This window comes from Oncorhynchus masou, chromosome 24 (assembly GCF_036934945.1).
Source record: "Oncorhynchus masou masou isolate Uvic2021 chromosome 24, UVic_Omas_1.1, whole genome shotgun sequence".
NCBI classification, from domain to species: domain Eukaryota; kingdom Metazoa; phylum Chordata; class Actinopteri; order Salmoniformes; family Salmonidae; genus Oncorhynchus; species Oncorhynchus masou.
This window is the reverse complement of record NC_088235.1, coordinates 101,030,297-101,091,244: the sequence shown is the minus strand read 5'-3', so window position 1 is coordinate 101,091,244 and position 60,948 is coordinate 101,030,297. Positions and strand designations below refer to the sequence as shown.

The 60,948-nt window shown below is 43.5% G+C and overlaps 3 protein-coding genes across 8 annotated transcripts; 1 reads left to right on the top strand and 2 right to left on the bottom strand.

Annotated features, from left to right (window-relative positions):
* Nucleotides 1-1,623: 1,623 nt before the first annotated feature.
* dnai3 (dynein axonemal intermediate chain 3) lies at nucleotides 1,624-30,852 on the bottom strand. 2 transcript variants are annotated; one of them, XM_064935894.1, is made up of 23 exons: nucleotides 30,634-30,852; nucleotides 30,013-30,094; nucleotides 29,806-29,847; nucleotides 27,431-27,615; nucleotides 24,531-24,635; nucleotides 24,136-24,285; nucleotides 23,779-23,978; nucleotides 23,395-23,511; nucleotides 22,138-22,328; nucleotides 21,101-21,225; nucleotides 20,289-20,378; nucleotides 19,464-19,556; nucleotides 17,268-17,390; nucleotides 14,247-14,320; nucleotides 13,906-14,059; nucleotides 13,524-13,620; nucleotides 11,956-12,080; nucleotides 11,617-11,680; nucleotides 8,781-8,911; nucleotides 8,390-8,594; nucleotides 8,069-8,160; nucleotides 7,738-7,860; nucleotides 1,624-2,374 (listed from the first exon to the last, which is right to left on the bottom strand). In XM_064935894.1, the coding sequence occupies exons 2-23, from the start codon at nucleotides 30,059-30,061 to the stop codon at nucleotides 2,237-2,239; spliced, it is 2,673 nt and encodes an 890-aa protein (XP_064791966.1). In that variant the 5' UTR covers nucleotides 30,062-30,094; nucleotides 30,634-30,852; the 3' UTR covers nucleotides 1,624-2,236. The 2 variants fall into 2 exon arrangements, with proteins under 2 accessions (XP_064791966.1, XP_064791968.1); XM_064935896.1 differs by having other exon boundaries at nucleotides 17,268-17,387.
* A 55-nt stretch (nucleotides 30,853-30,907) lies between these two features.
* Nucleotides 30,908-39,971, top strand: mcoln3b (mucolipin TRP cation channel 3b). Of its 4 annotated transcripts, none has more exons than XM_064935900.1 (14): nucleotides 30,908-31,219; nucleotides 31,966-32,186; nucleotides 32,503-32,670; nucleotides 33,623-33,776; nucleotides 34,356-34,437; nucleotides 34,677-34,773; nucleotides 35,056-35,155; nucleotides 35,265-35,377; nucleotides 35,675-35,824; nucleotides 35,907-36,008; nucleotides 36,137-36,259; nucleotides 36,422-36,628; nucleotides 36,883-37,010; nucleotides 39,314-39,970. In XM_064935900.1, the coding sequence occupies exons 2-14, from the start codon at nucleotides 31,968-31,970 to the stop codon at nucleotides 39,366-39,368; spliced, it is 1,698 nt and encodes a 565-aa protein (XP_064791972.1). In that variant the 5' UTR covers nucleotides 30,908-31,219; nucleotides 31,966-31,967; the 3' UTR covers nucleotides 39,369-39,970. The 4 variants fall into 4 exon arrangements, with proteins under 4 accessions (XP_064791972.1, XP_064791971.1, XP_064791973.1 ...); XM_064935899.1 differs by lacking the exon at nucleotides 30,908-31,219 and adding an exon at nucleotides 31,240-31,445 and having other exon boundaries at nucleotides 39,314-39,971; XM_064935901.1 differs by lacking the exon at nucleotides 30,908-31,219 and adding an exon at nucleotides 31,679-31,800.
* Nucleotides 39,837-52,501, bottom strand: LOC135513147 (G-protein-signaling modulator 2-like). Of its 2 annotated transcripts, none has more exons than XM_064935897.1 (14): nucleotides 52,042-52,501; nucleotides 49,490-49,711; nucleotides 46,385-46,520; nucleotides 45,827-45,966; nucleotides 45,482-45,605; nucleotides 44,042-44,157; nucleotides 43,460-43,615; nucleotides 42,682-42,790; nucleotides 42,248-42,398; nucleotides 41,900-41,979; nucleotides 41,498-41,695; nucleotides 41,096-41,258; nucleotides 40,595-40,830; nucleotides 39,837-40,417 (listed from the first exon to the last, which is right to left on the bottom strand). In XM_064935897.1, exons 1-14 carry the CDS (start codon nucleotides 52,188-52,190, stop codon nucleotides 40,244-40,246), a joined length of 2,154 nt encoding a protein of 717 aa, XP_064791969.1. In that variant the 5' UTR covers nucleotides 52,191-52,501; the 3' UTR covers nucleotides 39,837-40,243. The 2 variants fall into 2 exon arrangements, with proteins under 2 accessions (XP_064791969.1, XP_064791970.1); XM_064935898.1 differs by lacking the exon at nucleotides 52,042-52,501 and adding an exon at nucleotides 50,040-50,392.
* Nucleotides 52,502-60,948: the final 8,447 nt, after the last annotated feature.

The window sequence follows — 60,948 nt, the reverse complement described above, 5'->3', positions numbered from 1 at the left end:
CACCTCGTCGGTTCAGGGATTCGAACCAGCATTACTGGCCCAACGCTCTAGGCTACCTGCCGCCCCATATTTTCTGTGTGATTGTAGAGAGGGTTTGCGCTTTAACAATGCATACTTTCTAAAACTACAATCACCAACCCATTTATGCTTTTATATTATATTTATATCAAATACGCCCTCACGGGCTTCAGAACTATCTTGTGATAGTGTTATAACTGTCTTATAATCACAGAGATTACATGTTTGAGCACATTCCATAGCCAGCCTGGGAGTGTGAAGTGAACAAGTGGCTCCAGGGGGCAAGTGGGGTGTTCCAGTCAGATCAGGTCCCAGTGAGCGTTAAGGAGGGGACAGAGAGGAGGGGAGATGGGGGGTCCTTTGTCACCCTGCCCTTGGTTCCTGGGGGCCATATGGACACCTGCCTCTGTCCCCACTCATACCCCCCCTATGCCTCTCACCCCTCCTCTCTCTGACAGGTCCATGTGAGTGAGTCGTGGAGAGAGTGAAGTCACCCGTGTGGCGTTTAATCCGTCCGACACTGTAGCATCTCATTTCCGCTCAGAGGCCCAGTGTGTGCTCTCTTCTCTTTCTCTCCCTCTCTATCGCTCGGTCTCGCTCTCTCGCACCCTTTCACGCTCGCATTCAGACTTCCCCACTGACGCTAACCCACTACCCTCTCTCTCTCTTACTTTTTCTACTTTACCTCTCATTCTTTATCTCTATATATCTCATACTTTCTTCTCCTCTTAACCAGTACCTCTTTCATTCATCCCTCTCTCTCTCCACATTTTCCCTTGGTGTTCTCCATGTTTTCTCTCATACTCTGTGTATTTCTCTTACGTTGGCATCTGACCAACGGCGTGACAACCTGGCAACAGGCAGCTGCCTCTGCATTATGCACTATCCTCCCTCCCCTCATCCCTCCCTCTTATCCTCTCTCCCTGCCCTCCACCCATCTCTTTCATGGTAACCACCACCGGCCATCACTGGTGACTATGGAGCTGTTTACCCACTCTCGACCTCTAATGGACCCTGTCCCTCTCCTTTCAGACTCCCCCAGGGAAGAGCAAGCCTCGGTGCCCCCATAACAACCTAGACCAAACTCACTCTATTCAACCCTTAACTCATCACTGTCAATCTCAAACCCAGCCTCTGCAGAGGGTAAACTCTGGTAGTTCCAAATATTTTAGAAACAATTGCTATCTGGAATGTGCAATATTTGAAATTGAACTGTTGAGGTAAATTGTCCAAATAATTCAAGCTACTCTTGAAATAACCATGCCGTAGGATCACAATTATAGCGGCTATATATCCTTTCATGGCAATGAGTTACAGTACAATGGACATGCTAATTATAAGCTCTACTGTAGTGCTGAGAGTATCTGCTGAGTGCTGCAGTGTGGATCAATACTGTTTAATCAATATCAGGCGGACAAGGAGTAATCAATACTTCATATGAGAGCGAAACCATGAAACCAAAGACCTGTGAAATGATTTCCTGCCGAGTTCAAATCCTTGGGTACTCACAATGTATTTCATTATCAGGGGCTCTGGGGAACCAATGATGAACCAGGGAGGATGGCAGGCATTACACAGTAACCAGAGTTCACGCAGACAAATATGTATGTATGTGTATATATTTTTTATTTTATTTAACCTTTTTTTAATACAGGTTTTTCTCATTGAGATTACATTTATTTTTCACGAGAGACCTGGTCCAACAGCAGCAGGGAGAACAATGTTTCAGACAAAACAACTTACATACACTTAACACAACATTGAACAAAACTATAGACACACATACAGAACAACAACTACATATTACATTAAGAAACACAAATATCATAACAAAAAAACAGCTGACTTGTGTGTGTGAAAAACTCACTCAACACTGAGGAATCTCTCCATTCACTACATGTACCCACAAGCAAAACAAGAGGCATACAGTTTTCTGAACAATTTACTAAAACCAAATGGAGCTTTTAATACTGTACATAGAAAATAAAAAGTATAACAATTACATTTTCAATTGAATAGACACTTTGTAGTACTGTGTTAAATGAGTTGTGTGGTAGGCCTCTGGTTTCAGGGAGCATCAGACATCAGCCTGAACACTGGACACCAGGGTTGGGGTCAATTCCAAGAAGTAAACTGAAATGAAATTGACCCCAACCCTGCTGGTCACACAATGTGTGATATCAGGTGTCAGACTGAACAGTGGATTAGGGTTAGGATGTCAGATGTCAACCTTGTCTGTGTCTGGCAGTAGCCCCATTTCCTTCAGGATGACCGTCTCCAAGGACAAGTAGTCCTCATACTCCTTCATGGCCTCCTCCAAGATCTGCTCCACCTGCTTCTCTGGTACGATGGGTTCCTGGGAGGGGGACAGACCAACATGCTTTTGGTTCATCTTGGAAAAGAGAAATTAATAACAACCACAGTCGTATGTTGTTCAATTTATTTCAACCCTTCAGACCAATTGTGAGACCTCTCACAACAACCTCACAAAGACAGATTCCCAGCAGTAGATAGTTTTCCATCGTAGAGAAAATGTAGAACTCTATCTCTGTGATCAGTAATTACTCTGCCTCGTCAGAGAAATGCTAAGATCAGTTATATAAAGAAGGTCAACCAACCCATTGTATTGTCTTTCATAATATCCTTCTTTGGTTAAACCTAACCTCATTTAAAACATCAGAGTTTGTGGTCTCCCTAGCAACAGGCCAGGACTAGCAAGTACAAAAATTCAGCGTGTGGTGTGAGAAAGTGAGAGGATAACAACGTGAATGTTTTTTTAATATATAATGGCCATTTTGAATTTCTGTCTTATCAGGGCCAGACGGGAGAAAATCTAAACACACACACATTTCTGAAAACAGTAATCACCGTGTTTGGTTTTAAATTCTTGAGGTCTGCGTCTTTGTAGCCTACTCATAAAAGTATTTGGTCTGGATGGAATTTAATTTGTGTGTTTCTCTCCAAATGAGTGCAAAATAATAGGTTGGGAGACATGTCTGAATTGAATGTTGGTTGTTTACTTGAAAAGAAATGTATTTACTAGCCTTAAGATAGTCTTCGATCATCTTGACATAAGTCAGCGGGTTAGGGGATTTATTCTAAACTTTAATTTGTGCCATAACAGTAATTTTGTTCTGTCTGTTTGGGAAGAAAGACAGAATAAATATACATGAGCTCTGGGACAAATGCGCTATCATTGTTGCACAAAGATATAAAACTGTGTTTCAATCATAATAACTGTAATTTTCCCTTATGTAGATGGTGTATAGTTTAGATTGGGAGTAGACATTCCATGGTGGGTGGCAAAGATCATTTAAATCTGATGATTTAGAACGATCTTAAATGGTTACAGACTAAATACTGTTTAATGAGAATGAGAGCATTTAAAGACTGAGTGAATTAAAGGTGAATTAAACAAACTCAAAGTTTGCTGAACAACAACTAGAACCAAACTAGCAAGGTGTTCTTTCAGGGGGACACAAGGGGAAGTATATGCATTTTTTCCAGTAACCTTGGTTGAAATCACAGCCATAAATTGCCCACTCAAGCATCAGATAGTGGGCCTAATGGTTATGTGAAACCAGTTAACTAGTTTGGCAAGGAATGCTTTCCTTGGCCTGAAAGGTTTGATAAACCAGTTAACTAGTTTGGCAAGGAATGCTTTCCTTGGCCTGAAAGGTTTGATAAACCAGTTAACTAGTTTGGCAAGGTATGCTTTCCTTGGCCTGAAAGGTTTGATAAACCAGTTAACTAGTTTGGCAAGGTATGCTTTCCTTGGCCTGAAAGGTTTGATAAACCAGTTAACTAGTTTGGCAAGTTATGCTTTCCTTGGCCTGAAAGGTTTGATAAACCAGTTAACTAGTTTGGCAAGGTATGCTTTCCTTGGCCTGAAAGGTTTGATAAACCAGTTAACTAGTTTGGCAAGGTATGCTTTCCTCGGCCTGAAAGGTTTGATAAACCAGTTAACTAGTTTGGCAAGGTATGCTTTCCTTGGCCTGAAAGGTTTGATAAACCAGTTAACTAGTTTGGCAAGGTATGCTTTCCTTGGCCTGAAAGGTTTGATAAACCAGTTAACTAGTTTGGCAAGGTATGCTTTCCTTGGCCTGAAAGGTTTGATAAACCAGTTAACTAGTTTGGCAAGGTATGCTTTCCTTGGCCTGAAAGGTTTGATAACCGCTGTCCAGACATCTCCCTCTGATAGACCATTATGAATGTGAATATTACAGACTGTACACCTCTCCTGCTCTCTGCTGCTGAGAATCAAATACCAAGTAATGAGAGTGAACAGATTCCCGCTCCTCTCACACACTTGACTTTGCAGAATTGGACGGAGCACATCTACAGTTGAAGTCGGAAGTTTACATACACCTTAGCCAAATACATCTAAACAGTTTTTCACAATTCCTGACATTTAATCCTAGTAAAGATTCCCTATCTTAGGTCAGTTAGGATCCCCACTTTATATTAAGAATGTGAAATGTCAGAAGTAGAGAGAATTATTTATTTTAGATTTTATTTCATTCATCACATTCCCAGTGGGTCAGAAGTTTACATACACTTACTATTTGGTAGCTTTCCTGTAAATTGTTTAACCTGTGTCAAACGTTTCAGGTAGCCTTCCACAAGCTTCCCACAATAAGTTGGGTGCATTTTGGCCCATTCCTCCGGACAGAGCTGGTGTAACTGAGTCAGATTTGTAGGCCTTGCTCGCACACGCTTTTTTAGTTCTGCTCACAAATTTTCTATAGCGTTGAGGTCAGGGCGTTGTGATGGCCAATAAGTTGACTTTGTTGTCCTTAAGCCATTTTGCTACAACTTTGGAAGTTGTGGCAAAATTGATCCATTTGGAAGACCCATTTGCGACCAAGCTTTAACTTCTTGACTGATGTCTTGAGATGTTGCTTGAATATATCCACATAATTTCCATCCTCATGAAGCCATCTATTTTGTGAAGTGCGCCATTCCCTCCTGCAGCAAAGCACCCCCACACCATGATGTTGCAACCCCTGTGCTTAACGGTTGGGATGGTGTTCTTCGGCTTGTGAGCGTCCCCCTTTTTCCTCCAAACATAATGATGGTCATTATGGCCAAGCAGTTAAATTTTTGTTTCATCAGACCAGAGGACATTTCTACAAAAAGTACGATCTTTGTCCTCATGTGCAGTTGCAAACTGTAGTCTGGATTTCTTATGGCGGTTTTGGAGCAGTGGCTTCTTCCTTGCTGAGCAGCCTTTCAGGTTATGTCGATATAGGACTCGTTTTATTGTGGATATAGATACTTTTGTACCTGTTTCCTCCATCATCTTCACAAGGTCCTTTGCTGTTGGTCTGGAATTGATTTGCACTTTTCGCATGAAAGTGCGTTCATCTCTAGGAGACAGAACGCGTCTCCTTCCTGAGAGGTATGACGGCTGCGTGGTCCCATGGTGTTTATACTTGCGTACTATTGTTTGTACAGATGAACGTGGTACCTTCAGGCATTTGGAAATTGCTCCCAAGGATGAACTAGACTTGTGGAGTTCTACAAAAAAAAATCTGAGGTCTTGGCTGATGTCTTTTGATTTTCCCACGATGTCAAGCAAAGAGGCACTAAGTTTGAAGGTAGGCCTTGAACTACATCCACAGATACACCTCCAAATGACTCAAAGGATATCAATTAGCCTATCAGAAGTTTCTAAAGCCATGACATCATGTTCCATAATTTTCCAAGCTGTTTAAAGGCACAGACAACTTAGTGTATGTAAACTTCACTGATACAGTGAAGTATAAGTGAAATAATCTGTCTAAACAATTGTTGGAAAAATTACTTGTGTCGTGCACAAAGTAGATGTCCTAACCGACTTGCCAAAACTATAGTTTGTTAACAAGAAATTTGTGGAGTGGTTGAAAAACAAGTTTTAATGATTCCAACCGACTTCAACTGTAACTTTGGGTCAATTAAATCCGTTTGCAAGACTTACAGTGTGTAGCAGATTGTCACCTTCTGGCTCAAGACGTTGAGAATAACTTCGAAACAGGTACTCAGGAGTACACACACATTATGCATCAAGCAATCTGTTAGCAATCTGTTATGTCATGGCTGTCTTAAATGATTTTGGGAAAAAAATATATAGTGGGGCAAAAAAGTATTTAGTCAGCCACCAATTGTGCAAGTTCTCCCACTTAAAAAGATGAGAGAGGCCTGTAATTTTCCTCATAGTTACACTTCAACTATGACAGACAAAATGAGAAAAAAATGGTGGAAATTATGGTGGAAAGTAAGTATTTGGTCACCTACAAACAAGCAAGATTTCTGGCTCTCACAGACCTGTAACTTCTTCTTTAAGAGGCTCCTCTGTCCTCCACTCGTTGCCTGTATTAATGGCACCTGTTTGAAATTGTTATCCGTATAAAAGACACCTGTCCACAACCTCAAACAGTCACAGTCCAAACTCCACTATGGCCAAGACCAAAGAGCTGTCAAAGGACACCAGAAACAAAACTGTAGACCTGCACCAGGCTTGGAAGACTGAATCTGCAATAGGTAAGCAGCTTCGTATGAAGAAATCAACTGTGGGAGCAATTATTAGGAAATGGAAGACATACAAGACCACTGATAATCTCCCTCGATCTGGGGCTCCACGCAAGATCTCACCCCGTAGGGTCAAAATGATCACAAGAACGGTGAGCAAAAATCCCAGAACCACACGGGGGGACCTAGTGAATGACCTGCAGAGAGCTGGGACCAAAGTAACAAAGCCTACCATCAGTAACACACTACGCCGCCAGGGACTCAAATCCTGCAGTGCCAGACATGTCCCCCTGCTTAAGCCAGTACATGTCCAGGCTCGTCTGAAGTTTGCTAGAGAGCATTTGGATGATCCAGAAGAAGATTGGGAGAATATCATATGGTCAGATGAAACCAAAATATAACTTTTTGGTAAAAACTCAACTCGTCGTGTTTGGAGGACAAATAATGCTGAGTTGCATCCAAAGAACACCATACCTACTGTGAAGCATGGGGGTGGAAACATCATGCTTTGGGGCTGTTTTTCTGCAAAGGGACCAGGACGACTGATCCGTGTAAAGGAAAGAATGAATGGGGCCATGTATCGTAAGATTTTGAGTGAAAACCTCATTCCATCAGCAAGGGCATTGAAGATGAAACGTGGCTGGGTCTTTCAGCATGACAATGATCCCAAACACACCGCCGGGCAACGAAGGAGTGGCTTCGTAAGAAGAATTTCAAGGTCCTGGAGTGGCCTAGCCAGTCTCCAGATCTCAACCCCATAGAAAATCTTTGGAGGGAGTTGAAAGTTCATGTTGCCCAGCAACAGCCCCAAAACATCACTGCTCTAGAGGAGATCTGCATGGAGGAATGGGCCAAAATACCAGCAACAGTGTGTGAAAACCTTGTGAAGACTTACAGAAAACGTTTGACCTCTGTCATTGCCAACAAAGGGTATATAACAAAGTATTGAGATAAACTTGTGTTCTTGCAAATCAATTCATTAAAAATCCTACAATGTGATTTTCTGGATTTTTTTTCTCTCATTTTGTCTGTCATAGTTGAATTGTACCTATGATGAAAATTACAGGCCTCTCTCATCTTTTTAAGTGGGAGAACTTGCACAATTGGTGGCTGACTAAATACTTTTTTGCCCCACTGTATATATATTGTTAAATGCACAGACAGCCCAACTTAAGCAGTTAATAATCATCTCTATATACTGTATCTCACCGTCTTCTTTCTCAGCTCCTCCGCCTCGTAGTCTTTCTTCTCCTTGGCTCTCATCTCCCTCCTCTTCTCAAAGTACACCAGCCTGTCCACCTCCTTCTCAAAGTACTTACTCATGCTCAGCTTCTACACACACACACACACACACACACACACACACACACACACACACACACACACACACACACACACACACACACACACACACACACACACACACAAACACACGCAGACGGAAGATGGTAGAGCTATATCAAACGCATTGGAGAAAATAAAACACAGATGGTAAAATTGAATACATCCTGTTGTCCGAGAGGCCACCTCCAGTACAAACCTCATTGCTGGAGGGGCTGCGAAGTGTCCATGGGATCTCCAGAATATGCAGAGTGCCCAGGTGATCAGACACAGCCAGGAGATGTTGCTTTGCTGTTTGTACAACAAACAAAAAGTGAATCAGATTAATACAGAACTTTCTGAATCGAACAATAAATAAATACAGGGATCCAGCAGCAGCAGCATTAGCAACATAGCCTGGTTCCAGATCTGTTTGTGCTGTCTTGTCAATTCCTACTGCCACAATGACCATAAGAGTTGGCAAGACAGCACAAACAGATCTGGGACCATGTTGGCAGCACCAAGATCAGCGGCAACTCACAGGAGACGATCCAGGGTTTGATGCATGTGATCTGGGTGGCAGTGATGTTCTGGGTCTGGGAGGGCTCATGGGTCTTCTCCAGAAGGTCCCACACATCGATGTTCCCGTCCTCCTTACCGATGAAGAGCACAGCTGGACGTGACTGGGACCAGTATCCCACAGTGCACTTCTTCTGAGAACACGATGACTGGATGATGGGGCCGTTCTGATAGGTCGTAGATCACAACAAGTTCAAATGCTTAAAAACATTTTATAAGCCTTATCATAAAACCTTATAAAGGCTCATATATACTTACAAGTTAGAATGCATTATACCCGCAGGGTTTAAGTTAAGTGATATCAAATGATCTTAATGAGTCTGTGTTTGACCAAATGTTGTTATTGTTGTTACCGTGACGCCCTCCTTCCAGATGGCAAAGGTCCATCCTCCCACGGTCAGAATGATGTCTTTAAAGAAGGGAGACCGACGAACAGTGTTCACCTGCCCATCATGGATTATAAACCGATGAGAGGGCTTGGCACCTGAAAAACATAGAGAAGTAGACAGAAACAGAGAGAGAGAGAGAGTGTGCGGTTAAAGTTGGCATAAAACACACACATTTCTTTCAACGGGGCCGGGCGGTGACATGGGGGAGCAGCTTAAGCCCACCCTCTTCAACATATATATCAACGAATTGGCGAGGGCACTAGAACAATCTGCAGCACCCGGCCTCACCCTACTAGAATCTGAAGTCAAATGTCTACTGTTTGCTGATGATATGGTTCTTCTGTCCCCAACCAATGAGGGCCTACAGCAGCACCTAGATCTTCTGCACAGATTCTGTGAGACCTAGGCCCTTACAGTATATCTCAGTTAGACAAAAATAATGGTGTTCCAAAAAAGGTCCAGTTGCCAGGACCGCGAATACAACTTCCATCTAGACACCGTTGTCCTAGAGCTCACAAAAAACTATACATACCTCAGCCTAAAAATCAGCATCACAGGTAATGTCCACAAAGCTGTGAACGTTCTGAGAGACAAGGCAAGAAGGGCCGTCTATGCAATCAAAAGGAACATAAAATTCAACATACCAATTAGGATCTGTCTAAAAACACTTGAATTGGTTATAGAACCCATTTCCCTTTATGGTTGTGATGTCTGGGGTCCGCTCACCAACCAAGAATTCACAAAATAGGAAAAAAAACTGCATGCAGAATTCTGCAAAAATATCCTCCATGGATAATGTAAAACACCAAATAATGCATACAGAGCAGAATTCGGCCGATACCCGCTAATTATAAAAATCCAGAAAATTGACTAATTCTACAACCAACTAAAAGGAAGCAATTCCCAAACCTTCCATAACAAAGCCATTACCTGCAGAGAAATGAACCTGGAGAAGAGTCCCCTAAGTATGCGGATCCTGGGGCTCTGTGGACTCTGTTTGTGTTTGTGTACAGAGCCCCAGGATCCGCATACTTAGGGACAGCAACACAATTAGACCCAACCAAATCATGAGAAAACAAAAAGATAATTACTTTGAGAAAGAATTTACAAATAAAACGGAGAAAACTAGAATGACATTTGGCCCTAAACAGAGAGTACACAGTGGCAGAATACCTGACCACTGTGACTGACCCAAAATTAAGGAAATATTTGACTATATACAGACTCAGTGAGCATAGCCTTGCCATTGAAAAAGGCCACTGAAGGCAGACCTGGCTCTCAAGAGAAGACCTGTTGGCACAAGAAAAGGGAAACCAGTGAAGAACAAACACCATTGTAAATACAACCTATATTTTTATTTATTTATTTTCCCTTTTGCACATGAACTATTTGCACATCATTCCAACTCTGTATATGGACATAATATGACATTTGAAATGTCTTTATTCTTTTGGAACTTTTGTGAGTGTAATGTTCACTGTTAATCTTTTACTGTTTATTTCACTTTTGTTTATTATCTATTTCACTTGCTTTGGCAATGTAAACATCTGTTTCCCATGCTAATGAACCCCTTAAATTGAATTGAAATTGAATTGAGAGAGAGATTACCCCAGTTCAACCACATAGGAGATGAGCCATATTGTCAGGCGGTGGGTGTAGCTGGTGCATGAATTCAGGCGCAGGAGAGCAGAGATGAGTGAACAACGCACTTTACTCAAGAAAATAGCACAAGTAACAGTACCAATGTGCGAACAATAACGGTTGCTACAAAACACGGGTGAAAACAGCACCCGGACAAAACCAGCCGGAAATGTACCGACATGAACAATAAACAATGACACAGAAAGATATGGGGGAAAAAGAGAGTTAAATACATGACCAGTAATTGGGAGATGAAAACCCGGTCTGTGGGAAAACGAGACAAAACAAATGGAAAATGAAAAATGGATCGGCGATGGCTAGAAGACCAGTGACGTCGACCGTCGAACACCGCCCAAACAAGGAGAGGCATCGACTTCGGCAGAAGTCGTGACACACATGGAAAATGAGTCTGAGGTAGGTATGTGTGTCTGAATGTTTCATCAAGATTTGAATCAACAGTGGTGCCATTTCCAAGGACCAGTATCTTCCTATTGGGATACAGTAATAACGTTAAAGCTAAATAAACAGTCTACTGACCACTGGGAGCACATATTATAGTATAATAATGTCATTTCCCTTGGGAACCATTTCCCCCTTTACCATTAACTAACATGAGGAACGTGCTTTATAGGGAGCAATTTACCATTAATGTACAAGCAAATAACCTTTGTCTACCCTGACGCTGTTGTGACACGAGACACAGTTTATTATTAAGTAATCACATTCCTGTGCCCTGCCAAAACAAGATGAGGGAACCAAGTTTAATCTCCTGTAATTGGTCATAAATTGCTGAATGGCTCAATACTTTAGTAGTGATACTATTGTAGTTTAGCAGCCATGATATTAAATCTATTTCCCAGACAGTAAATGCCTTGTTTTGTTTCTTGACTGCCTCAAATCTCTTGTGCTTAAACAAACTATGATTAGGAGGAGAATAGGAGATCCTGAAGGCATTGTTTGAGTCTCCATGGAATCTGTAGAGCAGTTACATTCATGATACTTAAGATATATGAAACAAGCAACCAATCTCCCTGATTACTCAGAGCTCTAGAGGTTTAGGAGATTATGTATTTTCCTTGGCTGTGAACCAACGGACGTGTTAACTGTAAGAGTATAGTTTAAATGATATTATAGCCCCTCTCATTTATGATGATCTTACTGAATAGTCGTCCAGAGTCGTTGTCCTTCTCCAACTTCCAGTCTGTGTACACAAGCTCTCCATCCTGAGGGCAAAATGTGGTAGAAAGAACAAGTTGTAGCTGAGTTTTACCTTAGTGTAACTAAGCCCCAGGATGGATAGTGTACAGTTGGCATACAGTATGAAGTGACCTGTGACTTGAATTGAGTTCTTCATGAAAAGTATTAACTCCATAACTCATCAATGAAACACATTCCACCTCTAGTAGTACGTACTTTTCAGTTACTTGATAATAGTTCCCCCTTGGAACTTCCTTCCATCCATCCATATAATAGCTATGGAGAAGAAAGGCTACGTTACCTCGGTCCCTGCGTATAACCGGGTGCAGATGTCCTCCAGCGGTTTGAGTTGTTTGGCTGAAGGCACTCTGAGCAGGGCGTACTCTGGAGCAACCTCTGACCTCTCTGCATTCAGGTGGGCCCTGTCTGTCAGGGGTTAATAGGGGGAAGCACAGAGTGAGCAGTGTTGTTATGCAGTTAAACATCATAGTTAGGGCATTTATTCCAGATAGCCTTTTGTAGCTCTTTAATGACTGTTACTCTGTGCGTGAAACAGCCAGGGCAGTTTACCGGAGAGCACGCGGGGCTGTGGCTCTGTAAGGCTTGGTACCAGCTCAGTCATCTGACCACCACCAGCAGGAGAGGGAGAAGGAGAGGAGCGGCCTTTTCAGTGACAAAAGCCCCACTGTCTGCAGTGATAGTGCAGGACTCGACAGCATGTTCCCATGTTCACAGCCCTTTATCGCCATATTATATTAGCTATCTCTAGGGTATGATCACTCCACACTATTAGTTATAGGAGATGTAGGCTACTCATTAGAACTGTGGTTAAGGTCAAATTGGGTTACACTAACAAACGTTCCAGTGATGACTGATGACATTGATCATCATAGCGTCATTGATGACACGAAGATCACCACCTTCTACAATCTAAACCTAGTGTTCCTATTGGGTTGGAGGATCGTAGGGAGGAGTCTTTAAGACAGGACAGGTAACACCTTCCAATCAAGACTCTCTACCTGACCTTCCATTCTCTAACAGACAAAGCCGCTACCACCTTAACTCAAGACAGCTGACCCTATTCATTACATAGATCATATCGAAACAGCCCACGACATGCCCAAAAAAACGCCCCAAAAATTCAGCACCTTTTAGGTTCAGTAACTGAAAATGAATTCATTCCATAACCATTAAGAAAGCTGTGTGTATAAATGCAGATCTTAAAGCAGCAAGACAAAGGCAGGTTTTCTTCTTGATGTACCACCCGAGACACAGGAACATCTTTTGGCCCCAGGGGCTCAGCAGCATATTGCAAACAGCTGACAGTCAACAAGGTTAATGCCCCCTGACTATGAGAGCCTTGTCTAGGTCTGGGACCGATCGTTTAATAAAAGAGTATGAAACCAGAGGCGAGAAGGGTGAGATGGGTGAGGGGGGGTGGTGAAGGGAGAGACGGCCATGCCCCACTGATCATAGTGCTCACTGATCCAAAGGAGAATCTGAGACAGTGGCACACTCAAACACATACACAAGCATGTCGAACGCAATGTACAGACACACTGACAAACACATCACACACTCCACAGACAGTGTGTGCCCTGTGGGTCCATTACAAAGAGTAACTAGTCTCTTATATCTTTATCTCCTAAGAGTCTTGATTTGAAGACAGATGTTGTTTTGGCTTGCTGTTTAGTGCTCCGCTCATCTGTGTTGCTTCAAGGGGTTAGAAAAAAGGGAGAATGAAAATAGGAAAAGAAAGAGTGACAGCAAGAGAAATAAACAGAGGGAAGGGAGATGCTCACCTGCATCACTGCCTGAAGGAGAAGGAGAGAGAAAAACGGTAGAGGAAGAGGGAAGGTAAATACTCACCTGCGTTGCTACCTGTATGGTTGTCACAGGTGTTGTCTCGCAGGCTGATTTTCAAAGGGCTGTATTCCCCGCTGGTATCAATCTTAGGCAGGGAAACCTGACACATGACAAGACGATAGCTTTGACATCTATCTAATGCCTTTAGAGAACTGTCAAACACACAGTACATTCCAAAAATAGGCAACACTAGGAACACCACTCTCCCTTCATATTTTCTCTGTGTATTTCCGACAGATCAGAAGTGTAGGGGAAAATTAAAGTGTAGATAAAGGGGTTGAAGTGGAGACTGAACCTTGGTCTCTGGGGTCATACCAGGAGTGTTACCATTTAACCAAGGGGTCTGTTATAAATCAGTAATGGTACAGTATGATATATGCTGTACCCTGATGAGTGGTTTCCATGTGAGGTCGAGGTGTTTGAAGGTGTTGGGAACACCGTGAGGATTCTCCAGGGGTTTCTCCTCCACCTTCTGTTTCCGCTGGTCGGCCATGGTCTGGAGTACCCTCGGAGCACGAATATCCCAGAACATCACACAGCTGGTAGGGAGAGAGACAGACACAGGGAGAACAAAAGAAACAAACAAAAACACCAACAAAGAGACAGGACCTAACATTTGATACATCTAAATTATAATTGTATTGTTTTTCATTCAATATTCTATTTTTTATTTTTTATAAAACGATTGCATTTAGTCAGTCATTTAATATTAATGTCACTTTGTACCAATCAGGGGCGCAGGTGACGATCTGAACACATATTCCATTCTTGTTCTCCATCGGTACCCCCATTCTAGAGACCTTATCAGAATGAAAGAGAGAAAATGAATGAATATCTACTACACCACAGGTAGGCTTTTCAGTCCTTGTCACGGTGAGTAATGATACCCCATTTAGGGTCGGAACCTTGTCCTAATAAAAGGGAGCACTTGGGAGCATAGACCATTGTGCAGCTGTATTTTAGTCCTAGAATAATGCTATCCCTCCCTCTATGGTTTTACAGGTTTGGCTCCCTGGGGACACTTTGATAATTGCCTGGTTTCACTTAAACCAACGACTGTCCGTGGATTGCAACAGAGCGTTGCACCACCCACACGCTTCTTTAGACATAAGACAAAAGACACACTTTATTAGATGGTATAACCAATGAATGTTCACTCACTTTAAACACAGGGCATACAAGGAGATTGAGGAAGGGATAACTTCATTACTATCGACCTCTTTAATAAAAACCATGCGTATGTAGCCTGGGTGTCAAGTCTGTTTCTGCTCTCTTGCCAACTCCTTCTGGAATTGTCATGCTCAATATTACACTGGTACACAGGCTAGTGTGAAAGGCTTGTAGTGATATTACTACTAAGACAGCACTATATAGGCATCACGACAAGTCACTTGAAGATACGAGTTACCATTACCTGCTCTGACCTGTTAGGGAGGTTTGTGTTGACAGGATCCCTGACATAGAGATGATCTCTATGGTGCTTCCTGACGTAGATGGACCACAGCAATTATGTCTAAAAGCCTGTTGTGACATTCACCCTTGACCACTCCTATAAAGCTATTCCTATAGACCTTCTCTACTGTGACTACTTTCACTGATCATCTATCTCAGATCCTGCTAAAAATGTATTGTGTAACGGTCAAAGTGCTTTTAAGTCAGATTGGATCGTAAATTAAACAGGGTCATCATACCAAAATTAGACTCAGAAATCATTAGTGTGATAAGAGGACCTAGCTAACCCTTTTAACGTAAGTGTTTGAATATCAGTGTGTAAATTAGGTGTGAAGGCTTAAAAATGTCAGTTCTCACTGGAGCCTGGTAGGTTGGTACTTTGTTAAGTGTATTTACTTTAGATCTCATAAGGTGTGGCCTCCCGAGTGCTGCAGTGGTCTAAGGCAATGCATCGCAGTGATAGCTGTGCCACTAGAGATTCTAGGTTAGAGTCCAGGCTCTGTCACATCCGGCCGCGACCGGGAGACCCATGGGGCGGGTCACAATTGGCCCAGAGTCATCCGGGTTAGGGGAGGGTTTGGCCGGCAGGGATGTCCTTGTCCCATTGCGCACTAGCGACTCCTGTGGTGGGCCAGGCACAGTGCACGCTGACACTACAGTGTTTCCGCCGACACATTGGTGCGGCTGGCTTCCGGGTTAAGTGGGCATTGTGTCAAGAAGCAGTGCGGCCTGGTTGAGTTGTGTTTTGGAGGACACACGGCTCTCGACCTTCTCCTCTCCCGAGGCCGTACGGAAGTTGCAGTGATGATACAAGACTGTAACTACCAATTGGATACCACGAAATTGGGGTGAAGAAAGGGGTAAAACATTTGTGGTGAGAGCCGAGTGTGTTAATTTGGACAAAAACAGAAAAATCACAATTAGTATTAGTATTAGTATTTTCCCATGGTAGGAAATCACAATCAAATAATTAGCTAATAAAACATCTTAAAGGGATAGTTCAGGATTTTTGCAACCACTAACTTCCTTCATACTGGATGGAGAGAAATATTCACAAGTTCATCTAACTCATCCCCTCACAGCAACTCCCATCATCCCCCTACAGTTCCTCCCCTCATCCTCTTACAGTTCCTCCCCTCATCCCCCTACAGTAACTCCCCTCATCCCCCTACAGTTCCTCCCCCCATCCCCTCACAGAAACTCCCCTCATCCCCCTACAGTTCCTCCCCTCATCCCCCTAAAGTAACTCCCCTCATCCCCCTACAGTTCCTCCCCTCATCCCCCTACAATTCCTCCCCTCATCCCCCTACAGTAACTCCCCTCATCCCCCTTGTTCCTCCCCTCATCCCCCTAGTTCCTCCCCTCATCCCCCTAGTTCCTCCCCTCATCCCCCTACAGTTCCTCCCCTCATCCCCCTACAGTTCCTCCCCTCATCCCCCTACAGTTCCTCCCCTCATCCTCCTACATTTCCTCCCCTCATCCCCCTACAGTTCCTCCCCTCATCCCCCTACAGTTCCTCCCCTCATCCCCCTACAGTTCCCCCCTCATCCTCCTACAGTAACTCCCCTCATCCCCCTACAGTTCCTCCCCTCATCCCCCTACAGTAACTCCCCTCATCCCCCTACAGTAACTCCCCTCATCCCCCTACAGTTCCTCCCCTCATCCCCCTACAGTTCCTCCCCTCATCCCCCTACAGTAACTCCCCTCATCCCCCTACAGTAACTCCCCTCATCCCCCTACAGTTCCTCCCCTCATCCCCCTACAGTTCCTCCCCTCATCCCCCTACAGTTCCTCCCCTCATCCCCCTACAGTTACTCCCCTCATCCCCCTACAGTAACTCCCCTCATCCCCCTACATTTCCTCCCCTCATCCCCCTACAGTAACTCCCCTCATCCCCCTAGTTCCTCCCCTCATCCCACCAGGTTCCTCCCCTCATCCCCCTACAGTTCCTCCCCTCATCCCCCTACAGTTCCTCCCCTCATCACCCTACAGTTCCTCCCCTCATCCCCCTACATTTCCTCCCCTCATCCCCCGTTCCTCCCCTCATCCTCCTACAGTTCCTCCCCTCATCCCCCTACAGTTCCTCCCCTCATCACCCTACAGTAACTCCCCTCATCCTACAGTTCCTCCCCTCATTCCCCTAAAGTAACTCCCCTCATCCCCCTACAGTTCCTCCCCTCATCACCCTACAGTTCCTCCCCTCATCCCCCTACAGTAACTCCCCTCATCCCCCTACAGTTCCTCCCCTCATCCCCCTACAGTTCCTCCCCTCATCCCCCTACAGTAACTCCGTACCTCAAAGGTTCCCGGCAGCCACTGGATGTCTGTAATGGGTGCTTTGTGGCCATTCTCTATGCCTGAGACAGCACAGTAACGCACCACAGGGGTTTCATTCTCCCGCTTGTCTTCAAAGCCCTGCTGGGGTGACAAACACACAGGGATTACAGCAAACAGCAGGGTGTTAGTCACACAATACAGTAAACAGCAAACAGCAGGGTGGCATAAGCACTGTCAGGTCAATCAACAGATTCCATACCATAATAGCACTATGGAGGATACAGAGTGAAATACTTTAATGTCCCAGAATTGTCCTTTCTATTCTACTAAAGACAGAATTCAAATAATATACAGTTAGTTGCTTTGCTAACAGTGGAAATGAAGAATGTGGTTTATATTATATACAGAAGGACTTTAGTTTTTTGCTCTAAATGGTTTAGGACCTAGAGCAGTGCATGTGATTTCACTTTGCACTTTGGCCACCGCTGTCGTTGGATCTGTTTCTCATTAAGGCTGAGATCACTGGCTGATCGGAAAGAGATGTAGACTTAGCAGTAAAGCTGCATGCTTGGAGAGTGCTGTATATGTTACTGTTTGTGCATGTCTACTGGGTTATGGCACCCTTTTCCCTATATACTGTAGCGCACTACTTTTGACCGGGGAAAATAGGGCTCTGGTCAAAAGTAGGGCACTATGTAGGGGATAGTGTGCCATTTGGGACATAGCCTGTCTCAACAAAAGGTGTGAATATGGCAGGTTAGGACATACACACGTTCCCTTAAAACCGTACGGGGGGTTTACAAGGCATTAACAGGTGCTAGTAAAGGACATCTTTAGCTGATAGAACTGCCATTTTGTTCTGAAAACACATAGCTGTAATCAGGTGTGTGTGTGTGTGTGTGTGTGTGTGTGTGTGTGTGTGTGTGTGTGTGTGTGTGTGTGTGTGTGTGTGTGTGTGTGTGTGTTTTAGGCCATGAAAGACCTATCAAGGGCATAGAGGGGTTAGGCAACAACTGGAGTGTGTGTGTGTGTGTGTGTGTGTGTGTGTGTGTGTGTGTGTGTGTGTGTGTGTGTGTGTGTGTGTGTGTGTGTGTGTGTGTGTGTTTTAGGCCATGAAAGACCTATCAAGGGCATAGAGGGGTTAGGCAACAACTGGAGTGTGGAGTGTGTGTGTGTGTGTGTGTGTGTGTGTGTGTGTGTGTGTGTGTGTGTGTGTGTGTGTGTGTTTTAGGCCATGAAAGACCTATCAAGGGCATAGAGGGGTTAGGCAACAACTGGAGTGTGGTGTGTGTTGGTGTTGTTGACTCTGGATACTGGATGTTGGCTCTGGAGTGAACAGGGACACAGTGTATGGAGGGAAGGAAGACGGATGCAGCAGCTATCATATTCTACTAGGTAATAAAGAAAGAATAAACTGAGATAGAGACTAATGAAGGTTGGATATTAGGGCTGTGACGATAACAGTATCGCAATATTTTTCCACTGCAAACATGAAAACATGAAGTTGACCAAGCTCTTTAGTTCTTTAAAAACTTGCTGTAAAATATTGTGTGCTATAGGTTGGAAAATAAATACATGTGAGTCTGGATGACAACATAATGATATTTGTGTCCATGTTTGTTTCTTAAAGAAGTGAAATCTGCTTCATGTTTTGTTTCCTTGCCACGATACTAATGAATATCGCAATACTGGAATCGTCCCACCCCATTGGAAATGGGATGGATGTGGCAGGCAACAGCTTTGGGGTTCCAGGTTTTCTGCTTACTAGTTAAGGCTGGTTTTGCCACAGTATATGGTTAGGTTAGGTCAGAGATTGTCTATAATGTTGTAGTAATGTTGCCCTTGTAACAGGCTTTGGTTAGGTCTGACCTGGACAGAGTTGAGGTTTGTGGGGCTAAGCTGCCTAAGTATATGGGTTAGGTCTGGCTTGCTGTGATCGCCAGGGTTGGCTTGAAAAGGACCATCAGGACCGCTGCATTCCCCTTTAATTAAAGGCTGAGGATGAAGAGAAACCCGGCAAGCCAATGTGTCATCATTTCACTGCGTCACAGGGCTTTAACTCTAAAACTTAGCTTAGAACTGGGCATCTAGATTGAAGATAATATTATGAACCAGAATTGGGACCCCTCATAGACTTGCAATGACCTCATCTGCAGAAGTATGCCATTGGGATTGAGTCAGTGTGATCAGGACAGAACGTTGATTAGTACTTACTAAAGCGTTGGTGTTTGCTGCTATGTTCTTTCCACCACTGGTGCGTGTGCCTTGTAATTGTTCTACATGGGTGGATATATCCCATAACACAACCTGAGATGACAACAACACAAATAAGTGTATTACTCAGGGTGGATCAACAACTACACCTTCACCTCTCATAAAACCCTCTCCTTTTAACGTATTATTAATGCTTCAGTTTAATAGGAAAATTTCATGAAAGAAAACCATGGAGAAAACAATGGAGGATAATGGCCAAAGAGGATAAAGATAACAAGGAGAGAACGAAAAGAAAGCTGCACCTTCTATAAACAGCTATTTATCTGTTTTATCAGATTCCCTTGAAATGAAGCCAGTGAGGCCAGTGAGGCCTGGGATGGAGGACATGGGAAATGAAATCTACTCGAGATGGTTATATAATACGGCCTCATAAGAAAAACTCCACAGTGCTGACAGTTAGTGGGCACTGAAACAGAGACAGGGAGCTAGGTAGATAGGGAGCGAGGAAGGGAGGGATAGAAGGAGGGAGTGAGGGAAAGGGAGAGAGGATGAGGGAGAGGGAGCAGGAGGGGGGAGAGGGAAAGGGAAGGGAGAGAGAGAGGGAAATACATGTGTGGATATATCCCATATTCCATAACACAACCTGAGATGACAACAGCACAAAGAACCTGAGTGAGAGAGAACATAGTTGAGAGGAGTATTAACATCAAGAGATAAACATTTGGTCAGCAGCACCAAAGAGGGCAATAGAAATATCTTAACTTAGCAGTAAAGAGATGGAGAGAGCGAGAGAGAAAGAGAGAGAGAGAGAGACGGAGTCAGAACCTGGCCGTTCATGCAGCCACCAACAATAATATTTGGGTCGGAAGGGCAGAACTCAAAGGAGAAGACGTCGTCTGGGCACTCCAACAGCAACTGCAAACAGCAGAAAAAGAGAAACCCACAGCGTTACAGTGGGCTGAGGCATTACATTTCAAAGCAGAGAGAGACTTTCAAGTACTATGGTCCCTTGCCATCGAATGTATTTATTTATTCTAGTCATTCAATACACTCAGCATTTGAAATCTATGGCCTTGGCTAATCCCATGTGCAAATGATTCCATTTCACTGAACATAAAACAAACAAAAAAATAACAGAGAAACAGCTTTGTAATGCAAAACAATGAGTTAGGCTACATTATGTTCAAGTGCAGCACTAAATGTGGTCTATTCCTAACAAGTGCAAAGCTGAATTTAGTATATTACTAACAAGTGCAGAGCTGAATCTGGTCTATTCCTATCAAATTTGTTTATTTTATCTGCTGAAAATGTATTGCAGTATTTTTTTTAAATCCCTAAACCACCTCATATACAGTACTCTATAATGGCTCTATTATCCTTGGATAAATTCGACTGCTCAACTCAATTGTAATTAATTAAGAGGCTCTTACTTCAACTTAACCAAACAAAGGCATTGAATGACAGTTCAAAGCAACTTCTAAAGCCATTCTCTTTTTAAAAGAGCTCATCTCAAACAGATCTGACGTGAGTCAAGGGTGAGAAGAGAGATATTGCTTGTAAGCTGTCAGTGAGGATTTATCCAGAGAGCGAGAGGTAGAAGAGGATGAAATGAAAGAGAAGACTTTGCCATACCATACCTGTGGGTTGATGGGATCAGAGAAGCTCCAGAAGAGAATGAGGGAGGGGTTTAGGAGCAGCTTAGTGGAGCCATTGATCCTGTCCTCGAAGGACAGCCTCTCTGTCACAGCCACCGCTATCACACCTAAACACAACCACATATTCTTTCTTACTATGTGTAATACAGATTGTGTCTGTATACCCATCTGTATGTGGATGTTGTCTGTATCTTCCTTCTGTACCTTCCTTCTGTACCTTCTGCCTGTACCTTCTGCCTGTACCTTCTGCCTGTACCTTCTGTCTGTACCTTCTGTCTGTTCCTTCTGTCTGTTTATTCTGTTTAGCACTATTTCGCCAGCTCGAATTCCGCGCACATGTAAATGTACTTAAAGGTGATTGTGATAAACACTGTCATAACGTTAACAGAACCATACATGTATTGAAGGGTCTGCAGTGTGACTGTGGTTATGAATGATTGTTACTGTGGCCCAAAAAAAGATCAGTGCAAATCATTTACATTTAGCAGACAGACAGTGATATACAGGGGTGACTGTCTGTCAAAATGAAGGAACAGTAATGTACCGCTACTGAACAGAACATACAGAATACTTATCATTCAATTCAAAGTTTATTGGTTGTTTAAACAGATTTGCAGATGTTATTAGGTGCAGTGAAATGCTTGTGTTTCTACTCGCTCCAACAGTGCAGTAATACCTAGCAATACAATAACAATACACGCATAATCCAAAAAAATGAACAAATGTATTATATAGGAGGAGCCATGACTACAATACAGTATATACTTATAAAGTGGTTGAAACAGTATGTAAACATTATTAAAGTGACCAGTGTTGTAATGACTCTATGTCACAGTAGGCACCTGTACTGTTCCCCTTGTCTCGACCCCGTGTCCAGGTTCCTCATATAAATATGATTAATACCTCCTGGTTAATGAGGACTCTTCCTGCTGTACTTCCACCAGCCAACTCATTAAAGCCTCATTGACTTGAAGGGGAACTTCTAGTAACTCTATTTCTATGATGTTCCTGTCCCTTACCGTTGATGGTGGGGTGCCAGTTGATGTTGCTGATGGTCTTCTCCTTGCTGAAGTGCAGGTCAGTGAAGGACTGGTACTCCTTCAGGTGTGGGTCAGCCTTCCGTCCGTAGCCACTGTCTTCCTCACTCAGGGCCTTCCAGTCGTCAAAGAACACATCCATGATTTCATTCTGCTGGATGGCTATCTCAAACCTGGGAAGTTCATTTAATAAAGAACACACACATCATTACAGGGCGTATACACTCGAGATGGCATCGCGCGGTGAAACAGCGGCTTCCCCTTCATTTTCAATAGAAGGAAAGTTGTGAGAAGTAGAGTGGGCGGGGGGACCGTTGGGCGATGCGAGCATGGGCGAGGGAGCTGAACAAGGCGGGACTAAAGTTGGGCAAAGCTGAACTTTATGCAAATCTACAGCGATATTACGGCGCAAGTAACCAATCGAAGCTCACCATAGCTTCCAACCCCAACTGGATTGGCTGACAATGGCTGTTGATATGTAGCACTACCTAGCATGCTTGCTAGCTTGTTAGCACCCACATGCAGGCGGCCATAGCGTGGCTAGGCGAGTTACTGTAGAGTATAAAACAACTTTTGTGACATTGTCAGTTAACCCATCTACAGTATATCTCGGCCGTCAGGTGAGGTGCTGACTAACAAAAGATAAACTATATATATATATATATATTTTTTTTTGAAGTAATACTCTCATCTCTCCTTCTCAGATGTTTTATTTTTTATGTTAGCCTGGATCCTGTCTCTGCTCAGCTATTACATTCCACTCCTGGTCACTCCTGTCATTTGCCAAATATTCAGGAATGGCAAGGAGTGGAAAGTTAGCTAAAAAGATTGGTAACCAGACTAGTCTGATGTACAGAACAGGATGTAATGTAGAACACAGTAGGTCATGTAATAGATTGATGGTATACAGATAGGATAGGACTTTATCGAATACTAGTCAATAAAATGTTATTTTAAATTGACTTAAAAAAAAACATTAGAGCTTAGATAATGAGCAGAAAACATACATCAGCATAAACCATGGAGAATTGCCAGAAGAAAAGTTAAGTCTCCATAAGTTGCTTTGTGCATATCTTGATCAGGCCTTGGCTTTCATAATGTATGAGAGTGGATTCCTCAAGGCCTCAAGGCTGTACTATAATGTATAACTCTGGTTGGCTTTCAGTCATTCCATGCATTAAAACGCTCCCATTGAGTCCCAGAGACTCGATCGTATCCATAATTTAAATGATCCCTTACCTGGGGGCCACAGAGTTGACAAAATTCTTCAGCTTCTCAGATTGGAGGCAGTTCTCTTTCTTCTCCTCGCTGAACTCTCTGGGTTCGTACTGCGTGCACATACTCCTTGGATATGTCCTATGGAACAGAACAATAATGGATAAAGTAGGCAAACTTTTGCTTCAATGTTCAATTCAGATAATCTTTCAGTACAGGGTGTAGTCATTCTAAAACGATAAAGCATTTGATGATTCATTGTAATGATTCATAAAAAAAAAAGTGATGAATCATTACAACACTTCCGACATTGTTAGGTACTGCCAATGTGGACTAGTAGCTACAGGACTGTACCATGGTCTATTTTCTTCCCCTGTTCTACCTGGCTCTAGTTACAACAGGTCCTACCACTGTGTTTGGGTGATGGAGCTCTTGAGGTTGGGGATAGTCTGCACCCCAGTGTGTCTCTCCATCTGCTTGAGGCTGAAGTTCTTGTCCTGGTAGGGGGTACATTCAATGAAGCCATCCTTGGTCTCCATGGCATTACGGTCAGAGAAGAAGATCGGTGCCCCAAACTCCCTCCGCACCCTGGAGATCCTATACTTCAACTGAGACGGAGGAGGAGAAAGAAGAATGAATGAGAGACAATTTAGCCATTAGTTCATTATCTAATTCATTCAGAACAATCATTTAGTAACAATTTTATTTTCTGTTTTGATATTTGAATTCTATTTTCGGGCCCTAAATGTTGTTCCGGTGTTTTACCCTGGGTCTGGAGTCAGTGACAGACTCTTCCTCTATCTCCTGTTCGCTGCCCAGAGAGACCCAGGGCTGGGGTTCAGAGGTTTTCTGTGCTGCAAACACCTCCGACGGCTCCCGCTCCAAAGATACCTCAACTCCCAAAGCAACTACAGGCTACATGGGCAAGACATACAGAGAACACTGTCGTGAGTAAAAGGGATTAAATTGAAGACATGAATGATATTCTTCTTTAGATGTTTTGAATTTGAATCATTACTTTCTTTACTTATTTTATAATCACTTTATCATTCATTTCCAGTAGTAAAGGGCGTTTTCCCCCTAGTATATCACATAGTACTGTTTTTAAAATGTTTTTTTCTTCTTCTGAAGAGGAGAATACTGGTGGTAAATGGACTCACCTTAAGGTGCCTCTCCTTGGCATCTGCTGTTAGAACCAGGTAGAAGCTGGATCCGTAGATGAAGTCTCTGTCGTAGACCAGGAGGAGCTCATCTTCAGGGTAGTCCTGTTGTATCACATAGGATAGAGGGTATTGAGAGCACAGTGCACTGCACACACAGAGACTAGCAGGTTGGCATAACATGTAAGTACAATTTGACTAAAACAGTGATATATTTTCAAAACCAGATTTTTTTTACTCTTAATGAGTGCCATTGTGAGGGAAACGTGAATTAGTAGATAATTTATAAGGGCTGGGGGGGTCTTGGTCAGTGAGAACCTGAATTGTTGTCTCAAGGTCTTAGAGAGGACAAACAACCACACACACATCACCATGGAAACAGCACTACCCCACACAGCGGAGTGATATTTGTAGATCAGGGTTGGGGAATAACAGATTACATGTAATCCGTTACATGTAAAGGCATGGTAACTGTAATCCCTTATGTTACCAGCTAAAATATTGTAATCAGATTACAGATTCTTTTGAAAAACTAGATGATTACTTAAACTCAGAAAGGATGTTTGTGAGGAGAAAAATATGCTCTAACTTGCACACTTTTGATAGACTTAAAGGGGCAATCTGTAGCTGCTACATCCATTTTTGGATTGATTTCATGTAATGGTCATACACAAAATAGTCCAAATTGGTGAAGTGAAATGAAAAAAATTACTTGTTTCAAAAAATTCTAAAACAAATACTACAGAATAGTGGTGCATATGTATTCACCTCCTTTGCTATGAAGCTCCTAAATAAGATCTGGTGCAACCAATTACCTTCAGAAGTTAAATAAAGTCCACCTGTATGCAATCTAGGTGTCACATGATCTCAGTATATATACACCTGTTCAGAAAGACCCCAGAGTCTGCAACATCACTAAGCAATGGGCACCACCAAGCAAGCGGCACCATGAAGATCAAGGAGCTCTCCAAACAGGTCAGGGACAAAGTTGTGGAGAAGTACAGATCAGGGGTTGGTTCAGAAACTTTGAACATCTCACAGAGCACCATTAAATCAATTACTAAAAAATGGAAAGACTATGGCACCACAACAAACCTGACAAGAGAGGGCCCACCAAACCTCATGGACCAGGCAAAGAGGGCATTAATCAGAGAGGCAAAAAAGAGACCAAAGATTAAGGAGCTGCAAAGCTCCACAGCGGAGATTGGAGTATCTGTCCATAGAACCACTTTTAGCCAAACACTCCACAGAGCTGGGCTTTACAGAAGAGTGTCCAGAAAAAAAAGCCATTGCTTAAAGAAAATAATAAGCAAGCACGTTTTGTGTTCGCCAAAACGCATGTGGGAGACTCCCCAAACATATGAAACTCTGGTCAGATGAGACTAAAATGTACCTTTTTGGCCATCAAGGAAAATGCTATGTCTGGCGCAAACCCAACATCTCTCATCACCCGAGAACACCATCCCCACAGTGAAGCATGGTGGTAGGAGCATCAGGCTGTGGGGATGTATTTTATCTTCAGGGACTGGGAAACTGGTCAGAATTGAAGGAATGAAGGATGGAGCTAATTACAGGGAAATTCTTAAGGGACACCTGTTTCAGTCTTCCCGAGATTTGAGACTGGGACAGAGGTTCACCTTCCAGCAGGACAATGACGTTAAGCATACTGCTAAAGCAACACTTGAGTGGTTTAAGGGGAAACATTTAAATGTCTTAGAATGGCCTAGTCAAAGCCCAGACCTCAATCCAATTGAGAATCTGTGGTATGACTTAAAGATTGCTGTACACTAGTAGAACCTATCTAACTTGAAAGAGTTGGAGCAGTTTTGACTTGAAGAATGGGCAAAAATCCCAGTGACTAGATGTGCCAAGCTCATAGAAACATACCCCAAGAGACTTGCAGCTGTAATTGCTGCAAAAGGTGGCTCTACAAAGTATTGACTTTGGGGGGGGATGAATAGTTATGCATGCTCAAGTTCAGTTTTTTGTCTTATTTCTTGTTTGTTTAACAAAAAATATATATTTTGCATCTTCAAAATGGTAGGTGTAACAGTATAATTTTAAACCGTCCCCTCGCCCATACCCGGGCGGGAACCAGGGACCTTCTGCACACATCAACAACAGTCACCCTTGAAGCGTCGTTACCCATCGCTCCACAAAAGCCACGGCCCTTGCAGAGCAAGGGGAACCACTACTTCAAGGTCACAGAGCAAGTGACGTCACCGATTGAAACGCTATTTAGCGCGCACCGCTAACTAAGCTAGCCGTTTCACATCCGTTACAAAGGCATGTTGTGTAAATCAAATGATACAACCCCCCCCAAAAAAGATTCCAGGTTGTAAGGCAACAAAATAGGAAAAATGCCTCATGAGGTTAGTTCAACTGTCACACTCCATGAGAACCCAACAGATAAGCTTGTTTTCCCCCAATGTTTGTAAACATTGTACATGTAATAGCATGGTTAAAACAATAATTTTGATATTATGGAGGGTCCTTGCATCTATTAATCTCAGAGTGGTTACATTTCTCCAGGCCCATCCATCAGCTTTTTACTAAAACAGAGGCGGTGCGACCGTTTTGTTATGGTTAAAGACAGCATAAACAGATATGGGACCAGGCTAGGAACTGAGGCAGTGTTTTTCCCCCAGACCCCTCAACCTAAACATGAGGCCATGTGAATCAATCATCATATTGGTTGGGAGGATATGACATTTTAGTAATTTAGCAGACACTCTTATCCAGAGCGACTTAGTCGTGAGTTAATATATTTTAATACTGGTCCCCCGTCGGAATCAAACCCACAACCCTGGCTTTGCAAGCTCTACCAACTGAGCCACACGGGATTGCCTTTATGCTTCCTCTGTATGACAACAATAACAATGACATAGAGATCAGCCTACCAGCACCAGCTGCTTCATGGGGCTGAAATCAGACACAGCTGCCCTCATCCTCATGTCCTGCACAATGTCCTCTTTCCTCAGGATCTTGTAGGGGTTGTCCCCCGTGACGTCCTCGTCACAGCGACACCCAAACAGCTCCTGGGTAGCCGAGGTCAACGTCAAGGGAAAGATGTCATTAGGATGACCTTGATGTGAGGGGGAAAAGGGTCAGACTGTTCAGGGAATTTGTCCAATAAGAACACACATACTTCTGTTTTCTGTTGCAATACATTTTGCTGTGCTGTGGCCTACCCTAGAGTGTACCTCCAATTCCCAGTTGCCCTAACAAGAAAAGATCAAATACAAAAACGTACAGCACTGTTCTTAATTGTGTTTTATCTGACTGTAAAAAAGCATGATAATACAAACATCATCACCAGCCTACAAACAATCAGAAGAACAACATGATTCCAGTAACGCCATGTGTATAACACCAGAGCACGACAGTATTCCCTTTGTAGCCTTTTGGTAAACAGGCTAGGAAGCTTCTCTTGTATACTTACTAAAATAAACTTATCTTGGACATAAACACAGGCTTACAGTGCATTGCATACTATAGTAAACAGGCCTTTGCATAATTATAGCTCTCATCTCACCTGTGGCCTGCATCAAAGCCTTTCCACAGGGTTGAGGCTGAGGAGACCCAGAGAATGCTGAAGTACATCTTAAGTAACCACTTCCTAACTAGGTGTGTCTTCCCTTTGTATTCAGACCACCAGCGCCCATGCCAAATTATTGTAGTGGAAACTCACACTATTCATTTACAGTGGGTGATGTGTTAAACATGCCATGTGGTAATTATGGAAATTATGTTATGTTTGAGTGATGATGAGAGGTTAAATGTAACATATGAAAAACAGGTGCTTTCCCCTTTCAAGGTAAAATCCATATAAAGTGTTTGTGAATCATATTGTTACCACCAACACCACACATTTTAAATCCAGTACATGTATTGGAGTTTGTCTAAGACATCTCTTTAAATGACAGAAGATAGACCAAGCATATAGCTCCAACTATTCTCCAACACATTACATTCAATATGGCTGTATCATACTGCATCAAGTGAGACAACCCTCCCAAGTGCATAATGCTATCATGTTCCCTTTACATGATAGCCGATGACCTAATCTAAAGTAAAAAGATACCCCTTTCCTTCTGCTGGTCTGGCCGGCATTTGATAAGACTTCAAATTGAGATGGAAGACCAAAAGCATGTTTGCAGGGGTGGCGCTGAAACACATGAAAGCAGCACTCCCTCTGACAATGAAGGTATGAGATTGAGTTGTAGAGAAATATACCAACAGTTATGTGTATGTCCACAGGGTTTGCAACAGTACACCCACGCTCACATGAAAAGCATGCATAGGGTATACAGCCCCTCTTACACAGATGGAAGCAATCAAATACAGGCTTGTCATTCAATCAGGAGGGTAGTTTGCCGAAAGATGTTGTTTTCTGTCTTGTTTGTTGTGGAACAGGAACACATTTGTGTACTGTGTTTCTTTCTGCTACGATGGTAATGTGATGAGAGGCCAGATGTAGATCATGCAGGTGTTTATCAGATAGACCTGATTGTTCACAAGAGGGGAATTAGTGCCTTAGGACTACGTTGTAAGGCTATAGTCATATTCTACTATGGCAGAGGCTGCAGTAATTAAGGAAAATAGTTTTCACATGACCCTTTGTGTTAGGGACCAGTATTGGGTAGGTTTATTTCTAATGTAATCCGTTACAGTTACTAGTTACCTGTCCAAAATTTTACTCAGTAACGAAATCTGATTACTTAAAGTTACGTTTAGATTACTTACCCATTAAGAGGTGTTAGAAAACTAAACGGGTCCATCAAATACTTTTGGTGTCAACATAGTGGTTTCTGACTTGTGGTCAGACCTGCTCAGTTGGAACAAACTTAAACTTGCGGCATTTTTCAATGTTGAATTAAATGTCATTGAGAAAACAGTCAATGTATTTTAATGTAATCTGATTACAATATAAAAATAAAATAAAAACTGATTACATGTAATCGGTTCCTCCCAAACCTTGTTAGGGACCCATCGCCAGCCTATTCAGAAAGCAGAGTTCAGGTTGCTAATGGTTTATGGAATTTCATGGGAATCAGCAGAGGAACAGTGTCAGCTGTCTACATTTCTGGAGCAGCCAAAAACCCAGGGAATTCACTGAACTCATGCTGGGGTAGTTTACACTTAATGTTCTATATCTAAGTTATAACCATTGCAGTATCATAAGTTTGATATACAGCAAAAGAGCCAATAGAGCCAGGAATATTCAGGAACATTTTTGATTAAATAGTTATATAATGCATCAATTAAATCTTACCAGACCCTGCAACACTTCCTGCAGACTCATCAGCCTTTTTGTCTACATTCATTCAAAACAGCAGAAAATGTGAATTGTCATACTTGATGTACTTTTATTTTACTTTTCATGTACATTTGCATTAGTATCATTAAAATTAGGAAAATAAACATGACAGGTGAAGTATGATACAAAAAAAGTCAGATGTACTGAAGGGATCATACATACCTTTCCCCTTACTGGTAGTGGTTGTGCTCTTGGGTCTCTTTGTGGACATCTCTGCAGTTAAGCCTAATCACAGAGATATTTGCTGTGGGGCATTAAGATATTGAGAGTTACTGTGCTGTATCAAACAGCCGTCTACACCTACTCTCTTTTGTCTATAAATTAGATGTGTCTAATCTAAAAAATAAACATCTATGGAAATGGAGTGAGGCTTGTTCACTGTGATTTTTAGCCTAGTTTACAGAGCCGGATAGCCAAAACATATGCTGTGGCGACATCCTGTGGCAAATACTCGCTACTCTTCTATTTTTAGAGACAGTGGTTACACAGGGCGAAACTAAACTGTGTTCAGAAAAAAACATTGATGATAGAATAGGAACTATAAAGTGTGTAAACGAGTTGGTGGAATTAGCTAGCTGGTTGGGTCTCTGGCTGGCTAGTTAGCTAACGTCAGCTACAGCTCATTCTAGCTAGCTAACATTAGCTACAACATTATTCGAGATAGACAGCCCTGTATTCGTCTGACTGCTAAATGTTGCTGTTAATCGTGTTAGCTATATAGCTAGCTAGATGTTAATATATATGTTCAAATAACCACAAAGGCCTCCCTTATGTTTACCGTACATTAATTTCGGGGTTCCCTCATTCTCAGCGACCAAAATAAATCCCCAACTTTCGCTGTTCAGCTTCAAGAACAAGTTTCCTGCATCAGTTTGGTTGCTAGTAGTTACTTGAACATATTAGCTGATGGACAGGTTGAACAGCCAGTCGCGGCCACTTGAAATGAAGCCTCCCACTTGGCTGCGCATATTTTACCACACAACCCGCAAAAGACGCCTGTTGCTCACTCGCGCTTTTAATTCTGGGACTCTTGATTATATTGAGAATTGGGACATGACTCATTATGATTTTTTTATGGACTATTATTGTCAGGACGGGACAGCTCAGGATTTTATTCTTCACATGGAAAATATTAATCATATTTATCCAGGCTACAGCAATACTTGAATATACAATTAAAATTGGATAATGTTGAGATAATTGTCTGATGAAATAAACTATCTAATCATCGGATATACTGGTTACTACTGTATCCCATCTCAAGTGGACTGGGGACTCATTTTTGGATACATTTTGGATCGCAAATGTGACTGACCATTCATCAACTGACATCAATAACAGCCAATTAGCCAGCAACCAAAAGTAGATGGTAAGGAGCCTATCAGGACCACTTGTCAAATGATTGATCCCAGTCAAGTGGGCTCGGGACGGGTCCAGTTGGGCACGTTGGGTAGCATACTTTTTTAGCTTGTCCCCCACTATGCTGCATGCTTAGTGTGCTGTTTTTGTGTTGTTGAGCGAAATGGTGGAAAGTGATCATGTGTCAGAATGTGAGATGCGGTTTGTTATTCAGCACTGCTCGGGTCAAAGCTCAGGTAAGAAAGCGAGCTAACCTGACCCATTCTCTCATTGTCTTCCACTAACTTACTTTCAGAATGAATGATGACAAACGCAGAACGAATGTACAGAAAGCGAAACAATGTCATGATGATTTGCTACCAGTAAACACAACGCACATACCGTGTTGAACAAACTGAATGCCTATTCGTAAAATGCCAATCTTGCCAGTGCCACAATTTCTGCAAGGTGTCCTTGTCCAATTTGCTCACCTGGGTGTGCAAACTAGTCCAACACAATTACAGGTGTCAGTGTCACCAAGAATGAGGAACAGACACACTGCACAGCATTTAAGTTAGGCTATTTATCAAGATAAAGTAAACCACTTGCCTGGTGAGCAGGTTCTTATCCCACAGCATGTTTGGAAAGGATTTGTGAATTGTCTAGAGTCTGGCTATCAATTGTGTAAAAGTGAACACTGTTGAACACAAATAGAATCACTAGAATGGGAATAGATTATATTTCTATGATTAAACACATTGTTTCTATTTCCTTTAGAGATGGAGCACTCAGGTGGTTTGTACAGCCCTGTGTACGAGCCAAATGGGCATGCTGCCTGGGCAGACAACCAGCAGCATCAGGACAAAGAGACAGCGGACAACCTCAGGAGGAAGATCAAGTACTTCTTCATGAACCCCTGTGAGAAATACAAAGCCCGCGGACGGAAACCATGGAAACTGATGCTCCAGATCATCAAGATCGCCATCATTACCATCCAGGTACTGACCAATGAGCGAACAGTCAACAGAGACGGGGTACTTTTTTGTTGTTCAGTTCTGAACTATTCCATATCCAAACCTAGAAAGACCCAACATAGAAATAAATAAATAAAGAGAGACAGACACAGCCATTTCCTGATCACGCGAATAAGCAGTGTCATAGTTTTAAACCATCCCAACTATACCAGATGTAGGCCATATCCCAGTACTCATTGACAGTGGTCACCAACTTTTTCATACATAGTGATGGAAGCCACTATATATGGCATTTTGTTGGAATGCATCCTCCGTGTGTCATTAACTTTTCTCTTCCCAGTTGGTGTCTTTTGGACTGAGCAATCAGATGGTGGTAACCTTCAAAGAGGAGAACCTCATAACATTCAAGCATCTCTTCCTCAAAGATTACGTGGATGGCCGTGGGGACTCTTATGCTGTGTACAGGCAGGATGAGGTGTATGAACACATCTCTTACATAGTCGATAAGGTAAGGACAGTCCACAGCTGCTATCACATTCTATCAAACATAAACTGTGATTGGAAATTAATGATATACAGGGATATCTCCTCTGTATTGCCTTTGGTTTCTAATTGAGGACAGTAGGTCAAACCTGTGAGATGGTAACCAGTTTTTGTTGCCTGGAAATCAAAAGCTAGTTCTGACCATTCCCTCATCGTCCTGTGAGGCTCTGTGTCCCGAGAACTCAAAATACTGTTTACCAGGTGTATTCCCCCTAGTCCCACCACCTAGATAACGATATTTTGCATCCTCAGGAACAGTTGACAGTGACAAAATGGCATGTGATTGTCAAGCAGCACAATGGTTTACTCCTTTGTTTTGTCACATTACTGTCAATCATTGGTTGAGTTTTATAGGTAAAGTAGCTTGTATAGTTCTGTCCTCTTCGAGGACTTTGTACGGTACCGAGCTCCTTTCTTTTTGATGGCTTATTGCTGTGTAAAGGTAGTGTTTATGGAGCATGATTCCAATGAAATACCTACCCAATGTCTTTATTTTTATTTGTGTTTAGCCTCCAACTTCTGTTCTGTCATAGCTTGATAGTTCACCAACATTTTCAAGTTGTACTAGTCGTAGGTACAGGATACACATGGTATACACCGTCCAACGAAATGCTAACTTGAGGTTCCTTCTCCAAAATGCAACAACAATAAGAAATAACACAATTAGAATATGAACATAAAGTAAATGGCTCAGTAGAATAGAATAAACATTTTTAGCATAAGTATAATACAGGAAGGGACAATTTAGAGTCCAGTATTTACACATGTATCAAGGAAGGGGGGATTGGGGGGCAAGTGTTAAAATTGTGCAGTATTCATGTCATCCCTTGTCAATCAAACATAATTTGAGTAAATACAGTATGTGATTGCTTACTTTTTAATGTTACAGTTGTCATTCTTTTATGTCCTAATTGTAGTATTCCCGTCTGCGAAATATCACCGTTGGTAACCATGCCTATGAGAAGAAGGGGGACACCTATTCCCCTCTGTCTCTGTGCCAAGAGTTCTACAGGAATGGAAGCATTTCACCAGCCAATGAGACCTTTGATATAGACGCACAGATTGAAACTGGTAGGCTAATGGTCGCTGTATGCTATATGTAATTTGCAGTTTAGCTTTCAGTGGTGTGTAAGAGTTGCCTGACGACTCAAACTGAATTCTTCCACTGCTCTATTGTTCGCTACATACGTCAGTCTGAGACTGCCATTATTGAAGTTGTTTGTGGTGACATCAAAAGGAGCGGTGTTGTACAAAGTAATCAGCAATTGGATCATCTCTAACCAATCAGAGTATCAAAGCCAATGACACATTTTAAAAACGCTGCTTTACACACATGTGTTCTGGGACCGATCAGACGGTCTAGAATGGATTTCCATTCTTGAAATCGTTGGAGAGGCATTCCAATCCAGACTCAATGCAGAGAAGAAACTAATGGCCATGGGTGTATCGTTTGGCCAGAGCAAGGAGTTTGAGTAGCCAGGCAAGTCTAAGATGTTCGACATGCTTTAATCACTTTATCAGAATGGTCTGAACAGAATGTTATGATTTGGACTGAGGAGGTTTTGAATAGGAATCTTTTAAAATTCAGATTTTTTTTTTCTTGCTGAAATGTTTTTAAAAGTCACCTTTTGGTTATTTACCCCACAACAGAATGCCTTGAGATTGTTCCAGTATTCCCCATGGGAAGCACAACCGAGGATGATCTGTTGAATTTCGTTGTGCATTTCAAAAGGTATCAGGCCGTGATATTAAACTTCGAATTTTTCAATGCATAATCATAAGGAATAGAACTGTATACTTTTAACAAAAAAAAGTTGTTTTTTTTGCTTATAGTACATGGGTGTGGGGTGACAGCTCTTTAAACAAACACATTACGTAATATTCATAACTGAGTCCCTCATGTTTTTGTCCTAAATGTAGGTTGCTGTACTTGTCAGTGATTACGATACTGTATTTATCTTTGACTTGCAGATTGTTGAATGTGAAGATCAAGTTCACTCTGAAGGCCATAAACCTACAAACAGTTAGAAACAGAGAGCTGCCAAACTGCTATGACTTTGATGTCACGGTATGGCATCTGATTCCAGGCTGTTTCTCTACCTCACCTCACTTATTGGCTAGGCAGACTATAGACCTATTCCCAGTATGACGGAATGTTCTCTGCATTTAGGAGTTTGTTCCCATTTTTATCCATTCGAGTTCCACTGTTTTCTTCAAAGTTGGTAGTGAATTGTTTGAAACTTGAGAAAAGTATTAGGTGTGACTGGAATGCTAGCTAGGACTTGGCCAGTTAAACATTAACTCTCATCCTTCCGTATTTAAAAGCCGTGTATCTTTCTCTGGTTAACAGATCACCTTCAACAACCAAGCCCACAGTGGCAGAATAAAGGTCGACCTGGACAATGACGTTGACATAAATGAATGTAGAGACTGGAAAGTAACCGGGGCCTGTATGTTCAGTGTATAATCATTAGCTTTTCCTTTTTCATTTTAGAGCTATCTGTATTTGAAATGGTGTGTCTTATAAATCAAAGTTCTAGTTTAGTTTTCTCTCCCCAGCTCCCAAGAACATCTATTACCCACTGCTGTTTGACTGTCTCATCATTGTAACCTGCATCACCTCTCTGGCCCTCTGCACACGCTCTGTGCTCAACGGGAAACGGCTACAGTTTGTAAGTCTACTATTCTGCCCTACAAAGGCAAAGTGCAGTAACTACGAATTTGGTTTAAAAAAAACTTTAATCTGTTATGGCCAGGTATACTATCTGATTAATGTGGTATTTAGTTTCCTGACACAAGAACAAGCCAGTCGATCAGAATATGTCATGAAGTACCAGAAATTCCTGTCTGTCTAATTACGTAGGCACTGCACTTTTGCAGGGCAGTATTGTCAACAGTGAATGGTGAGTGTTTTTTGTGTGTTATGGCTTGTTTCTGTAAAGCTGTCTGTATCCGCCTCATTTTTCCAGGAGTACACAGACTTCTGCCTAGTCCGTCAGGGGAAGAAGGTTCCATGGTCCGATAGGCTGGAGTTTCTGAACGGCTGGTATATTCTCATCATCGCCAGTGATACACTCACCATCATCGGTTCCATTCTTAAAATAGAAATCCAGACAAAGGTGTGTGTGTGACATTTTATTTGCATTAGCCTTCACACATTACACAAATATTATTAGTCTAATTTGTATGCTTTTCTCTTAGATTCTCACCAGTTATGATGTCTGCAGCATCTTTCTCGGAACAGGCACAATGCTTGTTTGGATCGGAGTCATACGCTACATGGGATACTTCAAGAAGTACAATGTAGGACACTCGTGTTGAATTCAACACTTGATGCTTCACACAAGACATATTATGTGTTTTTAAGTGGAATACTGGGTGAGTTCTGTAGGAATTCCGTTGATCTGTGGATTGTGATTGGTTATTCCTAGATTCTCATCCTGACCCTGAGAGCAGCTTTCCCAAATGTGGTTCGGTTCATTGGTTGTGCCGGAATCATTTACCTGGGGTACTGTTTCTGTGGCTGGATCGTGCTCGGGCCCTACCATGAGAAGGTAGGAGATCAAATGAGGATTGAATCCACAACCTGTTGGGAGTGTTATCACTCAACCACACAAGTGCCAGGGGTTTTTAACAGCAAAAGGAGGCTTTAACTGGATTTCTTTTCTTTTTTTAAATGTGTTTTTACCATAACTTTGTCTGTTTTGTTCTGTTAGTTCCGGACCCTGAACACCGTATCAGAGTGCCTGTTCTCGCTGATCAACGGAGATGACATGTATCCCACCTTCAAGTACATGAAGCAGAAGAGTTACCTGGTGTGGCTGTTCAGCAGAGTCTACCTCTACACCTTCGTCTCGCTCTTCATCTACATGATACTCAGCCTCTTCATCACCCTTATCACTGATACCTATGACACCATCAAGGTTAAGATTCATTATAGGCAGTGTACAGCTGGCAGATATTGAATAGTTCTGGATAGTGATTTGCTAACCATATGTCTAAACTAAACCAGTACCTTAACAGATTTCTATGCCTAATATTTAGATCTGAAGGTCGAATATGCACTTCTGTTACTATAACATTTCACTTGCTTTTGGTTACAACACTATTCCTAGTAAAAACATTTCCTCACCAAAAACATTTCCTCACCAGAACAATCCTATCGTTTGTCTTGCAGCAACAACAGCAGGAAGGGAGCCCAGTGTCAGAGCTGCATTGTTTCATGTCTGAGTGTAAAGATCTGCCCACCTCAGGACGCTACCGGGTAGAGGGGGAGTCTGGCTCCTTCACCTGCTGCTTCCCCAGGTGAGGACAAACTTAGTGGCATTTAGTATTTATTAGGGATCCTCATTAGTTGCTACCAGGGCAGCAGCTACTCGTCCTAGGGTCCAAGCACATTAAGGCACTTACATTACATATAAAACACTACATCAAATAACATTATTACACAACTACATATCTAATATACAGAATGTATAATACTACCATACAACAATATTACAATGTACGAGTGCGTGTGCTAGCGCTTGTATGCGTGTCTGTACCTTTGTTTGTCTCTCCACAGTCTATTCTGTTCCATAAGGTATATTTTATCTTTTTATTTTTTTAATCTACTGATTGCATCAGTTACCTGATGTGGAATAGAGTTCCATGTAGTCATGGCTCTATGTAGTACTGTGTGCCTCCCATAGTCTGTTCTGGACTTAGGTGTGCTATTAGTTCAAACCGACAGCTCGGTGCATTCAGCTTGACAACACTTCTTACAAAAACAAGTAGTGATGGAGTCGATCTCGCCACTTTGAGCCATGAGAGATTAATATGCATATCATTGTTAGCTCCCCGTGTACTTTTAAGGGCCAGCCATGCTGCCCTGTTCTGAGCCAATTGTAAGTCCCTCTTTGTGGCACCTAACCACACGACTGACCAGTAACATAACTAGGGCCAGGCCTCCCGGGTGGCGCAGTGGTTAAGGGTGCTGTACTGCAGCGCCAGCTGTGCCACCAGAGACTCTGGGCTCGCGCCCAGGCTCTGTCATAACCGGCCGCGACCGGGAGGTCCGTGGGGCGACGCACAATTGGCCTAGCGTCGTCCGGGTTAGGGAGGGCTTGGCCGGTAGGGATATTGTCTCATCGCGCACCAGCGACTCCTGTGGCGGGCCAACCAAGGTTGCCAGGTGTACAGTGCTTCCTCCGACACATTGGTGCAGCTGGCTTCCGGGTTGGATGCGCGCTGTGTTAAGAAGCAGTGCGGCTTGTTTGGGTTGTGTATTGGAGGACGCATGACCTTCAACCTTCGTCTCTCCCGAACCCGTCCGGGAGTTGTAGCGATGAGACAAGATAGTAGCTACTAAAAACAATTGGATACCACGAAATTGGGGTGAAAGAATTTATAATTTAAACATAACTAGGGCCTGTAGAACCTGCTAGTGTTGTTACGACAGAACAGTGCTTTATTCCATTTTAGCTGTTTTATTTTAACTAGGCAAGTCGGTTAAGAATAAATTCTTATTTACAATGATGGCATACCCCGGCCAAACACAGATGACACTGGGCCAATTGTGTGCCACCCTATGGGACTCCCAATCACAGCTGGATGTGATTGACTGGATTCGAACCAGCAACTGTAGTAATGCTTCTTGCACTGAGATGCAGTGCCTTAGACCACTGCACCACTCGGGAGTTGTATCAATATATTTTGACCATGACAGTTTACAATCCAATGTTACTCCAAACAGTTTAGTCACCTCAACTTGCTCAATTCCAACAATTATTCATTACAAGATTTGAGGTTTAGGGTTTAATGAATGATTTGTCCTAAATACAATGCTTTTAGTTTTTGAAATATTTAGGACTAACTTATTCCTTTCCACCCATTCTGAAACTAACTGCAGCTCTTTAAGTGTTGCTGACGTGTCTATCGTTGAGTCATCCGCATACATAGGCACACTAGCTTTACTCAAAGCCAGTGGAATGTCATTAGTAAGATTGAAAAAAATAATGGGTCTAGACAGCTGCCCTGGGGAATTCCTTATTCTACCTGGATTATGTTGGAGAGGCTTCCATTACACCCTCTGTTTTCTGTTAGACAGGTAACACTTTATCCACAATATAGCAAGGGGTGTAAAGCCATACGTTTTTTCAGCAGCAGACAATGGTCGACAATGTCAAAAGCCGCACTGAAATCTAACAAAACGGCCCCAACAATCATTTTAATGAATTTCTCTCAGCCAATCATTTGTGTAAGTGCTTTGCTTGTTGAATGTCCTTCCCTATACGTGTGCTGAAAGTTAGTTTTTTTACTGTAAAATAGCATTGTATCTGGTCCTATTTTTTTTTACTAAGGGTTGGTAACAGGATATCAGAGGTTACCTCAAAAATATGTTCTGAGTCTTGAATTCTGGACCACAGCAGAACCAGGGTTGGGGGTCAATTACATTTAAATTCCAGAAGTAAACTCAATTTCCAAATCAGTTTACTTGAAATATAATTGACCTCACCCTTAAAGAAACCAATGATTGAACACAGGTTATGTGAAGTGACATTCTTTCAGTCCAAAGATGAACAAATGTAACTTTCAACTAACCTGTTATTGTCTTGTTTTCCCCCCAGATGCAAGGACTCACGAGAAAGGCTGAACTCTGAATCAATAGACTCTGAGCCATAGTGGACCTTTTATCGGTCTGAGGTTAGTAAGAAACCTTACACACAACCATGACCAGCACTTTACTGTACAGTTTAGCCCAGCAAAACATTGTCCTGTACTTCTAGACCTGTTTTAATCTTATTCACCAGTTAACTTGATGCAGTAGCAATTGAGCCTGGGGTTGAGGTTAGACCTGTTATGAATTGTCACTGTGTAAGATGCCTGTTAATGTACTAAAGTCGATGACCACAATGATATGCACTGATGAATGTTGATTATTTGAATGTATTGTAAATATCAAAACATGATTTGTTCAAAGACATGGGATGGCAACATTAATAAAATGAATAGCACAAAAAAGTTGCTATTCCCTAAATGTATATTTCCCAAGCCCAGTAGATCGCAACATTTTAGTTGGATTCCCAAAGGGCAGTTGGCATCTAATCACGAGCAAGGGTTGAATTGGAGTGGACACGGAAATGCAAATAATTCTTTGTTAAAATGAGGCTTTATTTCCTCAAGGTGGGCACACCGGAAGTAGAAAACATTGCGGACCTGTACAATTTATTTTACTCATTTCTTAACTCTTCCATCAACATAAGCTTACATGAAAATAAAAATGCAATTAAAACAAGTTTAACTATGAAAAATCTGTTAATGTCAGTTTATTGCACTGTCTGGGTCATTCACACACTGAGAAAGGCTGAAAGGAGCCCAGTCAACATAAAAATAAGGTAATCTCTGCCAGAATAATAAGTCTGTACATTAGGACTCCATGATTTAGTGTGGTGGGGTAGATCCATTTTCCGTTAGGGCTTTGGTAGAGGAATGCATTTGTGTGCTGGTTTCTGGGCTGAGAGAAGCTGAGGAGAGGTAGAAGTAGACAAGCTGGTCAGTCAGATGGGCTGATTAGGGTCAACGCTTAGGGGTGGTGGTGGTGGGACCCGCTGCTCGTCCATCCGGTTAGCCTGGGAGCGCAGGATAAGGCTAAAGAAGTCCTCAGCTGGGACAGTAGGACCTCTAGTGGAGGGAGGGGGTTCTTCACACCGCTGGTCATTCAGTCTTGAACCCTACACAAGCACATTGGGATAGACCGGATTGTGATCTCAAATCAGTCTTTTTCAATAACTTTGGTACATAAGTTACCATTCATATTTACAATAGGTGCCAATTCATTATGTAAGCAAATACAGGCTTATACTAACTTCATTGTCAGAGAACCAAATAAAATAGGCTATCTTGATTACCTGGCACTTGACTAGCATGTCAAAGAAGACGTCGTCATCCTGAGGCTGGTCAGCACTGGTCATCAGGCGACTGAGCATGGGGTGGAGCCTGATGGGCTGATCGGACGTGCTGAGACGTAGACCGGGGAGGCTGCTGCCCACGCTGGCTCTCTGCTCGTACAGTCGACTGCCCTGGGAGCTGTCCCGCAGATCCAGGAAATGCCCAGGCTCCGGGTTGGCCTCGCATGCGGAAGTAGCTACAAGAGGTGGAAGAGGAAAGGGAGGTGAGGATAGAATGAGTGGAAGGAAGGAGTAGTTTCTGTTTAGCCTGAAATCCACTTCTCCAAAGCAACCTTTTTCCCAAACCTGTTTTATTTATCATAACCACAAATCTAACAAGGAGTAAAATAACCAGTGCATGAGCTCCTATCCCCGAATAAGGAATAGGCATTGGATGACACTTAGGTCACCAAGTGCAACATTGGTGGGGGTGGCATGCAGAGGGGGGCCGGGGTAACTCACATTTCCTCATGGCTATGGGCGGGGTAGTACAGGGAGAGAAGGGATCGGAGAGACGGCTCTCGCCGTCCAATAAGGAGCACCTTTGGTCGTCCATTCTGCTGCCCTGGAAACGACTGAGGAGGTCGAAGAAGCCATCGTCACCCAGAGTGTCAGAACATCCGATCTACAGGAGAAAAGATCAACAAAACACCCATTAAAACAACCAGAAAAGACTGTCACGACAAACATCAGAAAGACTATTACTAAGGCGAGCATGTAACAATAGACTGGATATACCACATTATGGATCTACTGTACTAAAACCACAGTAGGCTGTTGAAGCCATAGGAATAGAATTTAAAATAATAGCCAAACCAATTCCATTATTTCTATGGAAAGACGTATCTCCAAGGTTAAAGCTACCTTGACTCCTGACTTATGCATGTCCATCTCTCGGGCCGTGGGCTTGTTGCTGGTGTCCTGGAGGACCCCACCTCTGGTAGGAGAGCTGTGTTTCTTGTGTTTCTTCCCTCTGAACCGGTTGATGAAGAACAGTTTGGAGGAGGCCTTGGCCATGCTGGATTTAGGGTTAGAAGGCCTGAATACATCTTCGTCCCAGTTCTGTGGTAATGGCAGACAGTACATGAAACAACACAGAGGGCAAGGGGTGATAGGTGGTGTCTTGGCAGTTTAGTTGAGATGTCACTGCTGCTATATAACCAATCAATAAAAACAACATTTACATAAATCAATACAATTGTAACATGATTGATGAGACATGTGAGTGTTAATATGCATGTGTACTGTACATATTTTTGTACACACTTCTACAGTTGTTTTCTCAGGGCCCAGTCCTATATGCTCCAAGTCCTCCATACTGTTACTCCTTCCTTCTGACTTCACACCTGAAACAAACATCAGAGGTGGGTATTTCTCCAATATGGATCAACATGTATTCGTGTCGCTTTACCAGGCTTGCACCGACTGACTCCGAACTACAGATGTAAGGTTCAGAATAATGGTTATTTCAAATAATAATAAATGCCATCTACAGTAGGAATCAAACTCACGATCGATGTTGCAAGCGCCATGCTCTACCATTTTTATTTAAACTAAACTCAATAAATATAGTTTATAATAATGTTACAGGTAGGTAGGCCTGTAGGGACTTACCTGGTAAGGTTTCCTGCTTCCTGTGCTTCTCAGTAAGAACAGAGCTGTTGTTGGTGTTGAGGCTTGAGCTTGGGTTCTGACCCAGACCCAGCACTAACCTCAGGTCTGCCATATTCATCCTGGCTGTTGCCTCACCATTTTTGTCTCCAGTCTGGACCAGATACAGGATGAGAAGAGGGAGAACTAGCTACATAAGAACATAACTTAAACATAGCAAGGGAATAATGTGCCCATATGGAGAGTTGAGGTTTTGTTGTCATCGCCCCTCCCCTCAGTTATTTTATCCATAGGGAATTTGCAGAGTTGTGACTTATTGGATAATAATGAGCAGGTTATTTCCATGAAGTTCCTCCGATGTGACTAGATAACAGGTACTGATAACATGCATTAGTTTGGGAGGAGTACACAGTTGACCAGTAGCAGTAAATAGACACCTCTTTGGATATCTCCAGATGCTTCTCAGCAAAGTGAATGGCCTTCTGATGATTCCCCAAGGCTGTGTGGGCATTTCCTAAACTCCAGCACGCTCTGCCCTCCCCAACCCTGCACAAACAGAGAGAGGAGCCCCAATGAATTTAGAGAACACTTCACTACTGTGATCACATTGAGCATGTTCAACAAAGCATGTGTGTCCAGGGTAAAGATGATAAACTGTGTGTGTATGTACACTACATGACCAAAAGTGGCAGCGAGTTTAACCCCACTCCAGCCGACATTTAGCATTGTGCATGGTGATCTTAGGCTTGTGTGCGGCTGCTCGGCCATAGAAACCCCTTTCATGAAGCTCCAGACGAACAGTTCTTGTGCTGACGTTGCTTCCAGAGGTAGTTTGGAACTCGGTAGTGAGTGTTGCAACCAAGAACAGGCGATTTTTACGCTCTTCAGCACTCAGCAGGCCCGTTCTGTGAACTTGTGTGGACTACCACTTCACGGCTGAGCTGTTGTTGCTCCTAGATGTTTCCACTTCACAATAACAGCACTTACAGTTGACCGGGGCAGCTCTAGCTGACTTGTTCGAAAGGTGGCACCCTGTGACGGTGCCATGTTGAAAGTCACTAAGCCCTTCAGTAAGGCCATTCTACAGACAATGTCTATGGAGATTGCATGGCTATATGCTCAATTTAAACACACCTGTCAGCAACAGGTGTGGCTGAAATAGCCAAATCCCCTAATTTGAAGGGGTGTCCACATACTTTTGTATATATAGTGTACCTGTCCTTGAGCTCCTGTGCGATGATAAGGTGTTTGAGGTGGTAGTCGATGGCTCTCTGGTAGTCCTGCTGCAGTGTGTAGGTGTTCCCCAGGCTATAACAGGCCTGAGCCTCCACAGCCTTATCCTTCAGCACCATGGCCAGCTGCAGAGTCTTCCTAGGTAGAGGGGGAGGGCAGAGGCACAAACAGGTCAAGGGTCAGAGGGTGAGTAAGAAGCGGTCACCACCAAAACCTAGCCTTGCTTGTTCCTAATTTATAGGCAGCTGTGGGCAGAGACTGCCAAAAACACAATATTTCCTTATCATTTTCACCTCACTAAAACTCCTTCTCTTCTCATTGCTTGCCCTCACTCATGTTTATTTATTAAGTTTATCAAGTTAATTTGGACAGGGACAATGTACAACAAAAACAAACATCTCAGAAGTAAGAAGTGATGCGTTCCACCAAAGTTGCACCAGAGTTAGCGAACAGCTGTCAAACAAGTGTGGACCAACTAGAGAGCACCGAGACAGGCGTGTCTGAAAAAGCACTGGGCCGCTGATGGTTGGTCTAAGGAAGTGAGTTTAGTAATCTACTACTCACTTGTAATGTTCAGCCGCCACTTCAAACTGGTCTAGGAAGATGTATGCGTTGCCTAGGTTATAGTAGGCCCTCCTCTCAGCCGCCCTGTCCCCAAACTCCTTAGCGATGAGGAGACGCTACAACAATAAGTTAAAGAAGCATATTGGTCATTGGTTACAGGTTCTCAATCCCTCTACATCACATATGTCAGAGTCAAGGCCCGCGGGCCACATCCGGCCCGCGAGAAGGTTTTTTACGGCCCCTGGGATGATCTTGATTTATTATTAGAACCGGCCCGCAGACCGCAGCAAGCCGGCAGCCCGCAGATCTTTTACACGCACCAATACTACATTTCCCACAATGCAACGGTGACGCACCGAGCAGTAGGCTGCTTCATTTCAATATTTATTGGCACAGCAGTCGTCAGCATCACAGTAAAATTAACTTTCAGATACCCATCAAAAATGGCAAAACGGAAGGTGGACACTGAGAACCGGGGTTTCAAACAAGGTGGGAGTCGGAGTATATGTTCACGGAGGTAGCTGGAAAACCTGTGTGTCTTCTGTGTGGAGAAAGTGTGGCGGTACTGAAAGAGTATAATCTGAGACGACATTATGAAACGAAACACGCGGACAAAAACAAGAATATGGACATGGAACAAAGGCTACAAAAGGCAGAGGAATTAAAACGAGGCCTCAAATCTCGACAGGCTCTGTTCAAAAAAGCCAAATCACAAGGCCAGGCTGCTGTCAAGGCCAGTTTTATTTTGGCAGAAGAGATCGCTAAATCAGCCCGGCCATTTACGGAGGGGGATTTCATCAAAAACTGCATGATTAAAGTTTGTGACGAAGTTTGCCCAGAAAAAAGGCAACTCTTTTTAAATGTGAGTCTGAGCAGAAACACCATTGCCGAGAGAGTAGACCAGTTGTCCATCAATCTAAAAGAGCAGCTTGTGAAAAAGGGAAAAGATTTCATTGCATATTCCTTGGCTGTGGATGAGAGCACCGACATTTCTGACATTGCCCAGTTGTCAATTTTCAAATTTGTCTTTTGTGTCTGTTGAAAATTAAAGATTACTGACAGAGCCATAAGAAAATATTGCTTTATTTATCTGATCATATTGGAATATATTTGTTAGGTTTTCAGTAGGTTCAATTAGGTTCACTAGACTATATGCGTCATTTAAAAATTTTTCAATGAACATTCGAACAGTCCGGCCCTCGGCTTGTAGCTAAATTTTTTATTTGGCCCTCCGTCCATTTGACTTTGACACCCCTGCTCTACATAATAATGGAGAGATCATGCAATACAACATTATCTACACAGGGATGTCCATCCCTTCATCACAAATGGCCCCCTATTGCCTATATAGTGTAAATAGGGTGCCATTTGGGACGCATACTGTTATCTATTACCTTGACTGTTTATGGATGCAAGTCAGGTTCTATGATGCGACTGTACCTGTCCATGGGCCACCACAGCTCGCTGGAAGTTTCCGAGCAAATAGTGTGTGTTACCTAGGTTACCATAGGTCCGCCCCTGTGCTGCCCGATCCCCCAAGTCCTTCACAATGGAAAGGTTGAATCTATGGTAAACAGAAACACACAAAAAATATATAAAAAGGTAACACATTTACAAAAGTCTATTTATTCAGACTGTCATTTAATGTAAAATGTCTGACTTATTTTTCAGCAGATGCCATCATAGATACGTTTTTAATTGTAACACACTAACAAAAGTCACATTTATCTATTGACACATTTTAAATGTGCAGATTCCATTTTAGAAACCAACTGATTAACTCACTCGTAATACTCTGTGGCTTTGTTCAGAGCGACCTTGGCCTCCTCAGGGATTTCTCCTGGCTCTGCTCCAGTCCAGCAGATGCTTTTCCCCTTGGCATGGTAAACGTTGCCAAAATTATACAGGGCTCGGGCCTGCCCAACCTACATGCACACACAGGCACCACCAGACAGGAACAGACCAATATAACCAACGTTGTAATTATACACTTAAAATACCTTACCCAGCACACAAACACAGGGGTCGGGCGTCAAACTATTCTAGACTTTGCACATAACTATTCCTCAGTTATTCTAGTTCCCCAACTATTCAGCTGTGAGAGACCAAGCTGCCTGTTATGGCCACCACCAGTGGTCACCAGCCCTAGTCCTGGAGAGTCCTGGATATTCACGCTTTCGTTCCAGTCTAGCACTAAATCCCAGTTAACCATGTTTTGGTTGAATGTTTGAATCAGATGTCTTAGTGTTGGGCTGGATCCACGATCAGCACACCTTTCAGCTTTCCAGGACCAGGGTTGATGACTACTACTCATTACAATCACAGTATATTACTTGTACTCACCTTATCATACATCCCTCTGGTAATGTCATAGTGTCTTTGGCAACAGACCACTGCTTCATCAAACCTTCCCAAAACCTTCAAAGTGTTCCCAAGGTTACCACTGGCTTTTGCTTCTCCAAGTTCGTCTCCAATGGTTCTGGAGAGAAATCATATCCCCACACAGAATCTTAGACATGTCAACGATTTACAGTGCCATGCCACTTCCCCAGCTCTCATTTCTTCAGACATTTACCTTTTAAGAGCTTAACAAACCTTGGCTTGGACCAGTTTTCAAGGGCAGCATAGCTCCTCTACTTGCCTAGTCTTATGACGTCTTCACTTGAATAAAGGCAGTGGCTTAGGGCAGACCTTAGGTTCTAAGGGTCATGGCGGTGCTTGTGTACCTGGTGAGGTCGAGACAGTGCTGTGTACCTGGTGAGGTCGAGACGGTGCTGTGTACCTGGTGAGGTCGAGGAGGTGCTGTGTACCTGGTGAGGTCGTGGCGGTGCTGTGTACCTGGTGAGGTCGAGACGGTGCTGTGTACCTGGTGAGGTCGAGGCGGTGCTGTGTACCTGGTGAGGTCGAGGCGGTGCTGTGTACCTGGTGAGGTCGAGGCGGTGCTGTGTACCTGGTGAGGTCGAGGCGGTGCTGTGTACCTGGTGAGGTCGAGGCGGTGCTGTGTACCTGGTGAGGTCGAGGCGGTGCTGTGTACCTGGTGAGGTCGAGGCGGTGCTGTGTACCTGGTGAGGTCGAGGCGGTGCTGTGTACCTGGTGAGGTTGAGGCGGTGCTGTGTACCTGGTGAGGTTGAGGCGGTGCTGTGTCCCTGGTGAGGTTGAGGTCGTGGTGGTGCTGTGTACCTGGCGAGGTTGAGGTCGTGGTGGTGCTGTGTACCTGGTGAGGTTGAGGTCGTGGTGGTGCTGTGTACCTGGCGAGGTTGAGGTTGTGGAGATGCTGTGTACCTGGTGAGGTTGAGGTCGTGGTGGTGCTGTGTACCTGGCGAGGTTGAGGTTGTGGAGATGCTGTGTACCCGGTGAGGTTGAGGTCGTGGTGGTGCTGTGTACCTGGTGAGGTCGTGGTGGTGCTGTGTACCTGGTGAGGTCGAGGCGGTGCTGTGTACCTGGTGAGGTCGAGGCGGTGCTGTGTACCTGGTGAGGTCGAGGCGGTGCTGTGTACCTGGTGAGGTCGAGGCGGTGCTGTGTACCTGGTGAGGTCGAGGCGGTGCTGTGTACCTGGTGAGGTCGAGGCGGTGCTGTGTACCTGGTGAGGTCGAGGCGGTGCTGTGTACCTGGTGAGGTTGAGGCGGTGCTGTGTACCTGGTGAGGTTGAGGCGGTGCTGTGTACCTGGTGAGGTTGAGGCGGTGCTGTGTCCCTGGTGAGGTTGAGGTCGTGGTGGTGCTGTGTACCTGGTGAGGTTGAGGTCGTGGTGGTGCTGTGTACCTGGCGAGGTTGAGGTTGTGGAGATGCTGTGTACCTGGTGAGGTTGAGGTCGTGGTGGTGCTGTGTACCTGGCGAGGTTGAGGTCGTGGAGATGCTGTGTACCCGGTGAGGTTGAGGTCGTGGTGGTGCTGTGTACCTGGCGAGGTTGAGGTTGTGGAGATGCTGTGTACCTGGCGAGGTTGAGGTTGTGGAGATGCTGTGTACCTGGTGAGGTTGAGGTCGTGGTGGTGCTGTGTACCTGGCGAGGTTGAGGTCGTGGAGATGCTGTGTACCTGGTGAGGTTGAGGTCGTGGTGGTGCTGTGTACCTGGTGAGGTTGAGGTCGTGGTGGTGCTGTGTACCTGGCGAGGTTGAGGTTGTGGAGATGCTGTGTACCCGGTGAGGTTGAGGTCGTGGTGGTGCTGTGTACCTGGTGAGGTCGTGGCGGTGCTGTGTACCTGGTGAGGTTGAGGTCGTGGTGGTGCTGTGTACCTGGTGAGGTCGTGGCGGTGCTGTGTACCTGGTGAGGTTGAGGTCGTGGTGGTGCTGTGTACCTGGCGAGGTTGAGGTCGTGGAGATGCTGTGTACCTGGTGAGGTTGAGGTTGTGGAGATGCTGTGTACCTGGTGAGGTTGAGATCGTGGTGGTGCTGTGTACCTGGTGAGGTTGAGGTTGTGGAGATGCTGTGTACCCGGTGAGGTTGAGGTCGTGGTGGTGCTGTGTACCTGGTGAGGTCGTGGCGGTGCTGTGTACCTGGTGAGGTTGAGGTCGTGGTGGTGCTGTGTACCTGGCGAGGTTGAGGTTGTGGAGATGCTGTGTACCTGGTGAGGTTGAGATCGTGGTGGTGCTGTGTACCTGGTGAGGTCGTGGCGGTGCTGTGTACCTGGTGAGGTCGAGACGGTGCTGTGTACCTGGTGAGGTGCTGTGTCCCTGGTGAGGTTGAGGTCGTGGAGATGCTGTGTACCTGGTGAGGTCGAGACGGTGCTGTGTACCTGGTGAGGTGCTGTGTCCCTGGTGAGGTTGAGGAGGTGCTGTGTCCTTGGTGAGGTCGTGGCGGTGCTGTGTACCTGGTGAGGTCGTGGCGGTGCTGTGTACCTGGTGAGGTCGTGGCGGTGCTGTGTACCTGGTGAGGTTGAGGAGGTGCTGTGTCCTTGGTGAGGTCGTGGCGGTGCTGTGTACCTGGTGAGGTCGTGGCGGTGCTGTGTACCTGGTGAGGTTGAGGAGGTGCTGTGTCCTTGGTGAGGTCGTGGCGGTGCTGTGTACCTGGTGAGGTCGTGGCGGTGCTGTGTACCTGGTGAGGTCGTGGCGGTGCTGTGTACCTGGTGAGGTCGTGGCGGTGCTGTGTACCTGGTGAGGTCGTGGCGGTGCTGTGTACCTGGTGAGGTCGTGGCGGTGCTGTGTACCTGGTGAGGTCGTGGCGGTGCTGTGTACCTGGTGAGGTCGTGGCGGTGCTGTGTACCTGGTGAGGTCGTGGCGGTGCTGTGTACCTGGTGAGGTCGTGGCGGTGCTGTGTACCTGGTGAGGTCGTGGCGGTGCTGTGTACCTGGTGAGGTCGTGGCGGTGCTGTGTACCTGGTGAGGTCGTGGCGGTGCTGTGTACCTGGTGAGGTCGTGGCGGTGCTGTGTACCTGGTGAGGTCGTGGCGGTGCTGTGTACCTGGTGAGGTCGTGGCGGTGCTGTGTACCTGGTGAGGTCGAGGCGGTGCTGTGTACCTGGTGAGGTTGAGGTCGTGGCGGTGGTATTCTAGAGCCTTGATGTACTCCTGCAGGTGGAAGTAGGCGTTGCCCAGCTGGCTGTAGATGGCGCTGAGGATCTGGAGGTCCTCTGTGCCAACCTGGATTGCCGACTCAAAGAAGGATACCCCAGCACGGTAATTCCCCACCTTACACTGCCTCTCCCCCTCCAGGGCCAACTCCAGACAAGACGTCTCCATCCTAGAACGAGAAGAAGAACACATTATTGCCCATAGTCTCTGTGTGTGTGTGCGTGATCAGACTGTCTAGGAACATAAACTAATATCAGAGGAAATTCAGGATAAAATAACATTAAAAGCCAACAACAACAACAACCACCACCACTTGACAACAAATATACACATACGATAAGATAGAAAAAAGCAAAAGGATCAGTTACGGTCAGAGTACTGCCCCATTCAGGTCTGTTTGCACACATGACAACTGCTATTATTGTCAAGCCAAACATGGCATGACAAGAGTTGGCATGATAGCACAAACAGACTGGCACTCAAGCTGGCACAATTACCGTGTATGGATGAAGACCATCATGAAAATAAAATAACCGCCTTAGCCGTAAATAAAACAACAGCTGACTGAAGATGGGACCGCCGGGAATTTATGCGATTGAGTCAGTTTCGGCCATAACATGGACTCTTAAAAATGTTATGAACATTTGTTCAGTTTCTAAACCCCGAGGTCCAACATCGTGATACTTTCGGGGACTCCTGCGAAGCAGACTCGACCAGGGTTTGGGAAGTCAATGAGATAAGTTAAAAATGATTCCCTAGTTGCTCATTTTCTCGATTTCTAAAGGCACGACCTACATTCCAGCCCATGTCTTAAGTAGCTAAACATGTTATTACTCCAACTTTATGAAACTGACACGTTTGTCTTTTAGCCAAAGACAACTTTACCGAAGGAGTGACTTTCGTTTGATGGCATGCACATGCGCAGTTCGTCGTGACACAACCGTTAGACCCAATGACGCGTTTCTGCGCGCAAGTTTAGCTAGCCAATGTCGCCATGACATCGCCTAAAGCTGTGATCGTGGACTTCCGTTGGAGAAGCAATTTCTAAAATTCTTCATACTAAATCATCTTTGTTTTGTTGCGCCTTGCAGAAACAAGCAACTGGGTCTTCGGTTGCCAAAGCAACGCACCCCACAATGCAGCAGCACACATAAATAGAATCAATAGAAAGGGCTTGAAACCTCTAACCCTGGCAATTTGGCTGGTAAACCCATGGGTACACTCGCAATGGCTGTCTGGTATTGTGATGCAATAATTTCCATGTTAATGTAGAATGTTCATTCAAATTATGTTAATGATGTGGCTCATGCAATGGAATATATTGTTTGTAATGTCAGTTGAGTTGAATCAACAAATCATAGCACATATTTTACACATTTTACAGCAGTCCACCCAACATCATGCCATCATTGACATGATTGGGAATGCCTGTTCTATATATTCAATTTCTATGGCAGCACATGCAGTTCGTAGCAGATGAGAGGAGAAATAATATTATTATTTAATATAATGTTATTATAAAATTTTTGGGCTATTCAAATAGTTATTACGGTGAAGTGGTCATTTGGCTGTCCAATTACTGTCATCCAAAATTTCATGACCATCAACAGCCCTACACCAGACCAATGACATGGACTGTAGAAATACCTTGTCATGTTGGTATACAGAACCAAACTTCTCTCCACCAAAGCAGTTCGGCTCCACAGCACACCCATATGTGTTTGTGGTTAGGATCTGCATCTATACTGTAGAACTCCACAGTCCACACCCTGCCACCACTGGCTTCTAAAACAGCTGTGGTTGGTTACTCCTCCAGGAGGTTCTGTTGCTTTCTTAAAAGGAAAGGCTTCAGGCTTCCTTTCATGCCACTACAGATGGACAGAAAAACAATAACAAGTGATTCCATATGCTCTCTCCAGGATAGCAATGTCGTTCACCAGACTCTTGGGCTATTAGCCTGGGGACGAGATTATCTACCAGGAGAATATAGTGCTGAGGTGGTGGAAACTATGGGATTAGTATGACATCACATCATTATTAACCTACATCATGGCTTAGTCCAAGCATGACTCCCATTTCCATATGGCACAGCATATTACATACAGTATGCTGTATGCATGGGGTCTGGAGTGGTAAGAACATTGTCAACTCAATCCAATACCTGAAATACAATAACCACCTGCTCTATTCATACCAATCAAACACTTCCCAGCATCTGATTCAAACTTCAGTGAATATTAGCTGACTTGAATATAGCACTTCATGAACAGCAACAAACCAATGTCCATCTCAAGACCAATCATTACAGTGTTTAGAGTTATATTAGAATATATTATATTAGAATATGGGCCAGTTTTGGGCCAGTCAAGAGCAGTCTTCAATAGACCTCAGTGCTGTACCTGTAAACAACATACAGTACTGTACCTGTAAACAACATACAGTACTGTACCTGTAAACAACATACAGTACTGTACCTGTAAACAACATACAGTACTGTACCTGTTGCCTCTTTTCATCCTCACCCACTCTCGAACCCTTGACAGGATTGACATCTCAAGCTTCTCGATCACTCTGTCACTGGCTATGATCAAGACCTGCTCCTTCAGGGTGAGACAACTCAGCTGCTGTCGTTTCACGTGCTGACACATACCGAAAGACGGTGACCTGTTAGCCAGCCCAGACAAAAAACCTCCTCTCCCTAGTAAGACTCTCCGCCAACGACACAGTCTCTAAAACAGTCTCTCTGACCTGCCGTAACAGCACAACTTTGGGCTACAACTGCCTTCTGTCCAGAGATTCCTGACCCCTCCCAGTTGGATGTCCAGACTGTCAAATATTTTGTTGACAGTTCAGTCAGGGCTTCAGTCTCTGGGTAACGTTAGGTTTTCACATACAAGAATGGGTTCAGGAGTTGTAGTGACTACAGTAAGCTGGGCTAAGCCGACGGCTGCATTTCTGGTTCAGCCTCCCTCCTCATCTGGGCCACCGGCTGGTGTGTGTCACATCTCATTAGCCAGCATGTTCAGAGGTAATTACAGGGGCTACTAAGTGGCTCCGGGGACGACTAATGCACTCTGTCAAACTCACTCCTTTTTACTGGTGTCACAATAAAGCAGTTAAACATAATACTGGACACTTATTGAAAGATGTTATTGTCTTGAAACAGATCTTAATAAAAAGAGACGAGATGCAGTGAACCCGTACATGAGAGTCAGTGAGGTCGGACTCTTTAGCCGCGTTCACATTGGCACTTTGAAGTGACTCAAATCCTATTTATTTGCGTATCCAATTCAAATCTGTTATTTTTCCTGCATTCTGCCAGTTTGAAAAGAACATGTGGTAGCTAATTAGCTTGTTAATTGTTTACAAACAAATGGGTGAATGTGCTAGAAAGCAAAACAGCTAGCTAGGACTCATTTTGAAAGTTGGATTATTTTACTCTTTAAGGCTTTAAAATTATTCTTACCCTATGATTGTGAACATCAAAGCAACTGAGAAATGTCCATAGCAGGCATTGTCACCTTAGCTTGCTACATAACTTCTGAATGATAGGAAGCAAAAGCAACACCAATCAGTCACCACCACCATGTCCACAAATTAGCTTTCACAAGGACAGATTGGCATCAAAGCTCCACAACCCCAACTGACCAGGCACTGGTTAGGTCAAGCCTCTGATTTACACTATATTGAATTAAGGTTTCAGTCAAGGACATGGCGATGACATGAGATTATTTGTCTGTTGACCTGGATCTTTACTCCCATGAAATAAGGCAGGCTATTTTTACAAGCAAAAGAGACATTGCTATGCAATCTATATGATATGGGAGTTTAAACATAGGATTGAATCCAATCCAGGGAATTCTATGGCTTTCTACCAGAAACCTCAAAGGCTGTTTGTCAACGTATTCGACTGTCAGGGTAAGTGATGTTCTCAGGCTAGGCCTATGTTCCAGGAAAACCAGTCTGTGAAATGACAATTGTATACATTTTGAAATATTCTTCAGTTCAGAAACACGCTCCAAAATGGAGAGTTCCCACCAATGTGTGGTTGGGTTCACACAGTGTGCGCTGTGGAGGAGAGAAGCCAAACTGTATAGACATTTGAAAGCAAGTCAATCACTTGAGAATTGTCATTCATGTTTCATTCTGCTATTAAATATTGACAGGAACGAGACACTGCTTACAACCCAGGCCTCTTTTGCCTACTCCAACAGGCCTCTCAGCTCCATATCACTGGCCTCCCACTGGGGGGTAGGTTTACTGAGACTGAGAACACCCCTGCCATTGTCACCACAGGGAACACAGACTGAACACTGAATTAACCAAAATACACTGAACAAATAAACACAATACATTTTTGATAACACGCCAGATATGATTTTTAGTATACTCCTTCCCTACTGCCCTGGGAAAATGTTTTTTTCTTGAATTAGACTATGGTATAATTTGTTATAATATTCCTTCTTGCAGATCCCTTTAATTGATAAGCACTCAGCAGCAAGTCTTCAACATTCCAAAAAGGGCAGCATAGTTACATGCCCAAAACGAGAGGAGAGAACACACATACCTGTGGCGGACATGAAGAGCTTGCTGCTTGTCCTGCACACTTAGCAGAGAAACACTGGTGTCCATTTGGGTGCATAGCAAGCAGAGAAGTCCTTATGTGATCCACATTAAAACCAGGTGGGGAAAAAGAGAGCTGTAGAGCATGATGGGGGGATCCCAACCAACCATCTGGGAGAAATAAAATTCAGTTGCTTAAATAAATCTAATCCAGATGTAAACAAATTCAAAAGGAAGTCATGAAACCACTGCTGTGTGAGTGCCAGAGGGCAAGAGACACAGTGATACAAATACCCCACACAAACACTCTACACGGGAACAAAGACCTCGCACAGGTAAAGTAAGCTCCCCCTCTCTCATTTCACTTGTTCCACTCTCCATCTCTCAATCACCCTCGATCTACCCATCTCTGTTCCATTAGAGGGAAACTGGAGATGCTGTGTGAGGGCAAGGCCTTATTCTCCATGTGCAGCACCATAGCAACACTGACCCACTGACACAGGTACAGTAGCCAGAAGCTGAATCAGCTGGACATATCAATGGTGTAGGTCATTTCCATGTAAAAGGATGTGAATGTGAAGTTCATAGGGGCATATCAAATGGTGTCAAATGAAAGATAAGAGTCTATATTTTGGGGAAATTAAGGCATAGATAAGTTTTCAACCATTTTCTATCCTAAAAATTTGGAAAAAGCAAATGCTTTGATTTCTGGTCAGTTAGAAAAGGGGTCTTAAAAAACATCTACTAGAAGTCTTAAACAATGACATGCTGGTGGGTGGTAACATTAAAATAAAACCTAGCCCTGAAACAAAATGTAGGCTGAAAATGATTTATAATAGGAAAAGACACCACATTCACACGGATTTGCAAAAGTGGGCAGTTCGGATTTGTCACTTCAAGCCCAGAATTATTCCGAAATTGACAACCTTGACAAAGATGAGCAATTCAACGTATATTCCACATCAGTTCAACGCAATTTCCAGTGTGTGCCCAGTGGGCAATGACTTTATAAAATAAATAATTCTATATTGTATGCTCAAAAAACAAATTATATTATTTTATACTAATATTTGCTCAGAGAAAGTGTTTAAAAAGTATTTTTTTTCTCTCTCAAAAAGTTATTGGTCAAAAATATTAACCCCCCTAAAAAAGTGTATAAATAAAGTAGTCAAAAGTTTAGTATTTGGTTCCATATTCCTTGCACAAAATGACTATATTAAGTTTGTGACTCTACGTTATGTTTCAGATTATTTTGTGCCCAATAGAAATGAATGGTAAATAATGTATTGCCATTTTGTAGTCGCTTGTATGATAAGAATATAATGTTTCTAAACATCTCTACATTAAATGTGGGTGCTACTATGAATACAGACAATCCTGAATTAATCGTGAATAATGATGATTGAGAAAGTTACAGAGGGTCAAAGATCACACCCTCAAGACATGCTAATGTCTCACCATTACCAATAACATGGGAGGTTAACATGTCTTGGGGCTATGATCCTTGACCCTCTGTAAAGCATGTTACACACAGAGAATCTCACTGCCGTAGGTACTTATCACAGTGGGAGGCTGTTCTTTCTCTTGCTAGAACAAAAGCGGTACTTGCTGCATGCTGACCCTGGTCGTGATGATTCTTCTTGTAGAATTGCGATGCTTGTCACTGGCCAACAACTTGACTATGAGCCAATCAGAATGCACAAACCCCTATCTGGGGGAGCAAACAAAAAAAGTGGAAACAAATAGGGCATTTTCTCTGTACATCCATGGATGAGCCAGTCACACTTCATATGCACTGTAGGCTATGGGATTGGCTTAGCTTGAAGTGTACAAACGCAATGCACACAACATTAAACACTTCCTCCAAGCTAGTGAACCACTGTAGCTAGTATTGGACATTTTAATTAAATCACAATGGATTAGCTAGTTTCCATGAAACAGCTGCCAAATCAGTGCAGTGTCCTTCGCGTGTATGTTTTGCTAGCTAGCGAATATACTAAACGTGAAACATAAGACGTCTATGATTGGTAGAGATTTGATCCGGTCAACCAAATTTGTCCGTTTGAGGAGGAGCTCATTAGAATAATAGCAAAGGGAAAAATCTGTCGTTCTACCCCTAAACAAGGCAGTCAACTGTTCCCTGGGCGCCGAAGACGTGGATGTCGATTAAGGCAGCCCCACGCACCTCTCTTAATCAGAGGGGTTGGGTTAAATGCGGAACACACAAATGATAGTCCCACTAAACGCAAACCAGATGGGATTGTGTGTAGCTGCAGAATGCTGTGGTAGCCATGCTGGTTAAGTGTGCCTTGAATTCTAAATAAATCACTGACAGTGTCACCAGCAAATCACCCCCACACCATAACACCTGCTCCATGCTTTACGGTGGGAAAAACACATGCGGAGACCATGGAATCAAAATCTCAAATTTGGACTCCAGACCAAAGCACAAATTTCCACTGGACTAATGTCCATTGCTCATGTTTCTTGGCCCAAGCAAGTCCCTTATTTTTATTGGTGTCCTTTAGTAGTGGTTTCTTTGCAGCAATTCGTCTATGAAGGCCTTATTCACACAGTCTCCTCTGAACAGTTGATGTTGAGATGTCTCTGTTACTTGAACTCTGTAAAGAATTTATTTGGTCTGCAATTTCTGAGGGTGGTAACTCTAATGAACTTATCCTCTGCAGGAGAGGTAACATACATTTCCTAAGATTGAACATTTATGTCAATCTTAGGAAATTCCCATATTCTAGGAAGGTAACACTATTTATGAGAATGTATGAACTGCTTTTGTTTTGTGAAGTGTCATATTTATTGCATTTGTTAACTATAGAACTGGAAAGTAAATCCAATAAAAATATGTTAAAAGAGTTCAAGTTTCAAATATCAAGCCAACTACACCTATAGGCATATTCAGTTGAAGTCGGAAGTTTACATTCACCTTAACCAAATACATTTAAACTCAGTTTTTCACAATTCCTACATTTAATCCTAGTAAAAATTCACTGTTCTTGGTCAGTTAGGATCACCACTTTATTTTAAGTTGAAATGTCAGAATAATAGTAGAGCGAATGATTTATTTCAGCTTTTATTTCTTTCATCACATTCCTAGTGGGTCAGAAGTTTACATACACTCAATTAGTATTTAGTACTACCAACATAGAAAGGGCTCTAACTCCTCTAGCTCCACAATGAAATAGGGTGCAGGCCAGGTAGCAGGCTGTTAGCCAGCTTGCCAGTTTAGTGGAGTCTGCCACTAGCACAGTAGTCAGCTCAGCTATCCCCATTGAGACCGTGTCTGTGCCTCGACCTAGGTTGGGCAAAACTAAACATGGCGGTGTTCGCCTTAGCAATCTCACTAGGATAAAGACCTCCTCCATTCCTGCCATTATTGAAAGAGATCGTGATACCTCACATCTCAAAATAGGGCTACTTAATGTTAGATCCCTTACTTCAAATGCAGTTATAGTCAATGAACTAATCACTGACCATAATCTTGATGTGATTGGCCTGACTGAAACATGGCTTAAGCCTGATGAATTTACTGTGTTAAATGAGGCCTAACCTCCTGTTTACACTAGTGACCATATCCCCCGTGCATTCCGCAAAGGCGGAGGTGTTGCTAACATTTACGATAGGAAATTTAAATTTACAATAAAAAAAATGCAGTTTTCGTCTTTTGAGCTTCTAGTCATGAAATCTATGCAGCCTACTCAATCACTTTTTATAGCTACTGTTTACAGGCCTCCTGGGCCATATACAGCGTTCCTCATTGAGTTCCCTGAATTCCTATCGGACCTTGTAGTCATAGCAGATAATATTCTAATTTTTGGTGACTTTAATATTCACATGGAAAAGTCCACAGATCCACTCCAAAAAGCTTTCGGAGCCATCATCGACTCAGTGGGTTTTGTCCAACATGTCCGTGTACCTACTCACTGTCACAGTCACACTCTGGACCTAGTTTTGTCCAATGGAATACATGTTGTGTATCTTAATGTTTTTCTTCATAATCCTGGACTATCGGAACACCATTTTATTACGTTTGCAATTGCAACAAATAATCTTCTCAGACCCCAACCAAGGAGCATCAAAAGTCATGCAATAAATCCCCAGACAACACAAAGATTCCTTGATGCCCTTCCAGACTCCCTCTGCCTACCCAAGGACGTCAGAGGACAAAAATCAGTTAACCACCTAACTGAGGAACTCAATTTAACCTTGTGCAATACCCTAGATGCCGTTGCACCCCTAAAAACTAAAAACATTTGTCATAAGAAACTAGCTCCCTGGTATACAGAAAATACCCGAGCCCTGAAGCAAGTTTCCAGAAAATTGGAACGGAAATGGTGCCACACCAAACTGGAAGTCTTCTGACTAGCTTGGAAAGACAGTACAGTGCAGTATCGAAGAGCCCTCACTGCTGCTCGATCATCCTATTTTTCCAACTTAATTGAGGAAAATAAGAATAATCCGAAATGTATTTTTGATACTGTCGCAAAGCTAATAAAAAAGCAGCATTCCCCAAGTGAGGATGGCTTTGACTTCAGCAGTAATAAATTCATGAACTGCTTTGAGGAAAAGATCATGATCATTAGAAAGCAAATTACGGACTCCTCTTTAAATATGCGTATTCCTTCAAAGCTCAGTTGTCCTGAGTCTGCACAACTCTGCCAGGACCTAGGATCAAGAGAGACACTCAAGTGTTTTAGTATTATATCTCTTGACACAATGATGAAAATAATCATGGCCTCTAAACCTTCAAGCTGCATACTGGACCCTATTCCAACTAAACTACTGAAAGAGCTGCTTCCTGTGCTTGGCCCTCCTATGTTGAACATAATAAACGGCTCTCTATCCACCGGATGTGTATCAAACTCACCAAAAGTGGCAGTAATAAAGCCTCTCTTGAAAAAGCCAAACCTTGACCCAGAAAATATAAAAAAAACTAATCGGCCTATATAAAATCTTCCATTCCTCTCAAAGATTTTAGAAAAAGCTGTTGCGCAGCAACTCACTGCCTTCCTGAAGACAAACAATGTATAAGAAATGCTTCAGCCTGGTTTAAGACCACATCATAGCACTGAGACTGCACTTGGTGGCAAATGACCTTTTAATGGCATCAGACCGAGACTCTGCATCTGTCCTCGTGCTCCTAGACCTTAGTGCTGCTTTTGATACCATCGATCACCACATTCTTTTGGAGAGATTGGAAACCCAAATTGGTCTACACGGAGAAGTTCTGGCCTGGTTTAGCTCTTATCTGTCGGAAAGATATCAGTTTGTCTCTGTGAACGGTTTGTCCTCTGACAAATCAACTGTAAATTTCGGTGTTCCTCAAGGTTCCGTTTTAGGACCACTATTGCTTTCACTATATATTTTACCTCTTGGGGATGTCATTCGAAAACATATTGTTAACTTTAACTGCTTTACGGATGACACACAGCTGTACATTTCAATGAAACATGATGAAGCCCCAAAATTGCCCTCGCTAAGAAGCCTGTGTTTAAGACATAAGGAAGTGGATGGCTGCAAACTTTCTACTTTTAAACTCGGACAAAACAGAGATGCTTGTTCTAGGTCCCAAGAAACAAAGATATCTTTTGTTGAATCTGACAATTAATCTTGATGGTTGTGCAGTCGTCTCAAATAAAACTGTGAAGGCCCTCAGTGTTACTCTGGACCCTGATCTCTCTTTTGACGAATATATCAAGACTGTTGCAAAAATCAGAAACTTTCTGTCCAAAAATGATGCAGAATTAATCCATGCTTTTGTTACTTCTAGGTTAGACTACTGCAATGCTCTACTTTTCGGCTACCCGGATAAAGCACTAAATAAACTTCAGTTAGTGCTAAATACAGCTGCTAGAATCCTGACTAGAACCAAAAGAATTGATCATATTACTCCAGTGCTAGCCTCCCTACACTCGATTCCTGTTCAGGCAAGGGCTGATTTAAAGGTTTTACTGCTAGCCTACAAAGCTCCTACCTATCTCTCTGATTTGGTCCTGCTGTACATACCTACACGTACGCTATGGTCACAAGACGCAGGCCTCCTTATTATCCCTAGAATTTCTAAGCAAACAGCTGGAGGCAGGGCTTTCTCCTATAGAGCTCCATTTTTATGGAATGGTCTGCCTACCCATGTGAGAGACGCAGACTCGGGCTCAACCTTTAAGTCTTTACTGAAGACTCATCTCTTCAGTGGGTCATATGATTGAGTGTAGTCTGGCCCAGGAGTGTGAAGGTGAACGGAAAGGCTCTGGAGCAACGAACCGCCCTTGCTGTCTCTGCCTGGCCGGTTCCCCTCTCTCCACTGAGATTCTCTGCCTCTAACCCTATTACAGGGTCTGAGTCACTGGCTTACTGGTGCTCTTTCATGCCGTCCCTAGGAGGGGTGCGTCACTTGAGTGGGTTGAGTCACTGATGTGATCTTCCTGTCTGGGTTGGCGCCCCCCCTTGGGTTGTGCCATGGCGGAGATCTTTGCGGGCTATACTTGGCCTTCTCAGGATGGTAAGTTGGTGGTTGAAGATATTCCTCTAGTGGTGTGGGGGCTGTGTGGGTGGGGTTATATCCTTCCTGTTTGGCCCTGTCCGGGGGTATCATCGGATGGGGCCACAGTGTCTCCTGACCCCTCCTGTCTCAGCCTCCAGTATTTATGCTGCAGTAGTTTATGTGTCGGGGGCTAGGGTCAGTTTGTTATATCTGGAGTACTTCTCCTGTTTTATGTCCTGTGTGAATTTAAGTATGCTCTCTCTAATTCTCTCTTTCTCTCGGAGGACCTGAGCCCAAGGTCCATGCCTCAGGACTTATACCCTGATGAAGACAGCTTGGCTGTCGAA

Excerpts from the sequence above, each read along its gene's own strand:
- dnai3 (XM_064935894.1), bottom strand. The coding sequence starts at position 30,061 with ATGTCCACAAAGAGACCCAAGAGCACAACCACTACCAGTAAGGGGAAA. Across the intron at positions 27,616-29,805 it reads AGGAAGTGTTGCAGGGTCTG|GTCATCCTAATGACATCTTT; the intron begins GTAAGATTTAAT and ends CCTCACATCAAG. Across the intron at positions 12,081-13,523 it reads CCATACAGGTAGCAACGCAG|ACAGGGCCCACCTGAATGCA; the intron begins GTGAGTATTTAC and ends AACCCCTGACAG.
- mcoln3b (XM_064935899.1), top strand. The coding sequence starts at position 31,373 with ATGGTGGAAAGTGATCATGTGTCAGAATGTGAGATGCGGTTTGTTATT. Across the intron at positions 36,629-36,882 it reads ATACCTATGACACCATCAAG|CAACAACAGCAGGAAGGGAG; the intron begins GTTAAGATTCAT and ends TTTGTCTTGCAG. Across the intron at positions 37,011-39,313 it reads TTCACCTGCTGCTTCCCCAG|ATGCAAGGACTCACGAGAAA; the intron begins GTGAGGACAAAC and ends TTTTCCCCCCAG.
- LOC135513147 (XM_064935897.1), bottom strand. The coding sequence starts at position 52,190 with ATGTGTCAGCACGTGAAACGACAGCAGCTGAGTTGTCTCACCCTGAAG. Across the intron at positions 42,399-42,681 it reads ATCTGGAGATATCCAAAGAG|ACTGGAGACAAAAATGGTGA; the intron begins GTGTCTATTTAC and ends TATCTGGTCCAG. Across the intron at positions 41,259-41,497 it reads TGCATAAGTCAGGAGTCAAG|ATCGGATGTTCTGACACTCT; the intron begins GTAGCTTTAACC and ends TTTCTCCTGTAG.